General features: G+C 42.5%; 1 protein-coding gene across 1 annotated transcript; it reads right to left on the reverse strand.

Annotated features, from left to right (window-relative positions):
* Positions 1 to 15,483: 15,483 nt before the first annotated feature.
* Positions 15,484 to 32,813, reverse strand: LOC308280170 (exonuclease 3'-5' domain-containing protein 2-like; the record flags this gene model as incomplete). The annotated part of the gene is made up of 3 exons (XM_080720431.1): positions 15,484 to 15,567; positions 29,609 to 31,336; positions 32,790 to 32,813. 3 exons carry the CDS (start codon positions 32,811 to 32,813, stop codon positions 15,484 to 15,486), a joined length of 1,836 nt encoding a protein of 611 aa, XP_080576557.1.
* Positions 32,814 to 72,089: the final 39,276 nt, after the last annotated feature.

Here is a 72,089-nt window from a genome sequence, read left to right on the forward strand (position 1 = left end):
GGGCAAAAACGAGAAGTCATCTCCTCACGCACGCACGCACACGCTTGATGTCACATAGTTTCGACTTGAAACGGTTTTATTTCCCTTCCCTTCCTCTCCTCTCCCCTCTTCTCTTCTCTTCTCTTCTCTTCTCTTCTCTTCTCTTCTCTTCTCTTCTCTTCTCTTCTCTCATCCAGGTTGAAGGGAACATGGGAACAAGGGGGAACAGGGGAAGTCTTCAGTCTTGTAGTGCCCGCGGCGTTGAGGTGCTGTTGAATTATTGAAGGTGTTTGAAGACGGGGGCCTGTTCCGATGCTCCCGCTATTCCTCCTAACGGACAACTAACGCGCTGCTTGATGGACGACTCACTTCACCGTCTCTCTGCCCCTCTCTATCTCTCTCTCTCTCTCCCTCCCTCTCTCTGTCTCGTAAATTACCCCCAAAGACTCTTTGAAGGGGGAAAAAATGTCTAGCGTGTCCCTGTCCACTGCCATTATTTAACACTGTCAATTGTTGTAATAAGTACCTAAAGTAAGTAAGCCTTTGCTGATCCATGTGGCCCATTGGGCAGGACTCAGTTTCGCTCCCACAGATTTTGCCCTAGGCCTAAAATCACGCAAAGTGGTACACAGCATCTCTAAAGTCATGTCATCAACATGGATCTGTCCCATTTCCCATATTCCCTCCTGATTGGCTAAGATTGCCTTCTAAAGTTTGTGTACAGTATGCGACCTGATGGTCGCTTATCTCCCGATTAGGGAGTCTTACTGGTATAGTGACTGATAAAGGGAAATGACTGCTACATATTATATTAAAGATAGTCTTAAAGTTTCACTTTCAAATAAACAGAATAAAAACATATATTCACACAACACTAATAGTCTATATGAAGCCATCTATGAAAAGGTTTAATCTGCGACACAATTTTATACTACACAGTATGCAGCTTCATCTCTCTCTCTCTCTCCTTGGCCTGAAAAAACGTTGAAGACCGCAGGGTTAGACCTCAGCGGGAGAAAAAAAATCGCCTTGCTGTTATATTTGGAACGAGAACCTCTCTCCCCATCGCATGGAAGTTCTCACAGCACTCGGTGGGAGGTTGTGGAACGTGGGGAGGTGGGGGGGGGCTCAGGAACGTGGTGGGGAGGGGGCTCAGGGGACCAGCGGTTCCCGGTGAAATTAAGCAGCTGTTCGAATGGCCGGCGAACGATAACAGTGCGGGTCAGATGTGACTCCAACACTCCACCGCCGGGCTTCCCTGGGAGCCTTTCCCGCACATTAAAAGGAGACTCGAAACCGAAAGGCGAGAGCTCCCCGAAAACCTGGTCGCGGGGTTACAAGTGGGTGGCCCGCTGTCCCACCCATAATGAAACATATGCTGTATTAGATGTAGTTATTTCACATTTGACCCCTCGATGAGCTACGTGATCATGATCCTCCAATCCTACAAGAGCTGTCTCTCCTACACTGTATCTCCCTCTCTCTCTCAGCTTTTTCTACTATTTATGTTTCTCCTATACACTCTCTCACTCTCTGAAGTCCTACTGTCTGTCTCTCCTACGCATCTCCCCCTCAGCTTTCCTACTGTTTGTCTCTCCTATGCTGTATCCCTCTCTGCTTCCTTATAATATTTCGCTCCTATACGCTGTCTCCTTCTCAGCTTTCCTATGTCTCCCAATTAAATTCAAAGGGCTCTATTGGCATGAGAAAACATAAGCTTACATTGCCAAAGCAGGAGTGTACAAAATACAATATGATCAATCAATACAATACAATCAAAACAAAATATTGGAGTAAAACAGTTTTTCATCTATGGAGGTTACTCAATGCAGAAAGTGCATGCAGGGATATACACAATGATTAGTAGTCTTTAAGGTGGTTGTGTTCCATTTGTGTTCCCTCTCAGCTTCCCCCCTGTCTGTCTCTCCTACACCCTCACTCTCAGCTTTCCCATTATCCAGCTCTCCTATATGCTGTCTTCCTCTCAGATTTCCTTTTGTACAGGAAAACAATATGCAGAGGAGCAGCCGTCTGCCCGCTCTGTATTTTCAAATAAAAGAGAAGTATGGATAATAACCTCCGGGACTTCCATTCAGAGAAATGCAGTTATTTAAGATAAAGACCTGGTCTCATCCACTACCTGGATGCCTGGATGGAATGGCAGCCTTAAGGCACCATTCTGTGACTGAAGCTACAGCAGACCCAGAATGGAATACTGCCACCTTCAACCCTCTGTATGTCCGTGGATGATTCGTACCGTATGCAACGCAATAAATATATAGATTTTCGAGAATCAGAATCCCAATAACAATCATCTTTTGTTGTCACGTCACAAGTTTATAGGTGTAAAGAAGTGGGTGAGAATTAAGATCCTCAGACCCTCGTTTGACCCTCAAACCAGGGGTCCTTGAGAAAAAAGAGACAAAAATAAAAGACACAGGCTGAGAATCAACTGGAGTAAAGACACAGACATTTGAGGTTCTTCACACCTTTTAGTGTGTCATGAGGGCTGTGGTGGCTTTTAAGGGCAGTGGTACAAGAGGCTGGTGTCCTGCTAAAGCGTTTTTCAGCGCTCAGGTCAGCACCTTCCCCGCTAATAGACTCTGAGAGCCATGGGAGGGACACAACCTGAGCTATAGTGTGTGACCTGGTGACTCAACGTCAATGGAGCCATCGCAGGGACGAGCTGGCTTCAAAGACAGAGAGAGAGAGAGAGAGAGAGAGAGAGAGAGAGAGGAGAGTACCTATCGGAACCTCGAGAGGATTTGGGGGGAAAACTTTGTGTGCACGCACGTGTTAAGGGACAAGCACTTTACCTTGCACTTTGTGTGAATTTTAAAGCGTGTGCATTGCCTGCCTGTCCGTGCCTGTCCGTCCGCGTGTGAGTGCGCGGGTGTGTGTATGTATCCTGCTGATGTGTCTTTGTCCGTTTTAGAGGACACACACACACTTTGCCTTGTACTTTGGTGTGTGTGTATTCCAGTCTTGTTGGTGCATCTGCACCTTGTGTGTGTGTGTGTGTGTGTGTGCGTGTGCGTGTGTGCGTGTGTGTGTGCGTGAGTGCTCTGACCAGGGGCAGACTGACTGCCCCCCCGGTCCTCAGTGCCGGTGTCATGGAGAGGTGAATCGCACGATCTCCACTCACAAATCTCTCCCTGGGGGGAGGAAACCCCCCACCCCCACCTCTCACAACACCCACCCACCCACCGCTCTCCTCTGTGTCCCCCCCCCACACCCCTCCATCACCTCCAGACAAACAGCCTTTTAGAGAGGGGGGGCTCTCCGTCGGCCATCACACCCATCCTCACCTCTTTCAGGACGTCCGAGGGGAACTCGAGGTGCGACCACACCACTAATCTCTTGCTCTCTATCTCTCTCTCTGTCCCTCTCTACGTGTCTCCCTCTGCCCTGGCTGTGTCACTCTCTCTGTCAGCTCTCTCTCTCCCTCTCTGTGCCTCGCCCTCTCTGAGAGGACACTCACCTCCACTACCACCACACTCTCTCCGGCTGACCTTATAGCTCAAGGTGACAATGACTTTAGTGGTGTGACTCACACGGACGGATGGAAGGACAGACATAGATTCGCTCCCTCGCTTACACCGTGGCCTGAAGACTCCATGCACCTTAGCCCATAGCACTTACATACTGTAGCACTTGCCTAACCTCAATGACTACACTGTAAAATAATTCGCTGTAAATTTACAGTAAATTACTGGCTACTAATTGCATTACTTTCACAGTAATTTTCACAGTAAATATTGCGCAGTAAATTACTGTAATTTCACAGCTGTGAAATGTTAGTAATTTACTGTGATTTAGCAGTATGTATTGCAGTTATTTACTGTGATATTACAGTAGTTGCCTGTATTTTTACACTATTACTGTGAATGTAAGGCAGCTCAGTAGGCAGTAATTTACTGTAAATTTACAGTAAATTGTATCTAATACAGTAAAATATTGTAAATTTGAATTTATAGGCCCATTCCCACTGGGCCAGATAACAGATAAAAAAAAAGCTCTTTCTCCAGATATTTTTCCATTCAAAGTGGATGGTAGATACAGATAAAAAATATCTGCCACAGATATTTCTTTTATCTGTGACAGATATTGTTTTATCTGTATCTAACTATCTATCATCCAATTTGAATGGAAAAATATCTGAAGAAAGAGATTTTTTTATCTGTTATCTGGCTCAGTGGGAATGGGCCTTAACTGTGATTTTACCATACATACACAAACATGCTAAAAGAAAAAAAGAAAGGAAAAACAACTTCATTCATTTAAACTTTTTATTGTACAATTCCAATACAAAGTGCAACATTTCAAATGGACAAAGAAGAACCACACATGAAGCCTTTTACTCAGTAGAAGTGTTAAGTCTACAAACACTCCTGGAGTTTGGTCTGGTGTCTGGAGGCCAGTTTGAAAACTGGTTGTCATAGACTTTAGTTATTTAGGAGGCTGCAACACTGTTTTCCTGTGAAACTCCAGGAGTGATTTTGTGGACTAAAAAAAACTTCACCTGACTTTGTTTCAGCATGGTGGTGAGTAGATACAACATTTTCACTTTTGGGTGAACTGTTCCTTTAACTGCAAAGTAACTCATCTACTCACCCTCATGCCAGTTGGAACAGAGGTGAAATTTGTCCATATAACACAAATGGAGGTTGCCTTCACAACTTGGGGAGAAATGGTGACTGGTTCTCTCTGGCAACCCTCCTGTGTGTTATATGAACACACTTCAGCAGGCACGAAGTATGTGAAGTACACCTCAACTTTGCACTCAGTCACATAAGTCCTGAAGGTATAAAGCAACACAGTAGTGGTAAGAACAAAGCAAACTAATGATTACAGTATGCACCTTGCTAACATGCAGGCCGAGACAGAAGAGGCGAGCATTGCTGAATGAAGTGACAGGGCATCAGCAAAGAATATTGGCAATATTACATATCCAGATAAGAATAATGGCTGGTGGAGTTGGACAAACAAGAGTAGGGCATCTGAAACACGTATGAGTGTGTCTCATATTCGAGTCCTGAATACCATCGACCATTCAAAGTCCACAAGTTTTCTCAAATGCGTATGAGTGTGTCTCATATTGGAGTCCTGAATACCATCGACCATTCAAAGTCCACAAGTTGTCTCAAAAGTGTGCTCACGTGTGGGTTGATACGCCACGCTTCTTCGATTTGGAGCCTCTCTCAGGGTTAATGCCCATGACCTGTGAACAATAAGACAAGACAACAACTTTTACTTTCACATAAACATATTGCATCGTTTATACAAGGCACATGCAGCAGTTCCCCTTTCCCTTAAGTAAACCCTACACCGGGTTCCCAAACTTTTTTGTCTCAGGGAACCCCATAAATATCTTTTTTAATCCGAAGCACCCCTACATTATAATTTTCACTCCCAGCACCTTATATTTATAGCATATCATCGTTGTCGGGTGGAAACCTTTTATGTCCAAAACCGTTAGTTTTGTATTTATCATCCATAAAATGTACTAAACTAGTGAAAAGTGATTAGGTTGAGAGGAAAACGTTGAGAAAATAGCCTTTTTGGTTAGAACTGACTGAAAATAACTGTACTTCAAGTTTAAACCAGTAAGACTCCCTAATCGGGAGATAAGCGACCGTTGGTCGCTTATCTCCTGTCACACTGCTGACATCAGTATGACATCACACCGTACACAAATGACCATTATATAAGACCGGCATTATCTACCGACAGATTAGTAACAAGATGTCAAAATCATTGAAGGTTTACCCTACTAACCAACTGTTTACCCAATTATCAAGACATACGGGCAGTTGACAGTTTGCCATGGTTACTCATTGAAGTTGAATCTCCATATATGGAGCCGATGATGTGATGATGTGGTGATGTGGCGTGATGTCATACAATACCCAAACGAGCCCTACAGTATAAAGGGGCAATTCTTGCCAGGAAAGAAGCATTTCTTCGACTCAGACCTTATCGCCAGGGTTGGCTTATAGCAGCTGTCGGTAGATAATGCCGGTCTTATATACTCATTGAAGTTAAATCTCCATATATGGAGATAACCTACGCATCACACTAAGTCTGACCTCACCAGCCCATATTTGGGCATGAGCAACTTATGTCTCCATATATGGAGATATGATGACATCACACAGTCCTGGGATACAATCCCTTTTATGCCCATATATGGATGGAGATCCCTAACAGAATCCCTTTTATGCCCATATATGGAGATCCCTGCTCTGAGTATCTGACTGAATCCCTTTTATGCCCATATATGGAGATCCCTGCTCTGAGTATCTGACATCACTAATCCCTTTTATGCCCATATATGGAGATCCCTAACAGAATCCCTTTTATGCCCATATATGGAGATCCCTGCTCTGAGTATCTGACTGAATCCCTTTTATGCCCATATATGGAGATCCCTGCTCTGAGTAACTGACATCACTAATCCCTTTATGCCCATATATGGAGATCCCTAACAGAATCCCTTTTATGCCCATATATGAAGATCCCTGCTCTGAGTATCTGACATCACTGCGATGTCACCTGTGATGTCACAGTGACACATCACCACAGTATCAGGCGTTACACGTATACATATATACCAGCAACAACTGACTGTTGCCACACCAGGGAACAGAGCACACCAGGTACACCAGGGAAGAGAGCATTGCCTGGAATGTTGAATCTCCATATATGGAGATAACCTACGCATCTCACAAAGTCTGACCTCACCAGCCCATACTTGGGCATGGACGACTTATATCTCCATATACGGAGATGGCCATATATGGAGATACGATGACATCACAGAGTCCACAGCTGATGATGTGGCGTGATGTCATACAATAAACAAACAAGCCCTATATACTGATGCGGAGATATGAGCAGGGCAAAGGTGTGACGTGTGACGTGTGACCGACCGACCGACCGACCGACGGACGGACGGACGGCCGGTGGAGGTTTTCATAGTAAACTGCTCCCTGACGGTCGCAATGATACTAAATATTTGTCCAAATAAATACATTTCAAATATTATCAAATGATCCCGCAGCACCCTGTCACCCACTTTGAAAACCCCTGCCCTACACCACAGAAAGAAAGTAGTACTGAGAGTAAGTAACATTCAAGTATCAATGTTGCAAGCAATCCAGTACAATGCTTCAGTACAATTTCAGTGTTATAATACCTCCAATCCAGAGTACACACACCATCCTCAGGAGCAGATTGAAGTTGTAGTAGATCGCGAAAACCACAGCTATCCAATAATGATCCCATCGTGTTGTCCCATCACACTTGCTCTTCAATGGACAGCATCCAGGCCATAGACTTCGTTAAATCACCTGAAAAGAGATACCCATTATGTGATATTGTAGAGGTGAAATGCTAATTGAACAAGAGTAGAATTTCAATGATCAGCAACATCACAAACTGTGACACAACTCACTTTATTTTGATCTACCTTGGACAATCAAGCAGGGGGTGCTTGGTAATTTCTCCGTCATCTGCACATCAGTGGCTGTGGCACACAGCTGTAAAATAAATAAGACAAGACAACAACCACCTCAATGATTGACCATGCCCAAGAGATCTCAAGCTGACACCAAACTCTCTCCAGGACCTCTAAAACCTTATCTAGAACCTCAATCAATCTGTCAATCACATTAGATCTACTTTGTATTATTCTATGCCAAATTCTATTAGCAATGTTAAATTCAGTATAATACATTTTCAGTAGCCTATAAGTATAATACCTTTGGATAAACTCCAGAGTACAAGTGCCATCCTCAGGAAGGATACTGCAGATTGAAGTTGCAGTAGCCATCACGTGGTCCCATCTTATTCTTCAATGGACAGCATCCTTCATTATATCACCTGAACAGAGATACCCATCGTGTGATATTGTTAAGAGGTGAAATGCTAAATGCATTCCACAACACACACACACACACACACACACACACACACACACACACACACACACACACACACACACACACACACACACACACACACACACACACACACACACACACACACACACACACACACACACACACACAATTTATTTATGCCCACAGAGTGGCTTATCACTCTGTGGCATGTACTGTTTTGGTACAGTTTAAAAGAAATGAAATCTTTCCAAAATGTTCAGTTTATTTTACTTTAATATTATTTGATGAAGATAATATAAAAAATAAAATCTCTATTCAGACACATTCCAGTATTTTTCTGACTTACATTATTTTCTAGGTATGCTTACATTATGATATTAAGGGGAAAAAAATCACCCTATGTCACCCTAATGACCATAATGTCTCACATGTGGAGGAAAGGGGAGGGGCGACTGGGCGAGGAGATTCCATCAAAGTCAAAACAAAGTTTTAATGTAGGCAATTAAATATATACATTTAATCCATGCATAAAGATTTAAGGACATTATACTTATGACGGGATTTTTGACGGAAATTAAGCTCCTACTGCAGTGGACACCACAGGTAGGCTAATGATCAATCATTAATCTGATGGTGTCACCCGTCGAATATAGACCATCTCTACAGCAGTGGTTCTCAAAACTTGTGGTTCCACAAACCCCAATTTAACACTTATCAGCCAGTGGACGTCCATTTGAAAAGATATACGCCAGGGACCCCCATAAGAGAAGATTTTGAAGGCTCTGTAGTGATTCCATTTTAATTTCAAGGACCCCCAGGACATATGCAATGGTATTTCTATCTCTGAGATGAATGATATATGTTAATTTAACTCTCAGAATGTACAAATGGAACAAAATGGACCTGTTATCATTTAGCCAGGGACCCCCTGGAACTCCCTGAAGGACTCCTGCGGGGTCCCGTACCCCACTTTGAAAACCAATGATCTACGGGCTCCCATTTGTCGTGACGGTTGGCTTGTGGATCGGTTGCTTTTACAACAGCAACTTTTAGCCACACTGGAGCATAAAACCTCCCCCGGTGCAAAAATGGACCCGGCGTAAGGATACGTACAACTGACACAAGGATTGTCTGTGGTTCTCAAAGTAGTGTCCGGTCATTATCGCGTCCGAGTGATGGAGTTCCAGATGGTCCACAGCTAAATGATAGATATAGGAACCAAATGGACCCGTGTGGGTCTGTAACTCGTGCGTCGCGGGGAGTTCTTCCACGCGCGTTGGCCGTATTGAACCGGGCAGGGAACGTTCCCTACCGCGGTCAGCTAGCTAGTAAGCAGCCGACATGATATAAGCCCCGCTGACGTGCAGCCTATCGGCGGCAGAAACCAGTGACCACACAAGCACACTGGTGAAACGGCTTGGCGTATACACCGAGGGACGCGCGCCACTATGAGCTTGTATATCTGCTATTTAGTTGAAGCGGTTTGTGAGGGAAACACACATTTAACTCGACAGTTTAAATGTGTGTTTCCCTCACACACCGCTTTAACTAATAGCAGATATACAAGCTCATAGTGGCGCGCGTCGCTCGGTGTGTACGCTAAGCCGGTTCACCGGTGTGTTTGGGTGGTTCTGCCGCTCGACAGGCGCACGTCAGCAGGGAAGCAGTGCTGCTTCAGAGCCTACAGCACACATACTTTGCTGGAGCAAGACTGAACCACAGGCGAAAGCACAACTAGTTGTCATTAAGGTGGAGGGGGTAAAAAAAGAGCGTGACTTACCTTATCAGAGCAATGTTATGAACTTCACATGACTTCTGAAAGCTCCTTTGAATTGAAATTGACTTCATAATTTCATAATTCCATCTTCACCATCAGTTCACTGCTTTCCCTCTCACAATGGATATACATTTGAAATGTAATCCCACAATGCAGCACAGTACAAGTAATTTGTTGTGATATCACAGTAACATTCTGAACACAATATTTTATTGTGAGATATATTGTAAAGTGTAATCCTGATAACAATTTAGAGTACAGTCATTTGTTGTGTTATCACAGATGATGGTGTGATTACACAGTAATATTCAGAATACAGTATTATATTGTGAAATAATAATGTAAAGTATTGTGAGATCCTGGTAATATTTAACAGTGTATACATGCTAGTTAGATGGCATTTTCTAGTTTTTTTTGCAGTGGTAAACCGCTCCATAGAATGGCTGTGCGTGTGTCTGTAGCCACTTTTTCCTCAGCGTTTTGCCATAGCAATGTGTGTGTGTGTGTGTGTGTGTGTGTGTGTGTGTGTGTGTGTAGCCTGTATTACATCACCAATTACATCCTAGACCTATATCCTAGTCTGAAGACGTTATGCAAGCACGACCACCGCTCACTTCACATTGGGTGTGATTTTTATATACTGAATACAGTAGGTGCTTGGTCTACCTGCGTTCTTTTTCTTGGATTGCTATTTCTATGCAATTGATGTATTGATGTTGATGTATTGATATTGCCTTGCTTATTGCAAGTCGCTCTGGATTAAGAGCGTCTGCTATAAATGCCTGAATTGTAATTGTAAATTGTATAGACAGACAGCTTTACAGACCTGCACTTAGAGAACACGCACAAATGCCCCTTACCACTGTTTTACCCACTGGAGGGAGGGAGAAAGAAAGAAAGAAAGAAAGAAAGAAAGAAAGAAAGAAAGAAAGAAAGAAAGAAAGATTTCAAATTTTTTATGTAAATGGGTTACAGACGAAATGGAGACTTTTGAATGAAGAAATGCAATTAGTAAATAAATACTTCATGCAGCACGCACGCACGCACAGAGTAATTAGTCGAGCAATACATCATTTGAAAAAGAATAAATGTTGGTTTGTGCGTACGCCGTGCGTGCATGCATGTGTACATATGTGTGCGTGCATGTGTATACACGTGTGTGCGTGTGTGCATGTGTGTGTGCATGTGTGTGTGTGTGTGTGTGTGTGTGTGTGTGTGTGTGTGTGCGCGCGCGGGGGTCTAATCATTTATTTATGTTTGAGACTAAATCTGGGTCATGGGGACATCACCTCCCTTCCTCTCCTCTCCTGTCCTCTACTTCCTCTGAGAGAGAGACACCGTTAGGAGAGATTAAATACATATAGTAATGTTGTTGTACTACTGGTGAATGTTGTGCTTCCAAGACATTGTGCTTAAAGGTAGGGTAAGTGATATTTATTTTGTTCAAATAGTAAGATATAGTAAGATTGTCAAGATAATAATCTTTGCTTTTGACTGTTTGTTCGGTAACATGAGTCTCCCTGCCCCTCCAGCTCTTTGCATTTTCCGGGCAGGATACCAATCTTATCCAATCAGGAAAGAGGACTAACACAGCGCACAGAAGATGCAATTGGAAATTGCAAGTGTGGTAGTCTGAAACTCATGTCACAGTGTAACCTTCCCCTCGCCCCCCAACAACAGCTGACCAGTACAGTAAGTAGTCTAAGTACTGTCAATTAATTTGATTGGCTTATAATTGCGCATTCCCACAATGACATCATACAAATGTTAACTCATATTTTAAGATGACTTTTTAAAGTGACAGTACCCCTTTAGGTGACAGTACCCCTTTAATGAAATTAACTCATAAAGGCACTGCTCACTTCACACTGGGTGTGATTAAATGTTCCATTTGATTCAAATAGAAAACAAGGAAGAATGCAATTCTGGTAAATTGAAGATCGAACAAGCCTCAAGCTTGCACCACTGCTCCATTGAACTCAATGGACTTGTTTGCATTTTCCTATTCATAGTCTGGATTGTTTATCTAGAGTAAATAAAGCTACACTAGAACTATAATGTGTTGCTCATGTTGGGCAACCACACAAATAAAATAAGTTGAAGAGCTAGAGAGACTATAGCGTTTTTCTTTTTTTTTTTCTTTTTTTTCAAAACACCTTTTGTTTGAACTGAAAACAATATCACTTACCTTTATTGCAATGCCATATAAGGACATTTGTATTGTGATGAGTGATGTCATGCCTACATCACAATGGAACATATAAAAGGGCATATGAACCCCCCCAGGCTCACTGTCAGTGCGAATGTACCGTACAAAACTGTACTGCTAGCCTCACAAACCTTAACACGAAAATAGACATTAAAGACCAGGCCAACTGTTCCGCCAACACCGATTAATCCAGAGCACCTATCTTGTATAAGATGGAGTGGTGCATGTTGCTGCACCAGGAAGGAGGACCAGAGAAGATGCACCATGCTGTAGCAGTGGAAAACAACGTCTACTACTTTGGACATGCAAAAACACAGATGGATGTGCATGTCTTCAACACAGTGTCCTTGCTCTGGAAGCGGTTGCGCTCAGTTACAACTGGAAGAGCTTGTGTTCACCACACAGCTGTGCTTCTAGAAGAGATCATCTACATCTGGGGAGGGCCTACTGGCAGCGGCGTACTTTATGCATTGGATGTCAACACCCACATGTGGTCCAAGCCCCAGGTTTCTGGGACTGTTCCAGAGGTGAGGTACGGCGACTCAGCCTGCGTCTCGGGGAAGGTCATGTATATCTACGGATGCAATAATGACCTCCACAAGTTGGACACCATCGAGATGATCTGGTCTTTAATTATCAACAGAGGCACTGCGCCTCCTGCTTTATCATGTCACTCCGCCACCGTCATCGGTACCAAGATGTTTGTATTTGGGCCACCCAAAGGGGACTCACATCCATGCTGCCACAACATCTGTGTGTTTGACACAAAGACTAACTGCTGGCTGAGCACAACTTCTGCTCAACCTTTACCGGGTGTATGGAAGGGTCATTCCGCCTTTGCCTTCAATATACATGTGGTGGCGAATACATAAACCAGGACTTTGTTGAGCTGTGGAAATTCAATCCAGAGACAGCCTCCTGGATGAAGGTTGAGCCTGTCAAAAAAGGCCCATTGTCACTGACGTACATGTACTGTGCCATTTCATGGTGGGAGATCGCATCATTGTCTTTGGAGGAGTCAGAACAGCCAAACACACAGGGACGTGCTGGCCATTGGGAAAAGTGGGACAACTCCCGAACGGCCGGTTCATTCCCGGCCGGTCCAGGCCGGCCATTCGAAAAAGAAATCAAAATAAAATGTCGGCCTTCGTTCCATTTTGGGGGCTGGGCGGCCAACAAAGTAAATCGTCACTGTCGGGCAGAAACCTCGTATCTCTTTCCCAAAGCAAAGCCCTGCTTCACCATACAAGGCCGTTGCACAAAAGTAGTGAAAACAGCAGATCTACAAGCACACAACGCCTCGCGGTGCGAGGCGTTGTGTGCTTGTAGATCGGCTGTTTTCACTAGTTTAAATCATTTTTAAAATGATAAATACAAAACAAACGGTTTTGGACATACAAGGTTTCCACCTGACAACGACGAAATATAACTCATGTACAGTAAGTGGCCCACTGGCTTGTCACTTGTCATGATCTGAAGCGGGAAAAATCTTTGAGTAGCAGCAGCGCCATAGAGAGATCTCTCTCTATGGCGCGCAATGAGGGCCTCTCCAACTATTTTTCCCGGGCTGAATCAGGGGCCCAGCACGTCCCTGCAAACACATGTGCGTCTTAGACTTCCGTCCTAGTTTGAAGGTGTTATGTAAGCTAGCAGTTATTCAGTACAGTCTGAAACAGTCCGGCCTCCGGCACGACATCAGGCGGGAATTGGCAGAAACAGAATCCCTTTTATGCCCATATATGGGGTACCCTGATGTCATCAATATTAAGCCCATAAACCGGTGGCCATGTCAATAGCACCATTAGAAAGATTAGCTCAATAAAATCAGTGAATATCATGTATGTGATTGTTTGAGTAGGTCACACCAAACTAAAGGGGTAAAAATCCAACTGTTCATTTTTAGTTTACTGTACATATATTATCTGAGTTCATTTCGTGAGAATAAATGAGTATTTGACCAACTGATTTTATTTATGAATTATATATACTCAAGGTGTTTTGGTAATTTTCCTTCATAACATTTGAGTATGGAGTACTTATATGGATCAATTTTAAAAGCTATAATTATTACTCATTCCAACTCAATATTTTTTTTTTATCTCTGACAACAACCTAAAAAATGGAGTAGATACTGTATGACTAAGATTCAAAAACAGTAGGGTTCATGGGAAAAACTTCTACCGGAACATTCTGTCAACAAACAGCAGCAGCAGCAGCAGCACCACACATCTCTCTCAACAAGAGACCTGGGGAGTGTTTGCAAATCTTGGTAAGTAGCAAATGATTTACTATATCTTTGTGCATATACAGTAGGCTACACAACTTTATAGGGTATAACTTAGGGAATACTTATGTTCTTTACACAGGTTTGCAGCTAGTTAAGCTCACAGTGAGGGGAATGTGCAAGTCCTGCTAATCATTGTGACCTTTTGCATTTATTACAAGCTATGCACAGCTGCAGACTGGTGTGTAAAATGAAGATAGCATGCACATGCTGTACATATTATCTACATCTATTATGGTGTTCAAGGTGGATTACATGAGTAGGCTACACTTGAAAAGAATTAAATAAGCAAAATGATTATATACCTTGATTTTGGTTTGACCAAGGAATTATTGGAATCATAATGACAGTGACTAAGCCTAACATAGTGTCAGTTATTTGAGCTATTGTCATTTTGCATTTTTGTTTAGAATGCTTTTCATTAATCTGTATGAAACAACTGGATGAATGTCATATTTCCATCGCTGTTTTCACATCATTAATTGTCCACACTCTTATGCAAGATTATTTATTAATAACTATATCCCTGTAATATGTGTTGCAGATATTAAGCATTAAATGACATGACCTCCACCGTTAAAGAAGTAGACGAGAGACAGGTATAGGACCTTTTTGTATACGATGTTTGGTGAAGGTAAGCATGGTCAAAAACGTGGGGAACTATCCCCGGGGAAACAAAAAAACAACTCATATGGGCTTGTAATGAGCAGGAACCTCATCTTGGAGCTGTATAGCGGAGGGAGAGGTTCCGAAAGGAGCTAGGTTTAACTGTATATATGTAAATAATAATCTAAATCGGCAAAGTAACTAGTAACCAAAGTTAATTAATAAGCAAGTATAGGGATAAATCCAGTAAAGTAAAAGTATACTTCAAAAGAAACTATATGTAAGTACGGTACTTAGTTACTTCCCGCCACTGTGTGATACGAGCCAAAGGAAGACAAAGGAAGTTCGTTAGCAACGTGTTAATTGAATTCAAGTTCCATTAATTGCTGTATTAGCAGCACAAACACCGCTTTGCTCAAATATTGTTCGTGCCGTTTCCCCTCTCTCTCTTGCACCTATTAGAGATTCTTGTCTCCGAGTTAATTTCATTAATTTCATTAATTTCATTATGCTAATCACCTTCCTCCATCCACACACGCCAACCGCCGCTCGTGTCTGATCTGAACTAATTGTTCAGATCTTCAAACGGACTCCACACTTTCTTTAAACCAATCCTTTTTTTATCCCCCTGCTCGTTCGAAAAGGCAAATCTCATGGAAATTGGAGGTGGGGTGAGGGAGGGGGGACAGGGGGTAATTAAACTTTTATGATGCATCTCCTTATTTCAAAAGGTGGTGGTGGGGGTGGGTGGGGGGCAATCATCATCTTCATCAGCTTCCTCATCATCAAGCCCGGGTTCCATTTCAGCCTTGAGGAGAGGAGAGGAGGAATGAGGAGAGGAGAGGTGGACAGAAAAAATGTAAAAAATGAAAGACAAGATTCTCAGACGGGCAGAAAGATTAAAGAGAGACGGCCGGGCGCCAAATCATCCCGGCTCTTAATTTGTAACGATAAACTCCATCCTTTAATATGCTCTTTTGTCTTCAAAGCTCGATATTAATGGCAAACGCCTCTCTTTCATGTCCCCCCCCCCCCCCCCCACACACACACACACACACACACACACACAAAAGAGGGAAAAAACCCCATCTCCGAACGTGGGGTATAGGCCTATTTCCTGCCCGGAAGCCGTCCGGAGAAGAGGAAAAAAAAGCACTACAGATATTTGGGAAATGATATCAAGAGTGTAAGGAATGCTAGGGTTAAAAAGCTGTCATTACAGAGTGTGAACCAGGCCTGGAATTTCTTCATTTTAGGGGCAAGGCCACTTGGCCTTTGATGTTGTCCATTTTTTGAGGACACAAAGGCCAGGGGTTGGGGATGATAACCTAATCTAGAGTGAGATAGATGAATGATGATATTTACAATCTGATCCATGCCACCCAAAACAAGCGCAGAAATCACAACATGGAGTCTGTTATGTTCTGCCAGTGTCCGTCCGCCCGTCCGCCCATGCAGGCATCCGGCCAACTCCAGTCAGGTGACAGTGGGTAGCAGTGTATATAGCTGACGAGGCATTTTCTTGCCGGTGCCGTCCGAGATGAAAACCCACGGACAGCACATATTTTTTATTTTGTTTGTAAAAAGTCGTCTATCATCCAGAAATAATTAATTAGGAAGAAACGTATCGGAAGGCAGAGAGATGTGTGGTGTTTGGAAGAGGGTGGGGGGCGGGGGGGTAGTACCGGTGTTTGATGGATTGACCAGTGTGGTATCTGGACCCCCCAAACACAGCTCTGGGCTTAATGCACGCTGGGTTTGCTAGGTACAGATGAAAAAACACCGTTAACTTAAGTCCCAAGGCAATTACAATCTCTCTCTCTCTCTCTCTCTCTCCCCCCCCCCCCCCCGCCCCCCCTCCCCAGATTAACCCCCGTCTCAGCTGCTGTTGCCTCTTTAAATGAGAGCGCGCACCTCTCCGTGATGAGGCCAGTCCTCTCATGCGTGTCAGACTGAATACATCATCTCCCCTGGCAAGCTCCAGCATCACTTTCTGTTGCTTTGGAAAGGCATAATTGCTGTGATCGGTGTTAAAGCACATTATACCGGACTCTACTTCATGACATGGTTGCATGTTTACTATAATAAACCTAGGGTTTCCCAAAAGTGGGTCCGTTATGCCAGTACAGGGGTGCCTCAGAATAATTTGATAATATTTGGAATTCATCAATATCACTTCAGTAAGTTTAACCACTTAGTCTTAGAGCCTCTATGCTTAGTAAAACAGACCTGATTTGCACTGTACCCGATGAGTTCGTCTTCCATCTACCTCAACTCTATTAAAAAAAGAGCAGATCTACAAGCCGTGTACACACACACAAAAAAAGTTGTGACGCGTTCTTGTGAGCTTGTAGATCTGTTATTTTTGGTGAACCTTCCCCCGGAATAGGGATGCTATCTATCTAGGTCGTCCTCAGACGAGCCCTCCATCGTTGTTTCCAGTCATCTCGGTTCTCCATACATCTGGCCAGCTCATTGGTGTTCTGTGTCCCTACGTCTTCCTTGAGTATGTCCACGTATGTTTTTGTGGGACGTCCTCGCGACCGGTGCCCATGTGTTGGCTCCCACAGTACCAATTTGCTGGCTGGAAGCTCCTGGTGTCTTTGGCAGTGTCCTGCTAGTCTCATTCTTCTGGTGGCAATTTTCTCGCTTACCTTTGGTATTCCCTCATACAGGCTCCTGTTGGTAACATGTGCACTCCTGTTGATGTTGAGTACTGCACGCAACATTCTAGTGTAGCACCCGTCTAGAGACTTCTGCAGGGTTGGCTTCAGGGTCCAGCATTCACTGCCATAGAGGAGAACAGACTCCACCGTTGCAAAGAAGAAGCTAAGTTTGATTTGGCGGGGGAGGTTAGAGTTCCATACACTGTTCATGCCGTTCAGGGCCCTCCACGCGAGTGCCTTCCTTACTTTAAGGTCTTTCTCAGTTGAGTCGACCCATGCGCCCAGGTACTTGAAGTCCTTGACTTCCTTCAACACAGCTCCTTCTGTTGTTGTCAGAGGTGAGTGATCAGGTATGCTGGGGTCCGTTCAAGTAGTTAAACGTCAAGTGTGAAGTTATTTTCAGTCAGTTCTGATCAGGGGCGGCTCCAGGGGGGGCTAGCCCCTGGTGAAGGCTTAGCACCCCCTAAAGCCCGTATCAGAGTCTACGGTGGAGACCTATCCACCGCAAATTTGAGGTGGAAAGCTTTCCATCTCAAGTCAGAAAATAAGTGCAGGCCATCATAGTCACGGCCCACGGTGAAGTCCTTTACCCCGTCTAGACCGGTTCAGGTCGACCAATCAGTGAACGGGGTGTAGAGCCTGTCTGTCTGATAGTAAAAACAGAGAGATGTGTTGGTACTCACGGTGGAAAGCTCTCCACCGTGAGGAATGATGTAACGTTGTAGTTTCATGACTCAAAAAGACTCGAAAAGACTACACCGCGGTGTAAAGCCTTCCACCGCGGACCCGACTATGATACGGGCTTAAGCCCCCCCAGCCCCACAAACCCAATGGTGATGAAAATGTTTAAGGATGAATATGTAAGGTTTACATAAGACAATGTAAACCATACTAATAATATCATACTTTTTATGCTGGAAAGCATCTTCAGCCTAACAAAAACCTTATCGATCACCTACAGTCCTCAGATTTGGAGCTGGAAACTGCCAATGATCTGGTCTGTTCAATTATAAGCGAGGGGATCTCGTTTGTCTTATTATTAGTATTCATTATTGTTTGTTGCCTAAATTGAATTAGCCCCTGTTCTAAAAAAAAAAAAGCCAGCTCCCCCCCATAGCCCCCCAAATCACAAGCTGCCACTGGTTCTGATGGAAACCAATATTTTCTAGTTGACACACCATGTCTCAAGTGGAGAGATTTGTATTTTTATGTATCGCAGTGATGTCATTACGTTAGGGCTGTCCTCGACGCAGGATTTATCAAGTCGATTCGAGTCGCGGGGTTAATCCGACGCGTCGACGAATCGTTTATGTAAAAAAAAAAGGGAAAAAAAGTGGTGATTTAAGCTTTTAAACCACGTCAACGTAATACAATAAAACAGCAATATGTTTTAAGCCTTTAAAGTGAATTAGATCCATGAACTACCGTGCATATTGAGACATGATAGCGGTGGACACTGGACATTAATGACGATAAGATTGCGTCCAGCCGTGCGTAATTTGCCCGTGCGTAATTGTGAATTGTGGAGCAGAGTAGAACAACGGAGGAGAGAATAATGCATCTCTTTGACAGCATGTCGTGTATTATTTTCCACAAGTTGTATTTTCTCAGAGCACCGCTGCTGTATCAAAAGAGCTATGTTGCCGATCTGGTGCGAGATAATAAAAAGGAAAACAGTTCGCCCGTCGCTATTCCTCAGCCTGAGTCCAACCACCACACACCCACGGCAGTGAAAGTTGAAAGCGCATCGCGCTGGCTCTGCTGCTTCTTTGGCCAGCTCTCAAGTAGAATAACAACTCGTCGACGCATTTCCTTTCCAAGCGGTTAACTTCAAAATAAGAGCTCCCTGTTATATGATCAAGGCAACTTTCAAGTCACGTGAACTGATTTTATTTTTAAGTCTAGTAGTAGGAAGTATGGACTCAATAAGAATTACATGACAGTCACAGTCCAGCGCTCTCATACCGCACCACAGTATACTGGTGTGATAAAAAAAATATATATATTTTTGACGGCTCGACTCAAACAATTGGCGTCGATTCCGGGGGCTTTAAAACGACGCGTCGATTCGTCGATTTTTAGAGGACAGGCCTACATTTACGTGCGTATCCCGCATCAAAAACTCATTCAAGTCGCCCAGGGACTCATTCATGTCATGGTCCTGGGGTCCCGGGGATGCGCCTCCATTGGAGTCCATGTTAAAATAATTGACTTCTTCTACTTAAGTTGCTATATTAGTTTAGATAGTTTAATTCGTTTTTTAATGTATTGTGTAAGATAAACACTGTAAAGATGTATTATCAGTTAAACCTGGAACAGCTAAAACAATTTTCACTAGTGGTTCTCAAAGTGGGGTCCTGGGTCCTTGAGGGAGTTCCAGGGGGTCCCCAGATAAATGATAGTTAGGAACCAAATAGAACTTTATGGGTCTGTAACTCGGTGAACAAATGGAACCAAATGGACCTGTTCCTTTTGTACTAATATAAATTGGGGTCCCAGTGATATAAATATAATTAAATGGGTGTCTGTAGCCTAGTGTATTTAGAAATCCAAGTTCTAAGTTCAAACATTAGCCAAATTGTAAAATAAATATAAGAAATAGGCAAACATTTTGAAAATAGCCGATCTACAAGCTCACAGCGCTCGAAAACATTGTATTGAGGACTCATAAAACTTTACTGGGACCCATTTGAATGACCACCTGTGGGTCCCGGGACCCATTACATTGAAAACCTAGTACCATCACTGTATCGTAATATGTATATAAGATTCAGTCGATTTAGCGGCGCGGTTGGTGATTTTACCGGGCCGGTCGGTTGATTTAGCGACCCGGTCGCTCGATTTAGCGACCCGGTCGCTGAAAACTACCGACCACGTTGCGACCCGGTTGGTAGGTCGCTAAATGATCTCGCTCTTACTGCAGGGGGGGCTGCCAAATCCTTGTGTGATAGGATCATTCTTTTAAATTATTCTGAGGAGAACTTTAGCCAAAAATAGCAGATGTACAAGCTCTCATCGCAGCGCTATTTTAGGCAAATAGGTTTGGTGTAGAGGTAAAAAAGAGCAGACCGAGTACATAGTGAAAGGTCAAGTTTACAAAATATCGACAAAGTACGTGGTTAAATGTCTGAAAATACACATTAACATGAATTAACATCGACTGATCACAGTGCTGTCAAACAAGTGAATCTACCTGAAATTGATGAAAATCTGCAACACAGTTTTATGCAAGATGTAGAGGGGGTCCCTGCTTCATCTGTCTCTTAGCTAAGGGGTCCTTGGCCTGAAAACGTTGAAGACCCCTGTCGTAGAGCCTTCGCCCTACTCCCGCCCCACATTCCCCGCTGAAATGCTCCGGCCCCAGCCCGTAGAAATACGCCCATTGTTATAGACGCCCGACAAAGCCGGATGCACCACGGTGGATTTCCAACCCATAACCTCCTTTACCACTGCGCCACCCGAGATTCACATACAGTAACATGTAAAAAAAACAAAAAAAGGACAGTGTAAAATTTGTTACGGGTTTGCAGTCTACCTCATTCACGCAAAGCGATAATAAGAGATCACCAGCATAAGAATGTGAGACGTGAGAACTTTGTCAAAAAGAACCACGTCGTCTTCCCGTTCAACATGAATCAAAATACCACAAGAGCATTAGTGACCATTTATCATTTAATCATCAAGAGCATGTTCTATTATCACCACCCTTTTCCATCTCCTCGGCGTTGAAAAGATGTCCCATTGAGATCAGACGGCTGGCTAATCACACCAATCAATTTCCAATCAATCCCTTCGTGAGAGCAAAATTCCATCTTGCTTCAAATCAGCATTCATTGTGCCGGTTCCCAAAAAGGGCAAAATAAACGGGCTGAATGATTGGAGACCAGTTGCACTCACACCACACCTTCTAATGTTGCAGTCGGGCAGTAAACCGTTACTTTTAAGGACATTTTAACGATCAACCTGTTTTCCGGACGGGCGGACGAGACGGGTGGAAGCAAGGTTAGTCAGGCAGGAGGAGGACCACTTTAGTGTCGGCCCCAGAAAATAAATAAATAAAATAAAACAAATGTAATGCCAATTATTTATCCCCAGCCTCACATAGGCTGCCCAATCACAGGTCTAGAGCAGTGGTTCTCAATCTGTGGGTTGAAAATATGTGTCCCATGTCCATATATGGTCATTTCAGTCCAGAATGAACAGGTGTTATCAAAAACAAAATGTCTGTCACCTCATGTCCATATATGGTCATTTCAGTCCAGAATGAACAGGTTTTATCTGTCCCGTACGTCCAGAATATGTGTGTAGTGTCCGTCCCGGTCTGATGATTGGATACTTTGAGGATTGGTCAAGCTTCACATGACAATTCGGCCCTCCAGATAAAATCATTCATTCATTCAGAATATAAAGAATGTATAGATCACAGAGTTCATAACTCTAGAACACACAGAATAAAAGTTCACCGCTTCACTTCGATCCGAGGTTTGATCTTTTTTGGACAGATGACAGTGACAAGTGACAATTTAATTACTTTTAAGACCATTTTGATACCTAAAAAATAGCAATGAAATGAAATAAAAAAATACCATTATTGCCATCATTGAAAAATAGCCGATCCACAAGTACATCGGGCAGTTCAATTATGATTAATTTGGGGGGTCACAGCCAAAAATGCGAGAACCTCAGGTCTAGAATACAATGAATGAATGAATGAATGAAAGGGATGAGGGTGAAGTGAATCGGTTGTCAGAGCTTGGCAGGGGTCTATGGGTGGAGGAGGGGGGGGGGCACCCAGGGTGCTTTTAACCACAAAGGTAGAGGAAGTTTAATCAGAGACATATTCACATGCTAATTCACTCTGCCGGACACACGTGCATTTGGGTCTGTGCGTGCGTGTGGTGTGTGTGTGTGTGTGTGTGTGTGTGTGCTAATTTACATGTGCGGTTGTGCACCTGCACGCAAGTTCAAGTGCACGCGCACACGCGCGCGCACACACACGGTGGGTTCATGGACTGGGAGGGAGCGATATACAGTAGCACTGATTTTACCTGTTTGCACCTCTCTCTCTCTCTCTCTCTCTCTCTCTCTCTCTCTCTCTCTCTCTCTCTCTCTCTCTCTCTCTCCGGTAAAACGAGGACTATACTAACAGAGGTTTTAACAGCTGGTATGTTCTCCCTCCTGCATTTTTAATTACATTAATTAAATATGGAGTGAGAGAGAGAGAGAGAGAGAGAGAGAGAGAGAGAGAGAGAGAGAGAGGGAGAGAGAGAGGACATCAGGATGTTGATTAGACCTGTGTGATGTCATTCACTCTGTTATCACTGTTTTCATGATATCATTATTGACTGCATGCTATCGATTGTTAACATTATTAACACTCCCACGACACATGCGTACACACACATGCAGGCACACTTCCTTTATATAATCTAGAGACTCCCATGCAAGATTTGGCTAGCAAAAATGTTGAAAAAATACTCCACATAAAAAATAAAAGAAATGTTTTGAAAGCAGATCTAATGTAAAAGCTACAGGCTTAGATTGTCTATTATCAATTAGCTGATATGTGTATATAGCAGGGGTCTTCAAGGTTTTCAGGCCAAGGACCCCTTAGCTGAGAGAGAGATGAAGCAGGGGACCCCCCACAACCTTTTCATAGATTCCATGTAGTTTCATTGTTTGACAGCACAATCATCAGTGTATTCATGTCAATGTGTGTTTTCACATATTTAACCAATTGAGCCGTCATTACCTAATAAACTTGACCTTTTACTCTGTACTTAGTCTGCTGTTTTTCCCCTCTACACCAAACCTCGTTTGCCGGAAATTGCCGATTTACAAGAGCTTGTAGATCTGCTATTTTTGGCTAAAGTTCTCTGAATATGGACGCTAGGGTTCAAGTGGTTGATATAAAGGCGAAAAAAGGTTTCTACCACACAAAGATTTGGAGGACCGCCTGTAGTACTCTGGACCCCCTGTTGAAGACCCCTATGGTATATAGGGTTAAAGTGGTTTCGATGCTACGTTAACACATTTGGCTGGGGACCCCTCAAGGCCTCCAAGGGGTCCACGGACCCCACTTTGAGAACCACTTTCGGCCTAATGAGCTGCGACACTGTTATGGCCTCACCTCTCACCTTTACATTCAAATCAATGCAAAGCTTTATTGATATGGCGGTCGACAACACAATCCATATTGATAAAACCGATCAAAGGGAATAATGTTACAATGCATATGGATTGCGTCTTCGTTGTCATCACTCTCTCTGTGCCTCTCTCTATCTCTCTGTATCTCTCTCTCTCTAGAGGACTTACAGTATTCATGTATACTAGTGTACATCAACTTTGGATGAATAAGTTAACAGGGAGAGAACTGGTAGATGATTGAAGAAAGAGAGAGAGAGAGAGAGAGAGAGAGAGAGAGAGAGAGAGAGAGAGCATGAAGACGAGAGGCAGAGAGGGAGGAAGAGAAAGGGAGGTAAAGGGGGAGAGGCAGAGAAAGAGGGGGCAGAAGGAGGGAGAGAGAGAGAGAGAGAGAGAGGCAGAGCGTACAGACAGGTATGATTAAAACCACAGTGATTTATGAGAAGGTCGGACGTAACGTCACGCTCACTGCCCGTATTAACACACACGCACACGCACACGCACACACACACACACACACACACACACACACACACACACACACACACACACACACACACACACACACACGCGCACACCGGAACAATGAAACAATGTCCTCAGGTGTCACTTTGACCTTTTGACCTTCACGTAGGCGTCTGATTGGCTGCCAAGACGCGCAGGGACCACAACGCTCCGCTGCACAATGAATATGTACAACACAATATGATTATATTACAATATTAATCTACACTATGGGCTGTGCTCCCGCATGCATACCCAATGAGGTAACAGAGCAAGGCACTAAAACAGCACTGCATGGGGTTTCGTCCCCACGTGTAGTTGGCCACAATGGGTCAAGCAAGGCCATTAACCACATCAACCCCATAGCAGGGTTCCCCAATAGGCGGCCCGCGGGCCATTTGCGGCCCGCGGGGGGATACGGTCTGGCCCCCACCAACACCAGTAATAATGGTAGTATAAGAGCAGCAACAACACTAGTATATCGTCATTGTTGGGTGGAAACCTTGTATGTCCAGAACCGTTCGTTTTGTATTTATCATCTAAAAAAATTACTAAACTAGTGAAAACAGCCGATCTACAAGCTTGTAGATCGGCTGTTTTCACTAGTTTTGTGCGAAGATCTTGTATGATGAAGCAGGGCTTTGCTTTACCAAAAAAGGTACACATTTGAAACATGGAGATACAAGGTTTATTCCCGACAGTGACGATATCTGAACTGTTGCTGGAGTAGCGGAAACACCACCGTCGCCCCCTGCAATGTTGTGGCCCTCTGCTTGGTACTCTAGACATAATTCGGACCTTGGGGAAAACTATTTGGGGAACCCTGCCCTATAGCGTCACACTTATCATGTTCTGCCCCCCAAAAATAGCAGATCTACAAGCTCACAGCGCTTGATGATCTGAAGAGATTTAGCGTAAGTTAAAGAGTACATATAGGGTTTAAAGGGATAGTTCCCCTTGTGCCAAAATTGGGCTTAGGATAGTTACGGTAATTTTTGGGGCTGGGCGGCCACGAAGTGGAGAGGGCCAATCCCTCAGTAGTGCCGGCCCACAGAGCAGAGAGACATCACATGATTGGCCCACTGGCTTGTCAATCATCTGAATACCGGCCTAGTATAGCCCAATCACAGGCTACTGGAGTCTCACCCAAACATATAACAGCTGATACAAGCCCACAACGCGTCGCTACCTCAACGCGGAGGGCTTGGAGATCTTCTACAGTATGTTTGGTTTGCACCAGTTGTGGTGGGCCGGTCTGGGGAAAGATGTCAGGGACAAATTTATGTCCCAGTCCAGCCCTGCTTCACCAAGAGGGAATCCTCCCCTTGGCCATGCAGGGGAGAGTATTGGGCTTATAATCCTCCAGGCAGGGCTACACTATTACATAATCTTTGCTGTTAACTCTTTTACCGCCAAACGAACGTTCTTTTTTCCGCCGCGCCATAGCGAGCGTTCGTTCTTTCTGCGGCTGAGCCTGTCTGAGCAGATGAGTGGTGGTGTGGGTGTGTACAGTAGCAACAGCTTCCGTAACGCTAGTCTCAAATCCGGAGCGCGCATAAATGGTGGCGGGATCACTTTTCTGGTCTTGTTCTATGCCTGGATCTAGGTTCTCCAATTCTATGTCTACAACCGATGCAACCGAGGGACAAACTTCAGCCTCATTCATTGGAACGGCAGCGCCCGTTCGACTTTTTCCACAACTCGGTGAACGATACGTCTGTCTTTTACAAAAGATTGTGGTTGGAAATAATGGATGGATATTTTTCTATAAAATCGCAAAGGTAAGCTATTTTGATGGTGCTATAAGACATCCTTAGATCCTTATAAATGGCAGTAAAAGACTTAATGTTATAGACAGAAATGTTTATTTCTCCATAATTCAACATTTTATTGAGCGGTGCCCCTGGAAGGAGCTAAGCTACAAACATCTGGCTTTGTCCAGCACGAAGCGTCCTACATCTGGCCTACATCATGGCACAAAGCGCTCAAGGTTTGTTGTACGCCCAGGGTCACATTGGCCAAAGCTTTGCAGGACACTAAATGAAATGAAGTCATAAATAGCACCGCTCACTTCACATTAGGTGTGATTTTGTTTTTCTTTAAATGATTACCCGCCTTTGACATAAAAGAGTGTAGTGACAATTAGACGGCCCACAAGCAGAGCTAATCTTTGAGTGTGATAAGCGTGTTTGTGTGTGTGTGTGTGTGTGTGTGTGTGCGCGCGCTGCGCGCGCGCGCGTGCGTGCGTGCGTGCGTGTGTGTGTGTGTGTGTGTGTGTGTGTGTGTGTGTGTGTGTGTGTGTGTGTGTGTGTGTTTGTGTGTGTTTTTGAGCGGTGGTAAACCGCACGATAGAGTGGCTGTGCGTGTGTCTGTAGAGACTTTTCCTCAGCGTTTTGCCATAGCAATGTGTTTTCCTCAGCGTTTTGCCATAGCACTACGTGTGTGTGTAGCCATATTACATCACATTACATCACCAGTTACATCCTAGACCTATCTGTAGCCACTTTTCCTCAGCGTTTTGCCATAGCAATGTGTTTTCCTCAGCGTTTTACCATAGCAATATGTGTGTGTGTAGCCATATTACATCACCAATTACATCCTAGACATATATCCTAGTCTTTTTCCTCAGCGTTTTGCCATAGCAATGTGTGTGTGTGTAGCCTGTATTACATCACCAATTACCAATTGAAGACGTTATGCAAGCACGACCACCGCTCACTTCACATTGGGTGTGATTTTTCATAAATATTTTAAGGTTTTGGACATACAGTACAGAACAAGGTTTCCACTAGACGGTGACGATATACAGTAGTACAAAATAGCTTACCTTTGATTTTTCATAAATATTTTAAGGTTTTGGACATACAGTACAGAACAAGGTTTCCACTAGACGGTGACGATATACAGTAGTACAGTATAATGTCAACCTCCACTGAGCGTCTACTCAGTAATACAGAACACTGGACCATCTCAACGTCTGTCCCCCCCCCCGGCCCCCCCGGCCCCACAGGGACAGGTGCTTCGTGTTAATGGCTGCCAGGTCTCTGCCTGTTCCATCATATTGACGCAGCGTCTCGACAGCCGAAGCGACCATGCAAATAATTAAAGTGGGGAAGACACGACCCAAATCATCAACCGGGAATCGATGGGGACGGGAATAAAGGATCGATATCCGATGCCGCGTCAGCGGATTCGACAGGAGGGAGAGGAGCGGACGAAAAAGATAAATACGAGAAGTGTATTTGTTTCCGATTGGTGAGAGATGAGTCGTTGAGCATGCCATCGTTTGGATGCTGCTGTGTGTTCATGAAAGTTTGAACGATGTGCAGGATAATATAAAATGGCTTCATGAAACCGAGACAACGCACCTTGCATGCGGTGAACTAACAACACAGTGGTTCTGAACCTTTCTAGGCCGTGAAACCCCCCAAAATGATCATATTTTGATTTGCAGACCTAACCCTAACCCCACCCTGAGAAGGACTTGGAATATAGGAGTTGAGGCATTACATTTTACTTGACTGTTCCACATATAAATATTGTGAAAATAGCAGACCTACAAGCTCACAGCGCCTAGCGTTGTGAGGCATTGCCTAGTGCTGCGAGCTTGTAAATCTGCTATTTTCACAATTGTTGCCTCTTTCTTATATTATGATGACAACGTGGCCAATTTATTAATGTGTTGCTTATTTTTTTATGCAGTTATAGCATTTTTCCTGTTCTTTTCATTCTTTGGTATTAAAAAGGTTTTAAAGGTCCTTAAATTGTCTCTTCAATGTCATCTAAAAATATCAGATGTACAAGCTCACAGCGTGTCAAATCATGACGTGCTGTGACTTGTGGGTATAGCTATATATGCTGTTGTCACTAACTTTGAAATAGTGGCACAGAAAAGGGCACTATTTCTTTCTTAGAAAATAATGTAGTGGAGTCAAAAGTGTCTTGTCTGACATGTAGTAGAGTGAAGGTTACACTGTATAAGCATAAAAACATTACAGTACAAAGGTACAGTACACCTCACATACAGTGAACGGACAAAGTAACACAGTCCATACTGACACACACTGTGCTGGATAATAAAGTCGATCATGACAATGCCAAAGGCAAGCATAAACAAACAGACAACAGGCCTGTATACGTACACAATCCCTTCCTATATACATAACATTCAACCTCCTAGTGAATAAACCTCATCCGGGGGGTCGTAGCCTATATAAACAAGCTACAATGGAATCAACCCCCGACACAATGTGCCTCTAAATGAAAACCGACCATAAGGGCGCCGCGCCGCTAAAACGACAACGATGCATCCCGCATCTGACACCACCCCTCCCCAACCACCCTTCCCCATCCCCCGTGAAGCACTGATAAGGCTCAGGTGGTTCATATTAACCTGGCGGAGGAGAATAGAGGGGGCTGTGCGTATACTGTATATATTCACCCATGCCGTAAAAAAGCGTGCGTTTGGCGTTCCGCACCGGGGTAATTGAATTCTGAGCCATCAACGCACCTAGCTCGCCTATACGGCCTTCATTGAGATTAATTACAGGCGGGGGGACCTCACACGCACGCACGCACGCACACACACACACACACACACACACACACACACACACACACACACACACACACACACACACACACACACACACACACACACACACACACACACACACACACACACACACACACACACACACACACACATTTGTATCACTATACTTGTGGGGACATCAGAGTTTAGGGCGCCAACGTTATGAGTGCCATTTGAGTATCTTTTGATGTTTTTATACCTACCCTGCAGCCAAAAGGTAGCCGAACTACAAGCTCACAACGATCTACAAGCTCACAAGATATTTTCAGTGTGCAACAGCTGCACACAAAGTTTAAATCAGGCATTAATCCAACCCCTAACTCGGAAACCCGACCTCTAAATGTCTAATCCTAACGCCAACCTGAATCTTTTCAATTGTAAGTGTAACTCACAATACCTTTTTTTATCCACAAAACAACCTTCTCTCTTGTAAGGACTAGCTAAAATGTCCTCACAATGTCGATTTCTCAAATTCCACTATACCTGTGAGGACATTTGGCCCTAAAACACGCACAAACACACTCACACACAGAGAGAGAGAGATAGCATACTTTGTTTTCTTTCACTGAAACATTACAATGGCAGCACAGCAGCGCTACCTCAGCAACCTGAAGCCAGGAGAAAGGAAACCAGGGGAGAACAGACAAAAGCTGTAAGAGTGCGAGCGCGCGCACACACACACACACACACACACACACACACACACACACCATTGTGATGATGTCAACATGAAGTAAGTAGCAGATCTACAAGACTACGGAGCCTGCGGACCTCTGACGTCACGCTCATGTCAGCCTAAAGGAGAGCTCAATGCAGCCATGCCCCAAATATGGAGTGTGTTGTCCAACCTTGAAGTGCCGTCATTCAGCTCCATACTGTATCAAAGCACAAAAGGGAGCATGCCCTATATGTTTTCATGTTCTAGTTTTCTTTCTTCTCACAAAGTGGTCGACAGACCAACGCGGGGGCATGTGGCGTGGCTTCATGGTGGTGAGGAAATGTTGTCTCCATCGACGCTCCAGCTCCATCAGTCCTTGCGGGCCCTTCTCTGCCTTGACACCACGCACCACATTCAGCCCATGGGGCACGTAGGCCTCGCGAAGAGTCCTGGGCTCAAGGTCTGAAGCCATCTGCAGCGCCTCTGGACTGAGCGACCTCTCACTCTGCACACCTTCTGCCTCCGACTCAACGTCACCATAAAACCCTTTAACGACAGCCTCCAGCTCCTTGCGTCGGTTCTCCGGCAAGCTGTTCTTTGGGTTGAGAAGAGTCCGAGCAGCGCAGCGCACGTGGCACAAGTTCTGGTCCACCAGTATCCTACCCCCCAGGGGAGCGTCGTACTCCTCAGCCAGCTGCTGCCTGAGCATGCCGTTGTGGACGCTGGAGGCGGCATGGCAGGCGGTGCAGAGCGGCAGGGTGTCGTGGGAGCTCCCCAACTCTGGGAAATGGCGCCGATACTCGGTTGGCACAACCTGTTTCGCAACACACAAATCAGCTTTGCCACACACAACGCAGTGATTCTCCCTAGCCGTGAGAAAGAAATCACAATCAAATCGCCCCGAGTGTTCAAACAGCAAACGCACCACTAAAGGGTCTTCACTCTGGAGTTCTCCGATTTCTTTCGACAGGTACCACATGGCTTTCCTTTTGCTACAGGTAGTCAGGGGCTGGCCGTCTTTGTCTTGAAGGAAGCAGTTGCTGAACACAGGAGATCTCCTGGTACAATAGCCCACTCCCAGTGGCTTTCTCCGAGAACGAGGGTTCTTACGAGGGTCTGGGACTTGTTTATCTCCAGACTCTGGGCGATCACAAGTGTTTTTTCTGAGTCTCCGACTCCCGTCTCCATCTGAAGTTGGCTCCTCTCCGTCTAAAACAATCTGGTGTCTGAAGGGCACGTCCACCAGGCCCTGACAGCGGGCAGCCAGCTGAGGGTAGGTACACCCAGTAGTTGTTGGGGAGCTGGCTTCAGAATCAAGGCCCAGGAGATGGAAGAACAGGGAAATGGAGACCTGGGCATCTCTGGCTGCATAGGTAATCTGCTCCAGGGTCAGCTGGTCAGCCTCCCAATCACTGCATCGCAGCTTGAGGGATTTGTCCAGAGATACATTCAACACAACTGCGGCCAGCGACTGCAGACTGAGGGAATTATTCAAAGTCCCAGGCCTCTGTCTTAAGGCAAGGTAGCGCAGGTCCACCGTGCTGCCTAAAGACAGGCCGTAGTCCCGGGTAAGACGCTTCCCGTCTTCATAGCAACCCACGCCAACCTTCAGGATATGGGGGTCATGGAGGACCTCAGTCAGGCAGAGTGGGAAGGACTGCTGGCCACCACGAAAGGACACCAGCCTCACCAGTACACAAAGCCCAGAGTAGGACGCAATCTGCAGCAGGGAGACTGCAGAGCTTCTGCCGTTTACTGAAACCCATTCACAGTCGAGGCCGAGGACCGGGAAGAGTGACAGTTCCTTTTGCAGCAAGGGCCACAGCTGGTCCCACTGTTCTTCAGAGCTCACCACCACTGGCTTGACAGGACTTGATGATGATGACACTGGTTGAACCACTGTTTGTGTAGACTGACACTCCACGGCCGTAACTTCGTCTTTGATGGGACACGACACGAGTTGAGCTACCTCCTGGACGGGAGGCAGCTTCTTTTTTCGTGTCCGAAATACCTGCCATAATATGAGCGCTCCCAAAGAGGCTACAAGAATTGTTCCTTGTGGTGTCATCACAGCTTTGAGTGACATTTGTCTTCTTCAGCAGGACCATTACATAAGATATCTCTCAAAGGACACTTGTTTTCAGAGTCAGGATCCCTGCAGTGGTGTCTGGTATATATGCTCTGGTATGTATACTGATGACATCAGGAATCTCTATATATGGGCATAAAAGGGACAAGGACTCACAGATATAAAGATCTCCATATGGGCATATCATTCAGATTGGCATACAGTTATGGGCCATGGCTTGGCCATCTGGCCAGTGATATATATATATATATATCGATGACATCAGGGATCTTCATATACACTATGGGCATACAAGAGATTCTGGGGAATACCCATATATGGACTTTTACATAGGTGATGTCACCTGTGATATCACCTGTCACGTCACAGTGACAAGGGAACCAACCAATAGACTGTAAACACCAGTAAGACTCCCTAATCGGGAGGTAAGCAACCGTCAGGTCACATGTAAAAGAGGGCTGTAAGTGGCATTGGTTCCTGAGTGTAGGGGGATGTGTGTGGCAAATGTATTGCATTGTTTGGGCCAGAGAATGTGTGGCCAGAGAATGTGTGGGCCAGGAGTCGCAGTGGTGTCCGGTAAGAACTTAACCCATATCTCCGCCACCGTTGCCCCAAGACATGCCAAACTTTGCACACACACTCCTTGCCTGCCAATCCACAACCTCCACCTCTCACGTCATACGGGCAGCCATAGTTACACCTGGAATGTTGAATCTCCATATATGGAGACAACCTACGCATCACACAAAGTCTGACCTCACCAGCCCATACTTGGACATGGACGACTTATATCTCCATATACGGAGATGGCCATATATGGAGATACGATGACATCACAGACTCCACAGCTGATGATGTGGCGTGATGTCATACAATACACAAACAAGCCCTATATAAAGGGGCAATTCTCACCAGGGAAGAGAGCATTCCTCGACTCAGACCTTATCGCCAGCATCAACTAAGCTTATAGCTTAGGGCTTGTTTGTGTATTGTATGACATCACGCCACATCATCAGCTGTGGAGTCTGTGATGTCATCGTATCTCCATATATGGCCATCTCCGTATACACACACGCCTCCAGACGCGGAAGCTCTGTCAGCGCGAAGCTCTGTCACATCGTGACATTTTAATGTTATATTAACAACTTTTAAATCAACTTTTTAACAGCAAAACCATCGGACAACAGTCTACTGATCTTCAACTTTCGCACCTCTGTGAGTTCTTAGCGATCGGTATTTTAGATCACTCGTTGGACCGTTTATACTAGCTGGCTGTGGCTTGCCTGTAGCCTAGACGCCAGCTCTACCTGTCCTGGATGCTACCTTTGCGGTAGACTGCTGTTTACCTGAGACTAAACAGAGACTGTGTACTCACCCTCCTCCAGTCGTGGGTATCCATTAAGTGACTGGTGGTCTCCGGTGAGCCTACACACAATGTGTCCCACAGCGGACGAAGCTGTCTCGATCAAGGCTGAGCTCCGCTCCATCAACAGCCTGATCCATGATCTCCTCCAGCGACAGACGCTACTCCAGGGCCTGCTGGCTGCCATGAAAGCCGGTGATGTTGCACCGGGCGCCGGGGAGCCCCCGCCGGGGCACGCAGAGGCCGTCGCCGGGCCAAGTGGTCGCATTTCGGGGGCCGTTGGCAAACTCCGACCGACACAAGGAGACCCCCCCTGGACGGCCGTGGTGAGAGGATCACATCGGCCAATGTCGATTCCCCTCTTCGACCCATTCTACCCTGGAGAGCGTGATCAGTCCGATGCTCTTCCCTGTTCCAATCCATTCACGCCACTTCAAGAGCGAGTGGATATGGCCAAGACAGTGCCCAGGAGCCGGTGCAATCCTAGCTCTCGGCCCAGGCCAAGTTGGCCAACAAAACCCTCCGGTCCGGACCCATCCATCGGATCCAACGCGACCCACAAAGGACAGCGAGTGGACACGATTGGACCCATACCCAAGAGCCAGCGTCACCCCAGCTCGCGATCCCGTCCGACGAAACGCTCCGGTCCCGACTCGTCCAATGGATCCGCGACGCAGCTGGCTCTCACCTCGACTCCCAGAAAGGTTGATGACAACGGGGGTAAGCGCCGCCGTCTCTCGCCCAGTGCACCCAGGCCGCCGTTGTCCAAAGAAATCGCTGCCCCGAATCTAAGTCCAGTGCAGAGAGAAGTGACTATACCTGACCCCTCGTCGCCTCCCCCACTGCACTCTATGGTCTCGGCTGCATACCTAACGAGGTCTGAAGCGCCCATCTCCCAAAACAATAGCAACATTCTCCACATTCCTCCGCCTCAATATCTTTTGTTAGGAGATTCCAGGGTTAGATTTTTGTCAATTCCAAACTGTGTTACATATTCATATTCTGGTGCGAAAATCCTGGACCTTTTACACTACATTCCAAACACACTGCAGCAACACCCCTCTGTCCACTCTGTCCACACTGTGATCATCAACGCAGGGATTAATGACATCAGGTGTAAACAATCAGCTAAAATGAGGACAGATTATGAGGCAATAGCAGTTTCAATTGAAGATCTCGGGAAAAACTGCATTTTCTCTGGCTTGTTTCCCACCCTTTACCATAGCTCTGAATCTTTCAGCCGCCTCTATAGTATAGATAAATGGCTATGTAATTTCTGCCAAGCCTGTGGCTATGGGTACATTGATCTCTTTGATTCTTTTTGGAAAAGAACACATTTATATAGGGACAAACTACACCCCAATGATGAGGGCTTAAAAACCCTGGCCAGTAAAATCTCCAGCCACCTCACCAACATTGACATCTGACGCCAAATAAACACTAGTCCTCCCATACCCTCAAATCATTCACATATCATTGATCCTGTCCCTAATCCTCTCTCTTCAGTTTACATGAACTTCCACAGCCATTCTAATTTTTGTTCCGCCTCAGGTTACTGTTCCTATAGTGCTTCTGCCCCCTTGCGGCCAGGTGGTCAAATTGATCATGTTTCACACACTGTTGATATTACCAGTAGGCATACCCCATGCTTTAGGAGGTTGCCACGTCATGTCTCAAGACCCCGAGGGGTCACAGTGAGAAACCTTACATATATAAATATTGTTCCTAAAACCATCCCAGTTGCAGTCATCAAAAATGTAAATTTTGATCTGAAAACTGTAAATGAGCTGCAAGCTTGTGATGGCTTAAAATTCATGCATTTAAATATAAATAGTTTGGCTCCAAAACTTGATTTTATAAATATTCAGATTAAGGGGGGCTCCCCAGATGTGTTTGTCCTTTCAGAGACATGGCTGACTGATCTCACATTGGACTCAGAGATTGCCATAAACGGCTACAATTTGTTTAGAATTGACAGGATATCAAGAGCTGGTGGGATTGTAATTTTTGTCAGAGAACACTTAGCTGCACATATACTGGAAATGTCGTCTGTCCCAAATCGTTTTGAATACATTGTTTTGGATATTTGTCTGGGTAGTGATATCCACTGCACAGTTATTGGCGCTTATCGCCCCCCCTCAGCACCAGTTCTGGCCTTGGAGGAATTTGGGACGCTACTGTCCAAATATGTATCCACAGAGGTTCTGGTTCTATCTGATATGAATTTGGACTGGTTAACAAGCAGGTCTGCACGGTTGAAGCAGATTTGTTTGGACCTAAACCTATCCCAGATCATACAGCATATCACGAGACCAAATAAAAATAACCCCTCAAATTCTACCTTGATTGATCTCATCTTAACGAATAAGCCTTTCAAATACCCATATAGTGGGGTGTTTGCTCAAGGCGTTAGCGACCACTGCCCTATAGCCTGTGTTAGAGTGGCTAAAGTGATGAAAACAAATGGGCGGGAAATTAAAAAACGTAACTTTAAAGTTTTTAATGAACAGGGGTTCTCACATGATTTACTACATTCTGAGTTGGGCATGGTAAACGCTATTCAAGATTCTGACCGAGCTATTAACACATTTAATTCTATTTTTAATTCCGTTACAGAGAAACATGCCCCTTATAAGAATTTTAGAGTTAAAAATCGCTCAAGTCCATGGTTCTCAGCGGACCTGAAAGAAGCCCTTCATCTGAGAGATGTGGCATGGGCTACAGCTCGAAGCTCAGGTGAACCGGTAGACTGGTCCTCATTTAGGATCTTACGTAATAAAGGCATTCTTATGGTCAGAAAGGCAAAATCTGATTACTATTTGTCTAGCTTTGCTAAGACACAGGGTAATGCAGCTAGTTTTTGGAAGGTGGTAAAGTCCCTAAAAGCTAGTCCTGCCTCCTCTCTCCCGTCCCAGGTAAATGATGTAAATGGGGTTGTCTTTAATAAATCGGCTATATGTGACATTTTTAATCAGCATTTTATATTGTCTGGTCAGCTATTTGACAGACAGTCTGTAAATATAGCGCCTGCTGAAGCGATTATTAACAGCAACCCAGTCAATGTTACCACACCAGGATTCTCTTTTAAATCAGTTACACAGACAGAGGTTCTAAAGGCACTGTCACAAATCAACACGAAAAAATCAAAGGGTGCAGATGATCTTAACCCGTTTTTATTACATCTCAGTGCAAGTATAATTGCGTCACCACTTGCCCACATTTTTAATTTAACACTTTCCACTGGTAAAATACCTGCAATATGGAAAAATGCGCAGGTAATACCACTGCATAAAGGTGGAAATCAGGCTGAGTTAAATAACTACCGGCCAATTTCGAAATTATGCTGTCTAGCCAAGATATTAGAATCCCTAGTCAGTACCCAGATCCGTGCATACCTGAACACAAATAATCTACTACAACCTCAACAATCAGGTTTTAGACCAGGCTATAGTACTGTGACAGCTACAACGTTGGTCACTAACAACATATTAGAAGGCCTAGATAATTATCAACACTGTGCAGCCATCTTTATTGACTTATCTAAAGCTTTTGATACTGTCGACCATTATATTTTATTACAGAAGTTATCCACTGTTGGCTTTGATGACCTCTCTATTAAATGGTTTGATAATTATCTCTCAGGGAGAACACAAGCTGTTGTGGCAGATGGTTTTACATCCAGTTCTCTTTTAATTCATAAAGGTGTCCCTCAGGGGTCAATATTAGGTCCCATTTTATTCACACTATATTTGAATAATATTGTGCTTCCCTCCCTGCACTGTGACGCCCACTTCTATGCGGACGACACCATTTTATATAGTATTGGCTCCACCCTTGAAGTGGCCACTGCAAATCTGCAGACTGCCTTTAATAGGTTTCAACAGGCTCTAATTGATCTTAAACTGGTTTTAAATTCAGAGAAAACTAAATGTATGACATTCACCAGGTCTCCGATTACAGATACCCCTACTGGGATCTACACACTTAATGGAGAACAAATCGAGCTGGTTACATCTTATAAATATCTAGGAATTTGGTTAGATGACAAATTCTCATTTAAAGTCCATGTGGAGCACCTAACCAAAAAGCTAAGAGGACAGATTGGGTTTCGCTACAGAAACAGATCTTGTTTTTCTCTCTCTAGTAGAAAGGCGATTGTTCATTCTGTAATAATGTCTGTGTTTGATTATGGAGATGTGCTCTACATGCATGCTTCACGCTCCACGCTGAAGCCACTTGATGCGGTATACCACAGTGCCCTGCGGTTTATCACTGGCGATAGTTATCTGACCCATCACTGTGAGCTGTGAGTTGTATGAAAAAGTGGGATGGCCATCTCTTGAAGTTCGCAGAGAGCAACATTGTATGTTATTTATTTATAAGGCCTTGTGTGGTAAACTACCTCTGTATCTATCCTCACTTTTAGATCTAAAAGTCACAGGACATTCAACACGCGCACAGGCGCACATTAGATATACCTGTCCACGTATGAACAGTGAGCAAGGAAAGACTGCCTTTATGCACTATGCTCCACACAAATGGGAAAAGCTTCAGGACTCGCTCAAACTGTCTCAATTGGTTTCACTAGAGGCATTTAAAGTGATGCTTGAGGACACTTTACATAGGGAGTGTACCTGTTTTATGTAAAAACTGTTTATGTGTATCTCTGATGTTGTATGTTGTTGTATTTTGATTCTATTGTTTGTTGCTCTGTTCATTGCTGTATTGTTTTTATGTTGTAATCAGGGTGTCCTTGAAAAAGAGAGCGTGCTCTCAATGGGCTCCCCTGAATAAATAAAGGAAACAAACAAAAGTCGTCCATGCCCAAGTATGGGCTGGTGAGGTCAGACTTTGTGTGATGCGTAGGTTATCTCCATATATGGAGATTCAACATTCCAGGTGTAACTATGGCTGCCCGTATGACGTGAGAGGTGGAGGTTGTGGATTGGCAGGCAAGGAGTGTGTGTGCAAAGTTTGGCATGTCTTGGGGCAACGGTGGCGGAGATATGAGTTGGGGAAAAGTGTGACATGACGGACAGACTGACTGACTGACAGACAGCCGGTGGAGGTTTTGGTAGTAAATGAGACCTGACGGTCGCAATAACCAGTAAAACGCGAAAAGGGCGAAAAGTGACCACACCATCGGTCTTGGCCATATATGGATTATGTTAGTGTGGTTCCCCTAACAGGGGCATCATCTGGGAATGCCCATATATGGACTTTTATTTCATTTGATCCTTTATTTTTATATATCGGACCAGTTACCCATATATGGAGATGACGTCTGACATCATACATACAATCCCTATTTATGCCCATATATAGAGATCTCTGTCTGTAGAACCAGCCACACTGGATAGACTAACATGTATAATAGTCTGTAGGTTAACTGACATTTTGGCATTCACAATATGGTCACTATTGATGACCAGGGATTCGGGGATCTCCATTTATGGGATCTCAATATAGTGATGTATTATCGACTTATTGTAAGTTGCTTTGGATAAAAAAAGCGTCTGATGAATGCCTAAACTGTAAACTGTAACTGTAAAAGGGATTCTATTGGTGTGGTTCCCCTGACATCACAATGATGTCCGAGCGTGATGTCAGAGCGTAACACAACAAGAAAGAGGCTGCACCGCTCTTTAGCCACTATGCAAATAATAAGAGCGTAACAACAATTAAAGATCAAACTGGTTAACCATTCATTATTCCTATTGAGGCGTTACAGAGATGCGTACTGACAAGATGTGGTGATTCTCATACTTAACTGCGACCCACGGTCGCAATAATAATAATACTGTGTGGAAATTTGGACCTCACAAGAATAGCAAGCACAAAAACACACGCGCACACGCACACACGCACACATAGCGCTGATGCTATCGCTATAGCTGTTGTGTTTGCGTTACGATTAATTAATTTCAAGGTGATTATATTTCAACGCAGCGCTTTTATGGTTTTTACCGTGTTTTCAGGAGGGAAGAGGTGGGGTGGGGGTGGAGGTATGGGCTGGGTGGAGATAAGCGGAACAATGTTGGAGGTAATTTTTCCAGGACAGACTAACAATAAAGGCTAAGTCATCTAAATATTCATTTAGAGAGCCCTGCGTGTGGGTCTAATCGTCAAGCAGAAACCTTGTATCTCCATACTTATTTTTTAGATGCTTCAACAATTAAAAATAGCAGATATACAAGCTCACAGCTTGTAGATCTGCTATATTTTGAAAAATTGTGAAAACTTGTGGAAGTCTTTGAATATGTTGTTCCGATACTATAAAGGTCTTCTAAATCATTCTTCTAAATCAGTTGTTCTCAAACTTTTTCATGTCAAGGACCCCCAGAATTACATGTATTTGGCCGCCGACCCCCCATCTCAAAATATGTTCTTCCAGGGACAACCCCAGAAGCAAATATTTGAGTTAAAAATGTTCACTTTAAAAATATATATTCACGATTTTTCCAAAATAGCAGATCTACAAGCTACAGTATCTGTGAGCTGGTATATCTGCGATTTTTTAATTGTTAAAGCATCAAATAATGGATTAAGTAGTTCCAGGACTTAAAGGAGTTAATGTAGCACCCGTCAGCAGGGAGTGTTGGACGGGAGGAGCAGGGTGGTGGCTCTATGTCCTCCCGACGTGGGCTCCTCACTCGCAGGTGAGTCAGTAGAATACAACAGCAGTGGCAACACACACGTTTGTAGGAAGGAATGAATAGGCATAACGACTCAGTTTTCCTGAAAAGTCACAGTTGTGGACATAGAAGGTTTTCTTTCCCCCCGCCGACAGTGACGCAACGCAGCCCATATATACCGCCGGCGTCAACACACACACACACAATGCAAAACGCTGCGCCCCTGAGCCACGTACGCGCGCTACACGCTGACCTGTGAAATCGCGTATCTGAGGAGCATCGCATTCCATTCATAATGAATGAATACAGGCTGTAAATGGGGCCCTGTGGTGGTTTACAATACCTGACAAGGCTGTGCTTCTCTCCCTACATGCACAAGGTAGATAGGCAGGGGCGTCACAAGGCGGAGGGGGGGGGGGGGGGAGTGGGACTGAGTTACTAGGGCCCAAGATGGAGGGGCCTTAATTATGTTCTACTTTAGCTATTGAAAAATAGCAGATATACAAGCTCACAGCGCGGCACCGAGTGCCGCGCTGCGAGCTTGTAGATCTGCTATTTTTGAAAAATCTAGAAAAATGTGTGCAAATCTTTGAATATATGTTATAAGCGAACATTTGTAACTCAAATTTTGCTTCTTGGGGGTCCCTGGAACTGAATATTTTGAGATGGGGGTCCGTGGCCAAATACATATAGTTTTTGGGGTCCTTCACATGAAAAGGTTTGAGAACCACTGATATAGAAACATAGGTTTAAAAAAAAAAAAAAATCAGAGACTTGCACACATTTTCACGATATAGCAGATATAGCAGAAAATAGCAGATCTACGAGCTCGCAGCGCAGCACTTGGTGCCACGCTGTGAGCTTGTATATCTGCTATTTTACAATAGTTAAAGCACAAAATAATGCAGTGAATCCTTGTACCCAGGGCCCAGAATTTGGTGCGACACCCCTGTAGATAGGACACTATAGGCTGGCTTTCAAACTGACAACAATAACAGCAGAGTGAGCGTTGCGACCCGTACGTTGCGCCTTCCCCCGGAAAAAAAAGCAATTAAAATATGAATACCGGTGGTGTCTAACCTTAAGTAAAAAAATATATAATAACCCGCGCCTAAACGTAACCATATATAACGGTGCCTAACGTTAATTAAGATTAATTAATTAAACCGCTCCACACAAGGGGGGTGGTGGGGCTGGATAGTTAATGGCTCAGGAGGTAAAGCGGACGCTTGGGAAAGGGAAGGTTCCCGGTTCGAACCCCGGATCACCCCCATAGATTAAGAGTCGAAGTGTCCAATGAAAGTCAAGGAAGAGTAGCTGCTACCTTGGGTCGCAATAGGCTATATGCAGAGGTGGAAAAAAGTACACACGTATTGTACATAAGTTAAAGTATCAATACTGCACTGTAGATGTACTCCGTTACAAGTAAAAATCCAGAATTCAAAATGTACTTGAGTAAAGCTCTTTGCACACAGGACAGTTGCGTTCCGTTTTTTTTCGTTTGCTGCGTGAATAAAACGCATTGGATTTGGTGTGCAATGCTGTGCGGAATCGGCGCTGCGGATCCCAAAAGGAGTCATAAAAGGAGTGATGAGTTTTTTATCGCATGCCTGTGATGCCATCGGAAGAAATCCCTTTTATGCCCATATGGAGATCGCTGATGTCCACATCACTGTGGCGCGACCTCGCCCTTTAGGGCGAGGAGGGCGAGGTCGCTTGTCACCCTGAGGCGTCTTACTAGTAGCTTAAAATCTATACGTGAAGTTTCATACAGTGCCATATGGCAGACAGGCGAGACAATGATGCCAGATAAGGCCTGGTAAATCTGCCGATCGCGGCCATAAACCCTCCCCAGTACATTCAGCTAAGTACACAGGATACCTCAAATACCTCCAGCATGGGAAGCATTTCACACAGAGATAGGGGAGAGATCCCGTACTTCTGCTCCTATAATACCCCTCGAGGAGAAGCACTTAAAATGTTAATACTACATGCTGTATAGTTAAGGTAAAATGTGATGGCATGGATTTAAATATGTGAGGATATGTAGCGTTTTTCTCTTTTTTTTCTCCCCCAATGTGAGACACGGGGCATGGAGAGATCTACGCAGAGGAGAGATTTAAAGTAACGAGAGGAGAGATTTACGCAGGCGAAGGAGGGTTTATAATACCTTCTGAGCAGCATGTGAAGTCTTAGTGCGGGAGGTAAACTGGAGACTAAGGCTTAAAATACATGAAATTATTATGTTTTATAAGCAAAGATATGGAACGGAGGGGATCTAAGGGAGGATGCTTTTTTAATACTGGATAATGTGAAGCGTTACGAAAGTGCAGTAGGTAAACTACTAGTGCGAACATAATGAAGTTCAAGGGAGAGATTTTTGGGAGAGCTTAATCTCAAAGCATGCCGGTTCTTCAAAGCAATTCCTAATATTTTGTGGGTAAACTGTCGGAGGAAAAGCGAGTAGTGGTTGTGGTTCTCAATGTGCAGTGTGGGGCCCCCCAGGGGGTCCTTGAGGAGGTTCCTACGGGGTCCCTTGAAACATTTGTTAAATATACAGTAGCATCAACATAAGTTCAACCACTCATGATAATGGGCGATAAACAATCACAGTTACAAAACAGATAGGCTATACAATCAGTGTAATATCGCTTAAAATATGCCTATATCTCATTTGGCTGAATGGTTGAAACACTTTTAAACCCTTTTTTGTAAGTTTTTTTGTTATTGCAATCTGGCTTTGGAACTATAAGGCAGCATTTTGTCTACAAACGCTCCAGTGGAGTTCACATTGTGAGTCCCCTGCCGTCGCCAACGCGTCCCTCCCAGGTTCCGACCTGTGTTCTAGTATAAGCCCCCGCGAAGCAGGGGAGGTGTGGCGGCGGGCTAAATATAAAGGTTGTAGGGGAAGTGGATTTTGTCGTTCTTGGCGGTGCGTTTCCTCCAGAGGTCCAGGCAGACAGGTCTGAGCGTGGCTCAGGTTTTTAGCGCGGCTGGTCTGTTCTTCCCACAGTGTTAAAACAATATACACCTTCCAGCCCTCGCACCCGCACTGTGTGGCGTCCCTCCGGGCACGGCTTTGGACTTCAATTATCACCACACGCGCACGCACCCCCGGCTGGCTGCCGCTATGCAGCATGCAGGTACAAGTATACCGTACGCGAGCTGAAATTGATCGGTGATGCTGTGTACCTTCACGCGTTCATATTGTTGCAAACAGAAGTGCTGTATATCAGAGTTCCCACACATTTTTACCAATTCATTTCCAAAACTTTTCCAAAACTTTTCCAGAATATATAACCCAATTTCCAGGACTATATAACAATAATTCAGCTCAATAACAAGTCGCCTATGCACAATGCCCAAAGACAGGTAGTGTATGCCAGTGGTTCTCAACATATTCAGGCCGTGACCCCCGAAATAATCATATTTGAACTGGGGACCCGGGACCCTGACGAGCACTAAGAGTTGACGAATTTTGTATAACACGGTTCTATTGTGAAAATACCCGATCTACATACTCACAACGCCTCGCAACTCGAGGCGTTGTGAGCATGTGGATCTGCTATTTTCACAATTTCTGCCTTTAATATTTGACAATTTGGCCAATGTTTAATTTGTCATTTCAGAGTTATTAACAAAATCAATAACCAAAGACAATGCATAGCTATTTTATCCAGGACCTTCAAGGACCCTTGATCAATTCCAAAACGTTTCCAGTACTGGAAAAATATTTGTCTAATTTCAAAATATTTCCAGGAATGTCATGACCGTGGGAACCCTGTATACTATACATGCAGACCCACACATGCAACATACTGTACAACTTGCAATGTACACCTGGGAAAAACGAAGGAGAAAAAAAGCGCAACATTCACAGATACTGTGAATCTACAAGCTCCCAGAACTAATGGTTGCGACCCAAGGTCGCAGTTTACTATGAGAAACGGCACAGCTTGTCCGTGTCCGTCTGTCTGGACGTGTAGACGTGTACACTTCTTTACGGCCTATGGGTTTGTCGCTCTGACACCATGCTCTGATGTCACTGTGATGTCAGGGGAACCACTCTTAACAGAATGAATTTGCCGTTCTGACATCCCATCACACTCTGGCTTCACTGTGATGTCATACCAACAGAATCCCTTTTATGCCCATATATGGAGTTCCCTGATGTCATCAATATTAAGCCCATATCTAACAGGATTTCATATGGGAATGCCCATAATGGATGCCACATCGGCCACATACCACACTAACATAATCCATATATGGCCAAGACAGCCCATATCTGTGTGGCTGGTTCTACAGAGAGGGATCTCCACGTATGGGCATAACAGAGTATGATGTCAGATGTCATAGACATCATACATAATGAATAACTGAGTAAGCATGTTTGGGCTCTCGCAGCATATCTCCATATACAGTATATGGATCTCCATATATGGGTAACTGGTCCGACATACATCACTGGCCAGATGGCCAAGAATTGGCGCGATCTCGTCCGCATGTTGCCCTGAGGCGTCTTACTAATATAAATTATCCTTATTTATTTTATGTTCTCTTTGACATGTTCATTTAGCATGTTGGAGCATTATTATTCATTAATCTTACCTCTTGAAGAACAAGACACTTTTATTGACTATTAAGTTTGTTCTAAATATCCTCACGTTCCACACAGTTCTGGACAATATTTCATAATGGTGAAAACCAGTTATTCACAAACATTAAAAATATTCTGACCTGGTCTATAAAATCTGTAGGAGTACTGTCCTAAAATGTGTTTTGCACAAACCCGCCTCCTGGTGGCGCTAGGCACATGTGAAAAATTGGGGGCAGAGGTTCGGCTCTGGCACCCAGGGAGTGTGCGTGCACGGTTTCGCTGCTATCGTGCCAGCGGTGCCGGAGATTAGCTGTCCACAGACGGGAGGACGGACGGATACACACGCAGACGGATGGGTGGACGGACAGGGGTGAAATCATACTCTCAGCCATGCCTTTCGGCCTGGCGGAGACAATGATGGTCTCATTGTAAACCACCATACAGTAAGCGCAGTACAGTATAGCCTAGGTGACTCATTTACCGACTACAATCCTTCATGTCGTATAGATTTTGAATCAAGATTTATATTTTTATTTCCCACCCCGAAATCAATACGTTACATATATAACCTTCGGTGTGAAGGTGATGGTTTCATACTTTCCGCTTACGGTTACTGCTGCTGCTGCTGCTCCCGTACGGTAGGCCTATTTATGTAACGCGTTCGAGTGCTGCACACAAACCGACCGCGAGGCCCGCTCTCGCCACCACCACACCACACTTCACATCAAAACCCCCCACCACAAAGAGTTAACCCGCTATGACCGGGAATGCATCCGTGTAACTTTAGATTTTAACAACTTAACTATTTATACTTTAGCATTTTAGCTAGTCAAAAATAGTAGACGCAAGCTCATAGTGCGGCACCGAGTGCCGCGCTATGAGCTTGTAGATGCCATTTTTGATGACAATTTGTGCAAATCTTTCAATATATATAGCGAACACAAATCTTTGCTTCTAGGGGGGTCCCTGGAACAACATATTTTGAGATGGGTTTCCGCGGCCATACATAATATAATTTTGGGGGTCCTTGACATGAGAAAGTTTGAAAACCACTGATTTCAGGAAACTTTTGGGATTCAGAAGACATTATGTAAGAATCGTCTTAAGTTCATTTTAGATTTTAGAAAGAAAATAGCAGATAACCAGCTCACAGCGCGGCACAAAGTGACACACTGTGACACACCTCTGTTTTTGAAAAATCTTGAAAATGTTTGCAACATGAAAAAACAGAAATGCTAAAATGCTAAATGACTAGTCCTTATTCAAAACCAGAACCATAATAACATTTTCAAAGCTTTAAACATTTTTAACAAAAATCTTTGCTTCTGGGAACACACTATTTTGAGATGGGGGATTCTTTTCAGAAAACTGTTAGGATATCTAGAAGGCATTTTGTACAGAATCGGGCCCCTCGGGCCTCGAGGGGTTAACCGGGCCCGCTCCGCGTATTACGATCTCACAGCATATGATATTTGTCAATATTGTCGATTAGCTGGTGAAACGGATCCCCCTCGGCCAGCGGGGACGCGAGGAGGGGAGCGGGGAGCGGGGAGGTATGGGCAACCCGACACCCACGCTCCCGACCTGGGAGTATTGACTGGCAAGGTGGCAGTGTGGGTGGAAGGAGGAGGATGTACTCAGATTGTATTTAATTTTATTTACTTTAAGTCAGTGTTTCTCAAACCTTTACATTTCAGGGTCTCCCCTTAACTCTGACAGTGTACAAATGGAACCAAATGGTTAATTTGGTTCCATTTGTACACTGTCAGAGTTATACAGACTTGTTTTTTTAGACCCCCATAAAGGAACCCACAAAGTCCCAGGAATCCACTTTGAGAACCACTGCTTTAAGTGAAAGTAGCGGCACCACAATGTAGAATTATACAGAGTAAACATTCTGTATTCAGAATTTTACTTACAAGTATTGGCTGCAAAAGGTACTTAAAATACCAACAAAGTTGAATTCATACGTTTTTTTTTTTAATATGGGCAAAACACATAGCAGACAATAGCCGATCTACAAGCTCACAGTGTGTAAAGAATGTGACACAGTGTGTGCATGTAGATCGGCTATATGAATAACTGAAGTATACGATAGGGTTTTTCATATTTATAATACATATCAGCAAAAGTAACTAACAAGGTTTTCAGATAACTATAGTGGAGTAAAAAAAAAGGTACCCTTTAAAACATTTGCCTCTTAGATGAAATACTAAGTAAAAGTACCTCAAGGTTGTACTTAAGTACAGTGCTATGAGTAAATAGTATGTAGTTGCTTTCTAGCAAAGGGAGTATTGACTGACAAGGTAGGTCTGTACCTGGGTGTGTGTGCTGTGTGGGTTTGGAAGTCCTCACTAGGGGTGTAACGATACATTTTAATAGCGATTCGATACATATCACGATACATGGTTGACGATATTGGTTCATTCATGGCGATACGATTCGATTTAATGATTTAAAATCGATATAGTAACTATTTAGCAAAGAAATTAAGTGTGTAAGGTGTGGATAGTGCAGGTTTTTAAGGGAAACATGTATTATTATGGATATAAATAAGTAAACACAGTGATTATCTGCCAAATACATGGACATTGTATATTGACAAACCTGCACCTTGACATGAACACAGAGATTACACACATTTATCGATGGACCAGTGTAACTATATGGAAAGGAAAAGTAATTAAACCCCTCCTTTTCATTTTTTCTTCTCAAAAATGCTAAATACAATGCACAAGTAGGTAGTATCGATACAATCGATTCTTTGCACTGCCGATTCGATGAAAGTACAGAATGTAAGCTTTCATATGATGTATCATTCATTGAAATTGGACAATATTTGAAGAAGATACGATCATTAACTTTAAGACTATTAAAAAATGATAATGTATAAACATTTTACTATAACTATATTATTGTGTTTGGGTGTTTCCTTGCAGAAAGAAATCCCCTGGCTATATTTCTGTTATGTTCCACTCTTTATGTTGACATTAAATGTCAACAGAAACAGTGGAGGGACGTTTTTGTCAGGGGGAGCTCAGCCAGAGCTCTTAATTGCTCCCTTTGAACTTCAAAGAGGTTCTGCACTAAGGTAATTGATTGCGCCATAAAAGTGTCAAGTCCTCGTTAGTGATCTCTCTAATCAATGAAAGCATCAAAGACAACTACCTGTTTGATGCCTGTCATAGAGTGGAGGGGGAGGCGGGAATGTTTTTGTGTACACACAAGCTTGCATATTTGCCAGACCCATGAAATGGGTAGGCCTACATAAGCAAATGTCGGTCTGTCCCTTTTCTATATAAAGGGTATATATGATGATGACATGATGATGACATGCCTACAAAAGGCATGATGTCATAAATGATGATGACAGACAGGGGGTCTGGCACAACCAGGTTGACCTGGTCTAGTTTTTCCTTTAAGTAAAATATTTTAGTACTTTTTCCACTACTGAAGATTGGACATAGTGCAGTTACACCAGAAAGACCCATAAAGTGTCTGTGTTCACTGCCGTAGATAAAAGTGGAGGTGCAATCCCAGTGACTTCTCCATGCTCCCTGACTCCTCCATCCTCGCAGATCAAGGAGTGAACATGTCATTACAATAAATGAATACGTCGCGGTGTATATTAACGTGACAGCTGATGGAAAACGGGGCGACAAAACCCCTCTAATAACTAGCAAAAACCCACCGCGACAAACCCCCTCTCTAATAACCAGCAATCCGGGACAAAACATACATATTTATTCCCTCGCTCTTTCATGTTTCAGTGCTGTGAATTTTATCAAAAACACATCTGTCCCCCCCCCCCTTCTCTCTCTCTCTCTCTCTCTCTCTCTCTCTCTCTCTCTCTCTCTCTCTCTCTCTGTCTTTGTATTAACATGGACGGGGCGTTCAGGCTCCGTTTGGCGGCTGAGCCTTTCCACCGATCTGTGCGTCTCATCTCAGCGCACAAGTTGAAACCGCGGACAAAAGGAGCGCGAGGGGATTAAACCTGCCGAGTCGCTAACCCGTTTTACATCCTATGCGACCTGGCCAAGCGATCCCGTTATATTCATATCTCCTCTCTCTCTCTCTCTCTCTCTCTCTCTCTCTCTGCTCTGGCGTGAAGGCAAACCTGAGATGAGAGGTAGTGGCGAAAAGTATCCAAGTACATTTACTCATTTAGTAGGGCTGTCACGATTATGACATTTTACATGACGATTGATTGTCACTCAAATAATTGCGATTAACGTAATTGTGTTTTTGTCGTTGACAATTACATTTCTGGTTGGCTTTTAGGCTTTGAACTGAAGTTGCACATGGTAGATTTCCACTATTTTTGACTTTCTTTTAATATATGAGCATTTTTCAACATGGGAACGATTATGACGATTATGAAAAATAATCGCGATTATGTCAAATAATTGGAATTAGACGATTATGTAATAATTGTGACAGCCCTATCATTTAGTGTAGCCTACTTTGAGAACACTTCTGAGGTGCTTTCACTTAACTGGAGTATATTTCCATTTTTCAATACGTTACGCTACTTCTGCTCCATATACATCTCGGAGGATTGTACTTTTTGCTCCACGACAATTATTTTACAGCTTTCAGTTACTTTGGATTTTAATCATTTTCAGGCCGCTATACACGGCCTTCAAATACTACAGCGGAGGTTAAAAAGGTCTCCATACGGTATGTTACTATATAGGGATGGGACGATACGCAATATTATCGTTTATCGTGATAAAAAAACACATTGTGTAGATTTAATTTATTGTGATATCGTCCTCCGTCATGCACTGGGATCAATTCACCATTTATTTGCCGAGCTGCATATCCTGTACCACTTAGACCCTCTATAATTGGTAAAAGGTACTTATGTAACGGGGGTGAATCGGACCTCCCCATTCGGGCTTCGAACCCGGGCCTCCTACATGCAAGTCCAATATCTTAACCATCACTCCAAAGGGATATCCCTATGGAATGAGGGAGATACTAGAGTTTTGAGGCTTCAAGGCTAGGGCTGCGACTCTCTTCGTCACACTTATAATAAACGTTATTTTTTTCAATCTATCAATCTATCAAATACCTTTGCTGTTGTGAGCCGTTGAGCTTGTAGATCGGCTATTTTTTGGCAAATGTTCCGCCCCAGGATAAAGGATTTTGATTATCGCGATAATATCGTAAATCGCGATTTCATATCACAATAATCGTGATATGAAAGTTTCATATCGTCACATCCCTACATGTTACGTTGCTACTTTAATTTGCAACGCAAATTCCTTGGTACTTTTTAAAGTAGAAGTTAGGTTTTTTGAAAACCCGAGTAGCTACTTCTTCCACAGGACCTGGCCAAGTGATCCGCTTATATTCACATCCCCTTACCGCCCACCCTCCTCCCCTCTCCCTCGGGACGGGGTGTAAAGACAACCTGAGATGAGGGAGGGTCGGGAAGGAATGAGAGAGAGAGAGGGAGAGAGAGAGAGGGGAAGAAAATAGATAGAAGGGGGGAATGAAGGGCGGATAGATGCAGCCAAGCAGGTCCTTTCTCGTAACGCTACGGTACCGTTAGCGCTCCACAGCGGACCCCCTGGGGGGGAGGGGGGGGGGGGGGCTGCCCAACCAACGCACTGCCAGGGTCTCCGTTTACACCTCCCAGATCAATGAGGTGCGTGTGTGTGTGTGTGTGTGTGTGTGTGTGTGTGTGTGTGTGTGTGTGTGTGTGTGGCAGGGTCGAGCCATCTGGATGTAGATCCAAGGGGTCTCAGGTTGGTCCCCTGAGCCCCATACGTACGTACACACACACACACGCACACACACACGCGCACGCACACGCACACGCGCACACACACACGCACACACACACACACACACACACACACACACACACACACACACACACACACACACACACACACACACACACACACACACACACACACACACGGTGCGCTCGGACTCTGGTGTGCATAACGAGGACCTGGCACAAACTTAATCATCTTCACCTCCCTCTCTCTCTCTCTCTCTCTCTCTCTCTCTCGTCCATCCTCGGTGTCCCTGGCCGCTCCCGTGTCTTCTCAGATGTCACTTCCACCTGGGATGGACAGCTGTCAAGCTGCAACCAGAGCCTCCGCTCTGCGCCGCTCCCGGGGACCCCCGGGGCCGCTGGAGAGGGGCCACAGACCCCCTTCCCCAACCCCACCACCCCCCCGGGCACAAATCACCTCCACCGCTCTGTCATTGACGCGCGCGCACACACGCACGCACGCACGCACGCACGCACGCACGCACATCACATCTGATGCTTTGTGGAATAATAAGACACCCTTAACGCCAATTGAGCATCATTCGAATGTCACAGAGAAAGTATTGTGGCTTTTACTTACATTAGTACTGAAAAATAATCTATTTGAACTAAATATTCCTAAAACTAAATCATATCCGGTGTAAAGGGAGAGGTGCTGTTAACGACTTAAATTAGTTTAGCTGCGTTTCATGCTTTTGACATTATTTATACTGTAGATACAAATTTGATTCATGCACAAGCTCGTAGATCGGATTTGTTCACTGTTTCGGAGAATATCTGACCATTTTCCGAGAAGGCACTTCATAATTTGTACCTTTGAATACTTGAGTATTTAGTCAACCAGGGACGTGCAGACAATGTTAGAGAGGCAGGGGCTGAAATTTCTAAAAGGGCCTTTTGGTGGGAACATTGATACCACACTGAACTAAGCATAATCAAGTCAATACTGGAGACGAGAGTATGGCATGGATTTCTATACAGAGAGAGCAATTCAACATAAGGTACTGCATTCAAGTTCAGGAGAGTTTGGACAAGGCAATTCTCTAAGGCCGGCTTTACACTGCCACTGAAATCTAGCCGGATCTGAGGACATCTGTCTCAGTCTGAAAGCAGTAACCACATCCACCCCATTGAGTTATACGCAAGTCACATGCAAGTCACATCAAAATGCGAGCTCCACTGTAATGACGTCATTACAGAGCGCGAGTATTTACTATTTGATTACAGCGCACTGAGCAAATGAGAAAAACAAGAGAGAAGAGAGCTAAATAGATAAAACCAGAGAGAAGAGCGAAACAGAAGAGTAAAGAAAAGAAGAGAGAAAAACAATATTGTAACGTGTGTTTACTATGGTCTATTATGTCGCATTTCCTGTACGTAATCCACTAGCGTCAACGTAGTGACGTAACGTCATGACGCCTAAGTCGTTACCACGGTAACCAAAGCAGATATGTCGACGCAGGGCAGCTTTGGGCTGCCCTGCACACACAGATCCGATCCGTCAGAACACACAGATCCGATCTGTGTCACTTGCAAAAGCAGTGTGAAAAGTCGGGCCAAAAGATCAGATTTGAGAACCAAATCGGATTTGGGCTGGATTTGACTGCAGTGTAAATCCGGCCTTAGTCGTGAATGACGCCTTCAGGTATGGCATGGAAAGGGGGCATTTGCATTTCTTTCACCATAGTAAAAACTGCATTCATGGTCTGGAGAGGGCACTTTTACAGACGGATAAAAGGGCAGGGACTCGAGCCCCCTTTGATGTCTATGTGTGCACATGCCTGTACTCAAGCATACATGTACTTTGTCCAGCCCGCACATCAACAGTCAGAAAGTGACAGTGCAGGTACAGCGCACGAGCGCTTCATAGGGCGAAGTAGAGCTGCGGGCCAGAGGACAAGAGGCTCCATGTTTATCAATACCATGCCAGAAAAGGATCCATCTGGATCTATTCAAACAGGAGGGGGAGCACAATTTGGCAGCCGTACAGGGCCCCTTTGACAGTACACAGGGCCCCATTACCACTATATGACTCAATCTGAATGGGAACGGAGAGAGAGAGAGGGGTGTGCTTAACCCATTTAGGCCTAGAATGATTGAATGCTTTAACCAGTGAAAAATAGCAGATATACAAGCTCACAGCGCGGCACCGAGTGCCGCGCTGCGAGCTTGTAGATCTGCTATTTTTGAAAAAAGTTGTGAAAATGTGTGCAAATCTTTGAATATATTCATTTTTAGAGCGAACGTTTGTAATTCAAATTTTGCTTCCGGGGGGTCCCTGGAACTAAATATTTTGAGATGGGGGTCCGTGGCCAAATAAATATCATTTTGTGGGTCCTTCACATGAAAAGGTTTGAGAACCACTGACATAGTAGTCTCTCAAGAACAGACTAACTGAGCTCCAGTTAAGTGAAAAGGACCTTTTCTTTGACGATGGCCATAGCCAGATTGCTGACATAGAAACAGGTTTTTCAAAAAATCTTAGAAGGATTCAAAAGATACTTATAGAATCAGGTCAAAATTCAAGTTTTCACGATTTTTCAAAAATAGCAGATCTACAAGCTCGCAGCGCGGCACTCGGTGCCGCGCTGTGAGCTTGTATATCTGCTATTTTTCAATAGTTAAAGCATAAAATAATGATACACAAAATGTGTACCCGTTCTGAATGTGTTTAATCATTCGGGCCGGGGTCCAGACGCTAACGACCAGGACAGATATTTGTAACGGGATCGGGTCCAGCTTCCATGGGGGAAACCGGAGCAGAAAGGTAGCAATCAATATTGAAACACAGAAATTAAAGCATTTAAGAAAAGAAAAAAAGCAGTAATTAGGGTGCCACACCGGGTGCTTCGTTTCGGTTTGCACGCGCGCGCGCGTGTGTGTGTGTGTGTGATTGCATGCTATATTGTCCCCACAAGCATAGTAGAATTTGGGAATACTGTATAGCCTTACAATTATGAAAATATTCCGGCTGAGCTTGAGGTTATACGGTTAGGTGTTGGGTTGAGGGGTAAGAGTTACGCCCGAGTTATTCTTAGTTGAACGCAAAACCAAAATGATCTGATCTACAAGCTTACAATGCATCGCGACGCGACACGTCGTGAGCTTGCAGATCGGACATTTTCATCTTTACGGTCAGGGTAGAAAATATGGATGTATTAAGACTGGGAACGCATCTGTGTTACGTTAGATTTTAACCACTTTAACCATTATGTTATGCTTTAAATATTACAAAAATAGCAGATATACAAGCGTACAAGCGAGCTTGCAGATCTGCTATTTTTTTTTATCTTGAAAATGTGTGCAAATCATTTTATTTATATTTTTTGAAGCAAACTTTAAACGGACGCCCTCACAAGTATTGCAATACTATCTATGTGTGAGTATGTGTTGCAACAGTGTGTGTGTGTGTGTGTGTGCGCGCCCGCGCGTGCCCGTGCGTTCGCGTATGCGCTCGCACAAAACGCGTGCGTCCCCACACACCTGTACCACTCCGTCGAGGCTGCCAGCCAAGCGCGCAGCCACATCTGCTTAAGTCCACCTGCCAGCGCACCTGCGCTCGCCTCAATGGCGCTTGATTGCATTCAAACATGCCCAAGACTCTCTTAAGCTTCTTAGCGGGGCTTTTCTCTCTCTCTCTCCCCCTCCCTTCCCCCTCTCCCCCCCTCCCCTCTTGCATTATTTTTGTATTTACGTTGTATCTGTTCATTCCCATGCAGGTGCCCTCGCAGTAATGCTCAAGTGTAACACACATGAGTGACTCCTCTATGCCTCAGTTCTCACATTCGACGTTTTGGCGCAAAGCAAGCGGATTAGGGTTTCGGGCGCCTAACCGTGTCCTCTCTCTCTCTCTCTCTCTCTCTCCCTCTCTCTCTCTCTCTCTCTCCCCCCCCACTCTAACAACATCCTTGCCCGCATAATTTGCATACCAAATTATTTTAACCCTACAGTGGTCAGGCAAGGTTGTCAAATCCTTTTCCAGCGCTCTGTGCGTGCGTGTGTGTGCGAGCGCACACGACTGTGTGTGCATATGTGTGTGTGTGTGTGTGTTTGTGCGCGCACGACTGTGCGTGTGTGTGTGTGTGTGTGTGTCAGACCTGTGTGCGTCTGTGCTCGCTGACTTAGTTCCATTAGAGTGACTATCAGAATAACACGGGGTCAAACACGAAATAGGTTAATTGGTTGAAGACACAGAATACTTGGGGGGTTATTTCCTACAGCTAGTTGTGGTGTTAGGGATAATGGTATCACACAGAGTCGAGACACACGCCGACACTGTGTGAGCCTCTGTCCTTATCGGCACACCTCAGAGTGCATTACGGCAGGACCGTGTTTATTTGTCACTTTGTTTTCCTATTGTTTTACTCTTGTAATTGGAATGTAATGTTGCTGAAACAGCATCGTTGCTGTGATGATAATGTTGCTACAATGCAGCGACATACATTGTAATGCAATCACAGTGGCACTGCAATGACAGTATTGTTGCAATGACAACTGTACTGCAATGACAACCGTAGGCCTACTGTAATGACAACTTTATTGCAATAGCAACGACAACTGTACTGCATGACATCATTGCACATGGGACATATCACCCTTCAACTATGTCTGCCAGACAAAGCAGCCCAACACAGTAGTCACTTATAGTGGCCAGGGTCTAAAGCAGTCCAGGCATTGACACTAAGCCTTGCCCACTTACCCCCGGCAGTTAAATAAAACTGTCGGGAAAGTTTGCTTTCAGGTTGCCCGACCGGACAAGTGAACATTTGAGAGGGAAGGCAACCGTCTATATACACAACATTAGATCTGTCTAGATGAGCCGACATCGAAAGATCAAAACATGTGGTGCCCCCCAGAGCTTGGTGACCTGGGCTGCAAACCCTTAAGCCTGTGCATTAAAGTGGAATTACCGATTGTTCATGGACATCATAACATCAGATTAACATGCAGTGGAGTTTGCATGTTCTCCCCGTGTCTCCTAGAGTAGATACCCTCACTTGCAGTAATCCTGGTCTCTATAATGACTCCCCCCTGGCCAGCCGGGGCACCTGATCCACACGCTACGTCCAAACCGGGGAAATCCCCCGTCAGATGAAAAGAAGCAACTTGGACTCCTCATGCATAGAAGGAAGCATGAGGTCAGTCCGTTGTCTCCTCAGGCGCGGCAGAGGGAGAGCAGAGCCCAGGATGACATAGGCAATTGGCACTGGGTAAAAAAATAGGTTACAAAATCGTGGGATAAAAAAAAAAAAAAGATTAACGTGGTAAAGCAGCTAGTCCGGAATTCCCCTTTAATCCGGGCCTGCAAGCTCATAACGTGTCCTCATTCGACTCGTATAGTCTTGTAGATCTGCTATTTTAGCTATTCGTTACACGACTTAAGTGGTTAAGTGGTCCATCGAGAACTATCAAAGTTCTAGATGACCATGTAATGCAATCACACAATGCTGCTGCAGTTGTGTTATTAGGCTAAATGGGAGAGGGGGGCCAGCCCAGGAGGAACTTGACCACAATTGCCGTATCAGAATACATCACCCAATAGGAGGGTCCGAGGTGGAGGCGGACATACTGTTCCAACATGTAGTGGCGAGCTAATGAAACCATAACCATGTGCAATAGATCAGTGGTTCTCAACCTGTCCCCACCAGTGGTGGACAGTAACTGACTACAAATTCTGAGTTGTACTGTACTTTACTTGAGGATTACATTTTTTTGATACGTATTACTCTTACTTGAGTATATTTCCAGTGGGGTAAAGTAACTAAGTAGATTTACTTAAGTACAGTGTTGAGGTATTTGTACTTGAGTATTTCCAATTTCCAATACTTTTACTTCTACTCCACTACATCTCGGATCCAAATATTGTACTTTTACTCCGCTACATTTATTTGAAAACTTTAGTTACTAGTTACTTTGCAGATAAATGAACCACTTTAGCACTATTTTATAACTAGGCTATTTGAAAATAGCCGATCTACAAGCTCTCAACGATGCGTTGAGAGCTTGTAGATCTGCTATTTTCAAACATTTTATACTTTTACTTTTGGTACTTTAAATACATTTTGGTTTCAACACTTTCATACTTTTTTTTACATTTTGAATTCCAGACTTGTAATGAAGTATTTCTACATTGCAGTATTGATACTTTTACTTGAGTAGAATAATTGGGTACTTTTTCCACCACTATGCATTTCCAAGGACAGACATTTTACACTCAAGTTCTAGGACATTTCTAGAAAGGGTGAAAAGTACTGAGTACTTTTAGATTGGCTGTTTCCTTTTTTCTTCCCCAAAAAGCAATTGGCCACACATCTGCTCTCACACTCGCCATGTCTGTGGCTTCCTCCGATCCGCTCACCAGCGGCGGCAGGGTTCTCCATCTATTTAGGTTATCGAAGCAGAATCATGGCATGTGAAAAATAAGAAATGGACTCAGATTTTTACTTGTACTTTAAATATTTTTAAAAGCAACATTATTGAATCAAAAGTAATCAACAAACTATACTATAAAAACGGTTCAAACGTCCAAATTGTGAAATAATATAAGAAAGATGCAATTCTTTTAGAAAAGCTATTTTCTATTTTATGTGTGGAGCCGAGTCAAGCTGTATACGCAATGCCTCAACTCCTACAATTCCAAGTGCTTGTCAGTTCAAAATATGAACACCGCGTCATCGGTGCCCGTACCCTAGGTCAGGGGTTTTCAAAGTGGGTGACGGGGCACCCTGGGGTGCCGTGACGGCAGTCCAGGGGTGCCGCGAGATCATTTGATAATATTTGGAATTTATTTGGACACTTAAAAAATATTTAGTATAATTTTAAACTTGAAGTACAAAGTTATTTTCAGTCAGTTCTAACCAAAATGGCTGTTATCTCAACGTTTTCCTCACAACATAATCACTAAAATATCGTCACTGTCGGGCAGGAACCTTGTATCTCCAAGTTTCAAATGTGTACGTCTTTTGGTAAAGCAAAGCCCTGCTTCATCATACAAGACTGTTGCACAAAACTAGTGAAAACAGCCGATCTACAAGCACACAACACCTCACGGTGCGAGGCGTTGTGTGCTTGTAGATCTGCTGTTTTCACTATTAGTACATTTTATAGATGATAAATACAAAACGAACGGTTTTGGACATACAAGGTTTACCCGACAACGGGTAAACCTTGTACGAGGTTGACAGAGAGTGTGTAGCGCCCAGGATTACATCAGACAATTAACATTGGGTGAAGAAAAGGCTTACAAAAATAGTGGGATGAAAGTTTTAAGATAAAAAACAGTAAAATTATAGCCGACTTTTGGCATATTTATAACAAAATAAAATTGGCAAGGTCTAGCCCAAATATTCCATAAATCGATACCGCACCGAGCCTACAGTTTCATATTTTTTCTCCTCCATTTCATCTCTGCGAATTCAACAGTTGGTCTAACTTTGTCCAGATCAATATTTGTTGCTTTTCCCTCAGAAAACCATCAGACCTTCTCTCATATTCAAGGCTGAAAGAAAGTTTAGCATTTACACTCCTGTTATGCATTGGATACAAATAAAATAAAAATAAATGTTCATCCGATCTGGAGAGAATGCTCATACAGTATATACAGTGAGCTTACGTGATAAACAATTGAAAGTGTTAGAAGTGATGAAACAAATAAATGAGCAGACAGTATAGGATATGGACCAATTGAACCAATTATTACAAAACACACACTCATTAATTATTATCTGAAAATAGAGCTTTAAGCGCTTTGGTAGCACTTTACAATAAGGTGCCATTAATAAAGACTTATTAACAGTTAATAAGATACTTATTAACTTGTTATTAACTCTAATAAAAACGTTATAAAACTCTAATAAACACATTATAAACTGCATAATATGAATCTTATAAACATTAATAAACTACTTATAAGATACTTATAAACCTTAATATATACTTAATAAAGCTTAATAAAAGATTAATAAGAATGTTTTAACAACTTAATTAAACATTTATACGATGCTTAATTAAACATTAATAAATAACGTATAAGTCATCTATAAACCTTATTATATGTTTATACATGTTAATAAATGAATAAGAAAGTCAAATAACCTTAATTAACACTTAACAAACTATATGAAAAGGTACCTTACTAACGGTTAATTATCAACCTATAATTAACCAATAAACCCTATTATATTTTAATACAGGTTAATAAACCATCTTAATTACTACCAATATTGTATCAACTATTCATAATATACTTAATTAACAATTAATAATCTACTAATAAGATACTTGTTATATCATAATAAATATGTATTAATGCATTATGAATACTATATAACAATATATACATTGTTAATAAGTTACTTAATTAACAACTGTTGTAAGTGGAATAATATTGTATAAACAATGACAAGTCCTAAATAGATTTTTTATTAACATTGAGACAGTGCATTATTAACATTAATACATTCTTTATTGAGCATTCATTAACACGTTAATTAGGCATTTTGTGGGTACCTGTTGTTAAGTGGGAACATGTCTTATAAACATCAACAAATCCTTAATAATGTGTGTTATTAATTTTGAAACAGTTTTATTTACTTCAACAAATCGTTAATTAGGCATCTATTAACATGTTAATTAGGCATTTTGTGGGTACCTGTTGTAAAGTGGGAACACGTCTTATTAACATCAACAAATCCCTAATAACATGTCTTATTAACATTGAACGTGTATTATTAACGTCAACAAATCCTTAACAAAGTGTGTTAACATTGAAACAGTCTTATTAACATCAACAAATCATTAATTAAGTATTCATTAACACATTAAATAACATTGAAACAGTCTTATTAACATCAACAAATCATTAATTAAGTATTCATTAACACATTAAATAAGCATTTTGTGGGTACCTTTTGTAAAGTGGGAACATATCTTATTAACATCAACAAATCCTTAATTAGTCATTCAATAACATGTTAATTAGGCATTTTGTGGGTAGCTGTTGTAAAGTGGGAACATGTCTTATAAATATCAACAAATCCTTAATAAAGTGTCTTATTAACATTAGGAAATCATTAACACGTTAAATAGGCATTTTGTGGGTACCTGTTGTAAAGTGGGAACATGTCTTATTAACATCAACAAATCACTAATTAAGTGTCTTATTAACATTGAAAGTGTATTATTAACATCAACAAATTGTTAATTAGGCATTCATTAACAACTTAAATAGGCATTTTTCAGCTACATGTTGCAAAGTGGGAACATGTCGGTAAAACATTAACAACTTACTATTTATCTTTCTTTTCACTTTAGGTAAATAAAAGGAGGTAATTCATTCTTAACCCTGCAAGGCCCAGCGTTGTTTTTTGGCAACATTTTTTAAATATATATTTTTTTTTAAATGTCATAATTCGTTTTCCTGTTCCTTTTTCACATTAACATCACCATTAAATCCTATTGTTTAGTATTACAATGCCATTGGCCACGATATTTGCATATAAATACCCCCCACAGAGACTGACATTCACACCTCCCAGAGAAGTTGAAATTCCAGCGTCTGGACGAACAACATCTCACTTTTTAACTGAAGCTATTCCTCACTAAAACATAAGTAAAATGCCTGTAATATGTGTGCATATTATGTGTGCATACGTGCATATGTTAATATTGTGAAAAATATCCCCAAAATGCAAATTAGAGCATGATTTATGATTTATGGCTATAAAACCTTACAAAAACATTATTAATTTTTTAACATTACATTTTCCTGTGATTAGGACTCCTACAACACCATCTGATTTTTTTTATTTTTTATTTTTTTTTTGGCCAGTAGAAATTAATTTGGGTCTTGCAGGGTTAAATGAAGGCTGTGCACAAACAGAAGTAGTAATGTTTTGGGGCTAGCGATTCCTTTGCAGCTTATGTAATATCATTCCAGTTTATGTACAACTTCTTCCTCCTCCTGCCATCGCTTGAAGACGAAGAGCTTGAGGAATTTGAGGCAAAGGTGGTCGAGTAGCTGGACTTTGATGGTGACTTGACAGAGGTTGGAGACTCATTTCTTGATGCTGTAAAAACAAAATGCAAAATGTACGTAAATAGGAGGTTAGGCATTTTAGACATGTTTTGTTCATGAAGGGGTTACAGTGCACTTATTGTAAAAAATAATAATAATAACAATAAATAAATAGGAGCAGCGCTCAGGAGCGAGCACAGGTCTCCAATGTGATATGTAAATGTGAAAAGAATGCCTGTCATGATTTGAGGCATTTTGTTCCAAAGATGTGTTTTGCTCAAATTGAGCTGCTGGTGGCGCTATAACAGGCCAATGTGAAAAGGGTGGCATTTGTTCCTTGACCTATTGGGAATGTACGTGCAAAATTGCACTGAAATCACAAGCTGTGTTTATGATTTGAGGCATTTTTTTTTTTTCAAAACGGACCAATCCTGAAAACTTTGGAAGCCAATCTAAGCCAACTAGGATGGAATATGAATTATCGGACAGATCAGTCTTGATCACTTGTCTACAGTATAGCGATACTCTGTACTGATTCCCGTGATTTCTGGAACAAATCTGAAGGAGTAATTAAAAAAAAATATGTGTTTTACAAAAGTCAGCCTCCTGGTGGCACTTTAAAAAGATGTGAAAAATGAAGGGCAACGGTTTTTCCTTGGTCTCTTGGGAGAGCGCATACAAAGTTTTACATTGATCGGTGGAGTTATTAGTAAAAACACAAATCGGCCTGTTATAGCGCCACCATGAGGCTGATTTCAACATTTTTACTGGCATTTCTTCCTCTGCCTAATGGGAATGTGCGTGCGAAATGTCACTTAGATCGCACCCCTGTGTTCAAGATTTGAGGCATTTCGTTCAAAAGGGAGCACACTTGCAAAAGCCAGTCTTAGCCAATCAGGATGGAATTTGAAAAATCGGAAAGACCCATTTCGTTTAAGGACTATAGAGATACTGTGTACCGATTTGTGTGATTTTTGAGCAAAATTGTTGGAAGTACTGTCCAAAAAATTGTTTTTGGACATCCACTGTAAACAATGGAGCGATGGTCCCAAAATGAGTTCTGTTCAACCAATTTTTTTTTACCAAATCGACAAATGGGCAGATGACTATTTGGATTAAATAGATTGGTACATCCACAATTCATGGCAGTTAGGTTGCAATGTTACTATGTAGAAAGACTTGCTACAGTATCTTTGCAGACTAGTGCTTGCTCTGCCATCATATTAAGATGTTGAAGTTATCATCTGCCCATTTGTCAATTTGGTCAAAAGAAATTGATTGAATAGAACTCATATTTTGGGACCATCGCTCCATTGTTTACAATGGTTTGTAATGCAGGCTGCCACCCTGTGTGGTCATGTGATCCAAGATGGCCGCAATGTGAATAAGGTCAATAACAAGCCCATGCAAAACATTGGGGCAGAGGTTCTGATCTGGCACCCAGGGAATGTGCGTGCTCAGTTTGGGCCTGGCAGAAACACAGGGTTTGCAGAAATCTGCCTCCTGGTGGCACTTTAACAGAAGTTCACAGCATTTTTTCTTCTTCACCTTAATTTTCCATCGTCCTGCTGGACGGAAGTGCAGCAGGACCATTTTAGTAATGCATTTTGTCCAGCAACAATTTCATGGACCCCCTGCAGTACCTCCGGACCCCCTAGGGGTCGTGGACCCCCTGTTGAGGACATGGGTGTCGCACCAAATTCTGGGCCCTGGGTACAAGGATTCAGGCGGCTGCTACCTGTGACTTGTAAATAGACTAAGCCCTTATGCGCCCCCACCTTTTTCTACCTTTGTATTTGATGTTATGCTTTTTCGGCTTTTGAAATTGATATTATCCTAGATAAAGTACTATGTTCTATCAGTCTGTCTTTCAATGTTATATGAGATACTTAAAGTGTGGTTCCTGTGGAAATAAGCCTCGGCTTTCTAGGATCTCCTTTTAGTTGACCTTGTACCAGTGATTTGTAAAACTCAAAATTTACAAAATCAATTATCACAATCAGTCACTTTACAAATGTCTTGAACTTAGAAATAACCCATAAATGTCCTATGGTCTTAAAAGTCAAATCCTAGTATCACTGTGTGTGGCAGTAAGTTGTGAGTAGTTGTAAAGTTCACTAATTGTCCACCCAGGTAAGGGTTAAGACTGTCAACGATGAATTAGAATTCTGTTCCGAAGAATGTTGACAGCCCTAGTAGGAATCCAGAGTGATCACTCAATCCAGTCCAAGTAAAATACCTGACCTGTTTATAAAACAGGGTCATTATAATCAAATTAGGGTCACACTCTTTAAAAGTTTAGAAAATAAAAATAAAACATTGTCTTCTTCTTCTTAATTCAACTACTGAAAGTGTGTTTACAATTAGCAGATTACATAATCAAAACAAAACTATTACTGTCAAAGTTAGTCAGTGGCTGCTACTGCAGTCACAAGCACAGTACAGTTCAACTCACCAAGTCAGACTTCAAACTAATCACAGAATCATCACAGGGTTCCAGGGATCACCAGGTTTCAAAAAGAATCAAAATACAGCTCTTCTTATCAAAAGAGTTCTGATCAACCAAAAATATCTGTTCACATTCATCAAACTTGTTCTTTCTTAACTCAATCTGTAATCTGTTTGTTTCTCTCTGCTCTCCAGAACATTCTGTGCTCTCTGCTCTGCTGCATGCAATTAGCTGAATCACATCACCTGGGCTGGTGGTGTCTTCAAAGAGCAGTCAATTAATTGAGAGACATCATTGGCCAATTGGTTCATTGGTTGTTCAGAGCACCTCAGAGGGCTCTTAAAGGAACAGTACACTACAAATAGATGAATGTGAATCAGAATGAAAATAAAACCCATAGTATCTTTCCTCTGTACAGTAGTAACATAGTTTGACAAATCCTATTTAGTGTTCATCTCTTAAGCTCTTTTTTAGAGGTTTGTTCTTTTATTTTAATCTGGTTTATGAATCAAGTGCATTCATATTTAGATAATTACTTGATTCAGTTGTCTATTTTGACCTGGGTTACAAATAGCAGGTGTACAAGCTCACGTGCGAGCTTGTAGATCTGTTTTTTTTTTTCTTTTTTTTTAATCTTGAACATTTTTCATGGGGTCTTTGAATATTTCAAATTTCAAACATAAGTTTTTGAAAAACGTATGTTTCTGTCAGTGGTGCTCAAACGTTTTCATGTGAAGGACCCCCAAAATTATATGTATATGGCCACGGACCCCATCTCAAAATATTTAGTTCCAGAGACCCCCCAGAAGCAAAATTTGATCTAAAAATGTTACCTTAAAAAATATCCATATTCAAAGATTTCCACACATTGTCAGATCTACATAACAGATCTACAAGCTCGCAGCGTGGCACTCGGTGCCATGCTGTGAGCTTGTACACCTGCTATTTGTAACCCAGGTCAAAATAGACAACTGAATCAAGTAATTATCTAAATATGAATGCACTTGATTCATAAACCAGGTTAAAATAAAAGAACAAACCTCTAAAAAAGAGCTTAAGAGATGAACACTAAATAGGATTTGTCAAACTATTTTACTACTGTACAGAGTAAAGATACTATGGGTTTTATTTTCATTCTGATTCACATTCATCTACTTGTAGTGTACTGTTCCTTTAAGAGCCCTCTGAGGTGCTCTGAACAACCAATGAACCAATTGGCCAATGAGGTCTCTCAATTAATTGACTGCTCTTTGAAGACACCACCAGCCCAGGTGATGTGATTCAGCTAATTGCATGCTGCAGAGCAGAGAGCACAGAATGTTCTGGAGAGAACAGGAGAAGGAAGCAGAGAGAAACAAACAGATTACAGATTGAGTTAAGAAAGAACAAGTTTGATGAATGTGAACAGATATGTTTGGTTGATGAACTCTTTTGATAAGAAGAGCTGCATTTTGATTCTTTTTGAAACCTGGTGATCCCTGGAACCCTGTGATGATTCTGTGATTAGTTTGAAGTCTGACTTGGTGAGTTGAACTGTACTGTGCTTGTGACTGCAGTAGCAGCCACTGACTAACTTTGACAGCAATAGTTTTGTTTTGATTATGTAATCTGCTAATTGTAAACACACTTTCAGTAGTTGAATTATGAAGAAGAAGACAATGTTTTATTTTTATTTTCTAAACTTTTAAAGACTGTGACCCTAATTTGATTATAATGACCCTGTTTTATAAACAGGTCAGGTCTAGCCTGATTTCAGACTCTACGCTGGGGCTTGAGTCTGAACTTGTGGCCATTCTATTTGATTGAAAAGGGGAGGGGATTTAAAATTTGAAATTCCCAATCACAAGAGATCTGGTGGGAGGGGTTGTGTTTGACTTTTGCACACAAAACATTCCCTCCTCCCCCTCCCCTCAATGACATGCACCAAACAGGTCATTGTCTTTGATGTTTCATTGATTAGAGAGAATCACTAACGAGCTATTCGACACTTTTATGGCTCAATCAATGACTGCAGTTCGGAGCCCTTTTGAAGTTCAAAGGGAGCAATTAAGAACTCTGGTGAGCCACGCAGCCACCCCTCCCTCCACTGTTTCTGTTGATTTTCAAAAGTTAGACGCGCCCCTCCTCCGCATTGCATTGATTTCATTGGTCGGTTTCGGTCAGTTTGAGAAGCTTTCGGTAGCAAGAGACACGTCATATGACACATCCAGACCAAGAGATGCAGTTCACTCAGAGAGTGGGCGGGTCTATTGGCTGGAGCCAGGCTAGGTCAGGTCTTTTACTTGGACTGGATTGAGTGATCACTCTGGTCAACATTCTTCGGAACAGAATTCTAATTCATCGTTGACAGTCTTAACCCTTACCTGGGTGGACAATTAGTGAACTTTACAACTACTCACAACTTACTGCCACACACAGTGGTACTAGGATTGGACTTTTAAGACCATAGGACATTTATGGGTTATTTCTAAGTTCAAGACATTTGTAAAGTGACTGATTGTGATAATTGATTTTGTACATTTTGAGTTTTACAAATCACTGGTACAAGGTCAACTAAAAGGAGACCCTAGAAATCTGAGGCTTATTTCCACAGGAACCACACTTTAAGTATCTCATATAACATTGAAAGACAGACGGATAGAACATAGTACTTTATCTAGGATAATATCAATTTCAAAAGCCGAAAAAGCATAACATCAAATACAAAGGTAGAAAAAGGTGGGGGCGCATAAGGGCTTAGTCTATTTACAAGTCACAGGTAGCAGCCGCCTGAATCCTAAGTTGTACCCAGGGCCCAGAATTTGGTGCGACACCCCTGTCCTCAACAGGGGGTCCACGACCCCTAGGGGGTCCGGAGGTACTTCAGGGGGTCCATGAAATTGTTGCTGGATAAATTATTATTATTATTAATATTCATTTTCAAAATGCATTACTAAAATGGTCCTGCTGCACTTGCGTCCAGCAGGACGATGGAAAATTAAGGTGAAGAAGAAAAATGCTGTGAACTTCTGCTGTTATAGTGCCACCAGGAGGCAGATTTCTGCAAACCCTTTGTCTCTGCCAGGCCCAAACTGAGCGCGCACATTCCCTGGGTGCCAGAGCAGAACCTCTGCCCCAATGTTTTGCATGGGCTTGTTATAGACCTTATTCACATTGCGGCCATCTTGGATCACATGACCACACAGGGTGGCAGCCTGCATTACAAACCATTGTAAACAATGGAGCGATGGTCCCAAAATATGAGTTCTATTCAATCAATTTCTTTTGACCAATTTGACAAATGGGCAGATGATAACTTCAACATCTTAATATGATGGCAGAGCAAGCACTAGTCTGCAAAGATACTGTAGCAAGTCTTTCTACATAGTAACATTGCAACCTAACTGCCATGAATTGTGGATGTACCAATCTATTTAATCCAAATAGTCATCTGCCCATTTGTCGATTTGGTAAAAAAAAATTGGTTGAACAGAACTCATTTTGGGACCATCGCTCCATTGTTTACAGTGGATGTCCAAAAACTAATTTTTGGACAGTAGTTCTAACAATTTTGCTCAAATCACACAAATCGGTACACGGTATCTCTATAGTCCTTAAACGAAATGGGTCTTTCCGATTTTTCAAATTCCATCCTGATTGGCTAAGACTGGTTTTGCAAGTGTGCTCCCTTTTGAACGAAATGCCTCAAATCTTGAACACAGGGGTGCGATCTAAGTGACATTTCGCACGCACATTCCCAGTAGGCAAAGGAAGATATGCCAGTAAAAATGTTGAAATCAGCCTCATGGTGGCGCTTTAACAGGCCGATTTGTGTTTTTACCAATAACTCCACCGATCAGTGTAAAACTTTGTATGCGCTCTCCCAAGAGACCAAGGAAAAACCTTTGCCCTTCATTTTTCACATCTTTTTAAAGTGCCACCAGGAGGCTGACTTTTGTAAAACACATATTTTTTTTTAAATTACTCCTTCAGATTTGTTCCAGAAATCACAGGAATCAGTACAGAGTATCGCTATAGGCAAGTGATCAAGACTGATCTGTCCGATAATTCATATTCTATCCTAGTTGGCTTAGATTGGCTTCCAAAGTTTGCAGGATTGGTCCGTTTAAAAAAAAAATGCCTCAAATCATAAACGCAGCTTGTGATTTCCGTGCAATTTTGCACGTACATTCCCAATAGGTCAAGGAACAAACGCCACCCTTTTCACATTGGCCTGTTATAGCGCCACCAGCAGCTCAATTTGAGCAAAACACATCTTTGGAACAAAATGCCTCAAATCATGACAGGCATCCTTTTCACATTTACATATCACATTGGAGACCTGTGCTCGCTCCTGAGCGCTGCTCCTATTTATTTATTGTTATTATTATTTTTACAATAAGTGCACCGTAACCCCTTCATGAACAAAACATGTCTAAAATGCCTAACCTCCTATTATGTACATTTTGCATTTTGTTTTTACAGCATCAAGAAATGAGTCTCCAACCTCTGTCAAGTCACCATCAAAGTCCAGCTACTCGACCACCTTTGCCTCAAATTCCTCAAGCTCTTCGTCTTCAAGCGATGGCAGGAGGAGGAAGAAGTTGTACATAAACTGGAATATTACATAAGCTGCAAAGGAATCGCTAGCCCCAAAACATTACTACTTCTGTTTGTGCACAGCCTTCATTTAACCCTGCAAGACCCAAATTAATTTCTACTGGCCAAAAATAAAATAAAAAATAAAAATCAGATGGTGTTGTAGGAGTCCTAATCACAGGAAAATATAATGTTAAAAATGTCATAATGTTTTTGTAAGGTTTTATAGCCATAAATCATAAATCATGCTCTAATTTGCATTGTGGGGATATTTTTCACAATATTAACATATGCACGTATGCACACATAATATGCACACATATTACAGGCATTTTACTTATGTTTTAGTGAGGAATAGCTTCAGTTTGAGTGAGATGTTGTTCGTCCAGACGCTGGAATTTCTACTTCTCTTGGAGGTGTGAATGTCAGTCTCTGTGGGAGGTATTTATATGCAAATATCGTGGCCAATGGCATTGTAATACTAAACAATAGGATTTAATGGTGATGTTAATGTGAAAAAAGAACAGGAAAACTAATTATGACATTTTTTTTTTAAATGATTTAAAAAATGTTGCCAAAAAACAACGCTGGGCCTTGCAGGGTTAAGAATGAATTACCTCCTTTTATTTACCTAAAGTGAAAAGAAAGATAAATAGTAAGTTGTTAATGTTTTACCGACATGTTCCCACTTTGCAACATGTAGCTGAAAAATGCCTATTTAAGTTGTTAATGAATGCCTAATTAACAATTTGTTGATGTTAATACACTTTCAATGTTAATACGACACTTAATTAGTGATTTGTTGATGTTAATAAGACATGTTTCCACTTTACAACAGGTACCCACAAAATGCCTATTTAACGTGTTAATGATTTCCTAATTAACGATTTGTTGATGTTAATAATACACGTTCAATGTTAATAAGACACTTTATTAAGGATTTGTTGATGTTTATAAGACATGTTCCCACTTTACAACAGGTACCCACAAAATGCCTAATTAACATGTTATTGAATGACTCATTAAGGATTTGTTGATGTTAATAAGATATGTTCCCACTACAAAAGGTACCCACAAAATGCTTATTTAATGTTTTAATGAATACTTAATTAATGATTTGTTGATGTTAATAAGACTGTTTCAATGTTATTTAATGTGTTAATGAATACTTAATTAATGATTTGTTGATGTTAATAAGACTGTTTCAATGTTAACACACTTTGTTAAGGATTTGTTGACGTTAATAATACACGTTCAATGTTAATAAGACATGTTATTAGGGATTTGTTGATGTTAATAAGACGTGTTCCCACTTTACAACAGGTACCCACAAAATGCCTAATTAACGTGTTAATGAATGCTCAATAAAGAATGTATTAATGTTAATAATGCACTGTCTCAATGTTAATAAGAAATCTATTTAGGACTTGTCATTGTTTATACAATATTATTCCACTTACAATAGTTGTTAATTAAGTAACTTATTAACAATGTATATATTGTTATATAGTATTCATAATGCATTTATAAATATTTATTATGATATAACAAGTATCTTATTAGTAGATTATTAATTGTTAATTAAGTATATTATGAATAGTTGATACAATATTGGTAGTAATTAAGATGGTTTATTAACCTGTATTAAAATATAATAGGGTTTATTGGTTAATTATAGGTTGATAATTAACCGTTAGTAAGGTACCTTTTCATATAGTTTGTTAAGTGTTAATTAAGGTTATTTGACTTTCTTATTATTCATTTATTAACATGTATAAACATATAATAAGGTTTATAGATGACTTATACGTTATTTATTAATGTTTAATTAAGCATCGTATAAATGTTTAATTAAGTTGTTAAAACGTTCCTATTAATCTTTTATTAAGCTGTATTAAGTATATATTAAGGTTTATAGGAATCTTATAAGTAGTTTATTAATGTTTATAAGATTCATATTATGCAGTTTATAATGCGTTTATTAGAGTTTTATAACGTTTTTATTAGAGTTAATAACAAGTTAATAAGTATCTTATTAACTGTTAATAAGTCTTTATTAATGGCACCTTATTGTAAAGTGCTACCAGAGCTTTTTATCAGCTGTATTCTTTAGAGACAACATATTTTGTTTTAACAAAACAATATATCACTTACAAAACCTTTAGTTCTTTGGAGAGATATGCTATAGAAACTACCAGGGTTTTCATGGCTAAGCTTCATAAATAAATAATAAAGTGAGTCTTTACTCTTTAAACGATGTTAAACAACGTTAAACTCACTTTGCCACTTGATTTGCCATTCACTTTATTTGTGTGTGGTGGCATATACTCTATTAACACTTCCACTGCTAAACACGTCACCATGGTTACCAGGTAAACAGGCGCTGCTGCGGCCACTGGTGAGCAAAAACACTACATATCCCATGATGCAACTCGTCCGCCAGCATCAGTAAGCGTCTAATCTCCATAAGCTCCTATTCATTGCTGATCCAAAGAAACAGCTTTATCTCGGAATCTACTTCCAAAAACGGAGAGAACACAGAGAACCGCTTTTTTGCGACACTGGCCTGCGAGGATCGGCCGTGGTTAGGCTTTTCCATTTCCGTGTGAAAATAAACATACTCGGCCGTCATTGCAGACTGTGAATTTCCACAACATGGACTCGATTGTGGCTTCCGGGGCTCTTCAAAATAAAGCGCAATTGAATGGCGGCACTCTATAGCCAAATAATTATTAAAATAATGGCATCCCAAGTGTTAACACATGGGCTGCCACTGTTTTGAAAATTCTATGTGCTGTAGAGAGCCGCCATTCACTTACGCTTTATTTTGAAGAGCCGCGGAAGCCACGTGCGTGTGCACGTTGTGTAATCTGACTATTTTAAAATGGACGTCAGTTTGTTTTTATTCAGTCGTGAAACGAATTTATCCAAAATAAATGGCAGACACTTTTTATCCTTTGACAAAAGGTAAACATCACAACAAATGCAGAAGAGAGACAGTGTAGTCAGTGCCTCAGTAAGCTATAGGATCACAGGCAACCCAAGAACCCTTCAGTCTAAACTCTAAACAATCTATAAAAAAAACACGCCTAAAGGATACAACAATGAGCCTTGCATCAGTCTAAATGGCACGCTATCTCAATTACATGTTTACCTTAGCATAAGTCTGATTTACTACGCAGCTTGACTCTACTCCTCCTCCAATGCACGCTCTGTTCTGTCAACACCCCCTCTCCCGCACGTTGTAGTTTTGGTGTATTCTGAAATGGCATTATACTAATTTAGAGCAGAGAGAGAGAAAGAGAGAGACATTTTGGTCCGTGTTGTTTAGTGCTATCCGGCATGACTGCAGCTATAGCGAGCAGCGGTAATTATGAATATTTTAGTGGCACTCAGATCGTGTCCCCGTGCCTCGGCCATGAGCCGGCTGAATATTTCATAGAGGTGCAAACATGGAGAGAGAGAAGAAAGGTACAATAACGCCAAATGAGTGCGTCCCCCCACCCCACTCCCCCTCGCTCCGCTCCGCTGTTTGTGCCTTATTCACTATGATGACATAATTCCACCTGTCTGCCTGCCTGTTCTGTTCACCGCTGAATGGACCATGTTGTTGTTGCCTTTGATTCGCAGTTCGGTTCCTCTTTGCAACAACGGGACTAGAGACATGGTGATTGAGAAATGCAAAATAATAAAAAAAAAAAAAAAACACGTGAAATATGGAAATGAATACATGGTGTTGGAAGCTGGGACAAATTTATTGAACACTGATGAACAAGAAAAACAAGACTTTTTTTTTTCTTTCTTCTTTTTCCAACACTGTAAAATCCCCAGTTTTAATGTATCCATTCGTAACTCTGAAAGTGTACAAATGTAATGTTTTCACTTTCAGAGTTCCAGTTAGACCTGGACCCGATGACTTGAAATGACGCCACCATTTTCCCAAAGAAATACACAGCAGCAATACTGTTGTTATTTTTTCTCTCCTCGCATCAGAACAGTGACATTTAGAGGCAATCTTTAAATGAACGCTGATAATTGACTGTGTAACTATTATTTTCCATAGGTTGTGTTCTCAATTAGCTCAGTGGTCCCTTTGTCCTCCTGCCTTCTCAGTTTTCCTGGATTGTGAGGCTTCTAAAAAGCAGCACCACGTTTGTTGACAAACAATCACGTTTAGACAAGCCTCTGTGTTACTTGCATTGCCAAGCTGTATACCATTTTAAAGCTAAGATTCTTGTGATTCCGAATCCGCAAACCATTTGATTATAGCGCCGAAACTCACACCGCTAACAACGCAGAAGTCCGACATAAACAAACAAACAAATATTCATAAATCTGCTGCTACTCACGTTTAAAGTTGGATTGCACTCCAACAACATCATATATTTCCACAACAATGATGTTCTTGTGTAGAGGAAGGGTAAACATGATAACATCCATTGTTTGTACAAAGTCCAAACCACATTTTCTGCCAAGAAACCTCTGTACAACTATAGTCATGGATACAAGCGTGATGTCAGAGTATGACAATCTTTCACATGTTTTTGCTTCTAACTCCAGTTCAGGTTTTCAGTTTTACAACTGAATACTATTAAAATAGCCTCCAAGCTCCACACAATGATTGACACTTCATTTCACCCAATTGGAGCTTCTAGTCCTGTCTCAGTCGTCTCCCAGTCGCCCAATAGCAACCAATAGTATGTTCTCAGAGGAGGTCCATGACTCCGTTTCCTGGCTCATATATTCAGCCAATGGCAGCAGGTTGTTCTGATTATAGTACACTTCTTATAGCCAATGAAATTCTCCACAAAATGTGTCTACTTTATTTTGGCTGAAGTGAACTACAATACCCAAAAAACCCTGCCTAACAGCACTACTGGCCGTGCGTAAATACGCAGCAGCGGCGCTGAATGTCAGACCAAGAGTGTTAGGGCTGTCAGTAAAATAAATAAATTAAATAATAATAATAATAAATAAATTAAAATAATAAAATAATAAAATAAAAAAAATCCAGTCTATTAGCCCTTTTTTGACCTTTTTATATGATATATGCAAATGTCTCCAAATGAAAACGCATAAACATACACTTAGTAAAACATGTGTAAAATATTCATATTCTGTAGTTTTATCATGTCCTTTGAAATTGGGCTAGGTAAGGCTTCAAAATGTGTCCACATTGTGTTTTTCAGCTCCTATATGATAATAACAGTGTTATGCAGGCATCTATTTACTGAAAATATT

The sequence above is a fragment of the Nannobrachium achirus genome (genome assembly GCF_963921795.1).
Source record: "Nannobrachium achirus genome assembly, chromosome: 24".
NCBI classification, from domain to species: Eukaryota; Metazoa; Chordata; class Actinopteri; order Myctophiformes; family Myctophidae; genus Nannobrachium; species Nannobrachium achirus.